The sequence below is a fragment of the Heterodontus francisci genome, chromosome 9, assembly GCF_036365525.1.
Source record: "Heterodontus francisci isolate sHetFra1 chromosome 9, sHetFra1.hap1, whole genome shotgun sequence".
In the NCBI taxonomy this organism is placed as follows: Eukaryota; Metazoa; Chordata; class Chondrichthyes; order Heterodontiformes; family Heterodontidae; genus Heterodontus; species Heterodontus francisci.
Window position 1 is genome coordinate 110,586,878 of NC_090379.1, and position 72,089 is coordinate 110,658,966.

The window sequence follows — 72,089 nt, forward strand, 5'->3', positions numbered from 1 at the left end:
AGACACTCCTTAAAACTTAACTCTTTCACCAAGCTTTTGCTCATCTGTCCAAATCTGTCCGGGAGGTAGAGGAGCAGATATGTAGACAGAGTTTGGAAAGATGTAAAGGTAACAGGGTTGTAGTGGTGGGTGATTTTAACTTCCCCTATATTGACTGGGACTCACTTAGTGCTAGGGGCTTGGATGGGGCAGAATTTGTAAGGATCATCCAGGAGGGCTTCTTGAAACAATACGTAGATAGTCCAACTAGGGAAGGAGCCGTACTGGACTGGTATTGGGGAATGATCCCGGCCAAGTGGTCGAAGTTTCAGTAGGGGAGCATTTCGGGAACAGTGACCATAATTCTATAAGTTTTAAGATACTTGTGGATAAGGATAAGAGTAGTCCTCGGGTGAAGGTGCTAAATTGGGGGAAGGCTAATTATAACAATATTAGGCAGGAACTGAAGAATTTAGATTGGGGGCGGCTGTTTGAGGGTAAATCAACATCTGACATGTGGGAGTCTTTCAAACGTCAGTTGATGAGAATCCAGGACCGCCATGTTCCTGTGAGGAAGAAAGATAAGTTTGGCAAGTTTCGGGAACCTTGGATAACGAGGGAAATTGTGAACCCAGTCAAAAAGAAAAAGGAAGCATTCGTAAAGGTTAGAAGGCTGGGAACAGATGAAACCCTTGAGGAATATAAAGAAAGAAGGAAGGAAATTAAGCAAGGAGTCAGGAGGGCTAAAAGGGATCATGAAAAGTCATTGGCAAACAGGATTAAGGAAAATCCCAAGGCTTTTTATACGTATATAAAGAGCAAGAGGGTAACTAGGGAAAGGGTTGGCCCACTGAAGGACATAGAAGGGAATTTATGTGTGGAGCCAGAGGAAATGGGCGAGGTACTAAATGAGTACTTTGCATCAGTATTCACCAAAGAGAAGGACTTGGTGGATGATGAGCCTAGGGAAGGGAGTGCAGATAGTCTCAGTCATCTCATTATCAAAAAGGAGGAGGTGTTGGGTGTCTTGCAAAGCATTAAGGTAGATAAGTCCCCAGGGCCTGATGGGATCTACCCCAGGATACTGAGGGAGGCAAGGGAAGAAATTGCTGGGGCCTTGACAGAAATCTTTGCATCCTCATTGGCTACAGGTGAGGTCCCAGAGGACTGGAGAATAGCCAATATTGTTCCTTTGTTTAAGAAGGGTAGCAAGGATAATCCAGGAAATTATAGGCCGGTGAACCTTGCGTCACTGGTAGGGAAATTATTAGAGAGGATTCTTCGGGACAGGATTTACTCCCATCTGAAAACAAACGAGCTTATTAGCGAGAGGCAGCATGGTTTTGTGAAGGGGAGGTCGTGTCTCACTAATTTGATTGAGTTTTTTGAGGAAGTGACGAAGGTGATTGATGAAGGAAGGGCAGTGGATGTTATCTATATGGACTTCAGTAAAGCCTTTGACAAGGTCCCTCATGGCAGACTGGTACAAAAGGTGAAATCACATGGGATCAGAGGTGAGCTGGCAAGATGGATACAGAACTGGCTCTGTCATAGAAGACAGAGGGTAGCAGTGGATGGGTGTTTTTCTGAATGGAGGGACGTGACTAGTGGTGTTCCGCAGGGATCCGTGCTGGAACCTTTGCTGTTTGTAGTATATATAAATGATTTGGAGGAAAATGTAGCTGGTCTGATTAGTAAGTTTGCGGACGACACAAAGGTTGGAGGAGTTGCGGATAGTGATTGGGATTGTTAAAGGATACAGCAGGATATAGATCGGTTGGAGACTTGGGCGGAGAAATGGCAGATGGAGTTTAATCCAGACAAATGTGAGGTAATGCATTTTGGAAGGTCTAATGCAGGTGGGAAGTATACAGTTAATGGCAGAACCCTTAGGAGCATTGACAGGCAGAGAGATCTGGGCGGACAAGTCCACGGGTCACTGAAAGTGGTAACGCGGGTGGATAAGGTAGTCAAGAATGCATATGACATGCTTGCCTCCATCGGTCGCGGCATAGAGTATAAAAATTGGCAAGTCATGCTGCAGCTGTACAGAACTTTAGCTTGGCCACACTTAGAATATTACGTGCAATTCTGGTTGCCACACTACCAGAAGGACGTGGAGGCTTTGGAGAGGGTACAGAAGAGGTTAACCAGGATGTTGCCTGGTCTGAAGGGCATTAGCTATGAGGAGAGGTTGGATAAACTCGGATTGTTTTCACTGGAACGACGGAGGTGGAGGGGCGACATGATAGAGGTTTACAAAGTTTTGAGCGGCATGGACAGAGTGGATATTCAGATGCTTTTTCCCAGGGTGGAAGAGTCAGTTACTAGGGGACATAGGTTGAAGGTGAGAGGGGCAAAGTTTAGAGGGGATGTGCAAGGCAAGTTCTTTACACAGAGGGTGGTGAGTGCCTGGAACTTGTTGCCGGGGGAGGTGGTGGAAGCAGGTACGATAGCGACGTTTAAGAGGCATCTTGACAAATACATGAATAGGATGGGAATTAAGGGATACGGTCCCCGGAAGTGCAGAAGGTTTTAGTTTCGGCAGGCATCAAGATCGGCGCAGGCTTGGAGGGCCGAATGGCCTGTTCCTGTGCTGTACTGTTCTTTGTTCTTTGAATATCTCCTTCTGTGGGTTGGTGTCAAATTTTGTTTGATAATGCTCCAGTGAAGTGCCGTGGGACTTTTAACTACATCATATAAATGCAAGTTAGGGACATTAGCAAATTTACTATACAGAAAGAAGCCATTCAGCCCATCCTGTCTGTGCCAAAACTGAGCCATCCAGCCTAATTCCACTTCCCAGCTCTTGATCCATAGCCTGGAAGGTTACTATACTTAAAGTGCATATCCAGTTATTTTTTAAATGTGGTGAGGATTACTGCCTCCACCGCCCTTTCAGGCAGTGAGTTCAAGAACCTTACCACCATCTGGGTGAAAATAAACTTCTTCTCAACTCTCCTGTAATCCTGCTGCACAGGATTAAATCTATGCTCCACAATAATTGTATATCAATTGTGTTTAGTTAAATGCAGATGGAGGTCATTAATTGGGGGTTCGCTCGAGGACATACAAAGAGATACTTGCTGAAACTGTGGTGTGGTTGAGTTTGGGGGTGTATGCCTGTAATGCTTCACTCTGTAAATAAATGTAAGACTGAGTAAAGATTGGTCCAATATCATCCTTCACCAACTGGATTTCCGGAAAAGAACACTGTATAGTTATTGACCTCTCTGCTAAGGGAAATTGGTCCTTCCTATCTGCTCTATCTTGGCCCCTCATCATTTTATGTGCCTCAGTTAAATCTTCCCTCAGCTTCCGCTATTCCAAAGAAAACAACCCCAGCCTTTCCAATCTTTCCTCATCGCTAAAATTCTCTATTCCTGGTTGCTTCAGATTGTGTTGCTGTTTCTTGCAAGGCAAGCTTACACCCAATAACAGGGATCAGGCAGTCATGGGAGGATTTTTAGATTTAGATTTTAGATTTAGAGATCCAGCACTGAAACAGGCCCTTCGGCCCACCGAGTCTGTGCCGACCATTAACCATTTATACTAATCCTACACTAATCCCATATTCCTACCACATCCTCACCTGTCCCTATATTCCCCTACCACCTACCTATACTAGGGGCAATTTATAATGACCAATTTACCTATCAACCTGCAAGTCTTTTGGCTGTGGGAGGAAACCAGAGCACCCAGAGGAAACCCACGCAGACACAGGGAGAACTTGCAAACTCCACACAGGCAGGACCCAGAATTGAACCCGGGTCGCTGGAGCTGTGAGGCTGCGGTGCTAACCACTGCGCCACTGTGCAGTGACACTTCAGCCATGTGCTGCATCCACTTGAACAGTGGGTCATGAACAATATGGGCAGGAGACACGTTCGTAACATGGTGTCTGGTGAGCCTGGAGGAATGGTCCTGCAAGGTTTTCAACCACCTTCCCTTTCTTGCCTTCTCACTTAAATCTCATCCTTGCATATGATGCATCACAGATTGCGGCTGCTTTCAGAAGACACTCATCAGTCTCTGCTTACCCATGCCACTAAATGCTAACTGTTCTCCCTTTCTTACATGTCAGGTCCAGCCGATGCACACAGCCCTCAGGAGGAGGAGGAGGAGGAAGAGGAGGAGGACACTGCAGACGGGCTACATGACCTTAAACCCCCAAATACCAGCTCAAAGACTGGTACCAAACATAGTTCAGAGGGTAGGTTAGAAGAGTCTGCACATGGAGATTCACCCATCACAAATAACCCAAGAGGGAGCTCATCACAGGGGGCACTCACATTTACTGTATGAGTAGAAAAATCAGGCATGCACAATACATGAAATGATTGATGACAATCCACATGGTTTCTCTATGTATTTGCTTGCAAGAGTGCTTGTGCACAATGTCTGGGACCATGGAGAAGCCCAGTTCCAACTTGTATGCTGCCTTTGTGCATGGCATCAAGTCGATGCAGTCAAACATGGAGCAAGTGTTCAACTCCTTAAGCACTGTACAGTAACCCACAGTGACAGAGCCTCTGGTGACAGCAGTGACTGCTTTGATAAAGCTCAGACTGCTGCTGTCTTAGCTCTGGGATTCAGCCACTCCTCTGGTTTACTAATCCTGAAGGAAAGAATGGATTAGGGGCTTCAACAGACTCCCAACACCCCTGGACTGTGTTCTCATACAGTGCAAGGCTCAGCTCTCTGATACTGGCATTGGCTTCATGGGAGATACACTGGCTGCCCTCCTCAGGCAATGGAATGTCTATTCCCTGCCAGCTTCTCAGCCAGTGCTCATGTTGGTGCCAGAGAACCTGTTAGCCAGACCACCTCAGCTAAAGCCAAGTACCAGCAGTCTGGGTTGGGCTCTCAGGGCCCAGAGCTCATCAAGGTTGCCCACCATGTCCATCTCAAATGCAATCAGTAATGTTAAGCAGCTGTCCACCTTACAAGCTGTAGTCTTTGGGGAACTACATCATAGAAGCACCAGAAGAGCTAAACATTACACAAGGCAGGCACTAAGAGGTTGCTGTTATGATCCTACTTTTTTTGCTTGAAATCTGCGGTGTCCCTTTACGGCTCTAAAAAGATCAGTACTGCTTTAAAAACAAGTCAGTCTCCGAAGTTACCAAGAAGATGCATTTTGATTGCCATTGGATATAACCATACAGAGAGGGAACCAACCAGCTTCAAAGAATGCATCCTGGTTACCGGCAACAGCCATTCAGAGAACAAGGACAAAGATACAATACCTTTTGAAAAACTAGCTAAAAACTGGCTTTTGATACAAGACACAGACAGCGGGACCAGCATGAACTTAACAGAGTTCTCTGATAATTTAAACTGAAGGAAGGTGATTTTTAGACTGATCACTTTTTCACCCTTCAAAATTCTAAAGCTAAATTGATTCATTGAAGTGTTTTTGAGCTGTTGATTGGCTGAGGTCATCACTGGGTGAAAGAAGAGTTGAAGTTTCAGATGTTGGACAATTTTCTATTCCTATCGGACAGCTGTCAGGACTTCAAGCAACCTTGGACTGGAAACTTCGGCAGGAGTGTAAATCTGCAAAGACACTCATTTTTCTATTTTAAATGTTGTTTATAGCTTAGTAGCATTTAAGAATTTAGGTTTTCTAATTAAACAGTTAATTTATTGATCTAAAGACACCTGGTTTGGTTAGTCTCATTCGGGAGTTAATAGATGGTCAATTTGGCTGTGGTTTCTTTTAATTTGGAAAGTTTAAAGTGATATGTTAGGTGATCCATGGAGTGGCGGGACTGATTTGACAGTGCGTTGCTCCCACCACAATCAGAATTATATATTTTGATTGGGGGCTTTGACTTGAACTGTCGGTCGTAACAGTTATACAAAGGTGACTTGAGGCATCAGTCATGTAAGCATTTGCCAATTGATCATGGTCAGTATATCCATTGTTACCATGGCTACCAGACAGAAGTCATACATTTGCACTTTCCTCCAAACTGGATCACAATCATCACCGTTAACTGTAGGGAAAGCGGGAAGGGGAATTTGAGGCCAATTGAACGTCAATCTGAGAGGAATAGGAGCAGTTTAGCCTCGTAATTGCTACTTATTGGCTACCTGTCTCGGCCAGGTACATAGCCGTTGCCAGTACGAGCCACCTCCAGCAAGATCGCCTGGAGGTGGGAATACGTGGACAGCTGAACTAACATGGACCTTTAGTATTTCCCACGCAGTCCTGTCTCCAAACCCACCTCTGTGGTTCTCAACAGTGTACAAAATTAAGGAAGTTATCGTGAACATTTTTGAAACACTAGTTCGGCCTCAACTCAAGTATTGTGTTCGAAAGGATGTAAAGGCATTGCAGAGATTGCAGAAAAGATTTGCGAGAATGGTTCCAGGGATGAAGGACTTCAGTTATGTGGGTAGATTGGAGAAGCTGGTGCTGTTCTCCTAAGAGAAGAGGAAGTTGAGAGGAGATTTGATAGAGGTATTCAAAATAATGAGGGGGCTGGATAGAGTAGATAGGGAGAAACTGATCCCTTTGGCAGAAGTGTTGAGAACCAGAGGACACAGATTTAAGGTGAATGACGAAAGAACCAAAAGTTACCTGAGGAAAAGTTTTGCCATGCAGCGTATGGCTAGCGTCTGGAATGCACTTCCTGAGAGTGTGGTGGAGGCAGAGTCAATCGTGGCTTTCAAAAGGGAATTGGATAATTATCTGAAGAGAAAAAAATTTCAGGGCTCTGATGAAAGGGCAGGGGAGTAAGACTAGTTGAGTTGCTCTTCCAACCAGCACGGACCCTAAGGGTTGACTGGTCTTCTTCTGTGCTGCAACCAGTCTATGCTGCTAAGAGGGAAAAAATACTTACACAGTGAGTTGTTATGCTCTGGAATGCTGTTCCTGAAAGACTGGTGGAAGCAGATTCATCACTGGCTTTCCAAAGGCAATTGCATAAATACTTGAAAAGCAAAAAAATTGCTGAGACATGGGGAAAAAGTAGGGGAAATGGAACTAATTTGGTAGCTCTTTCAAAGAGCTGGTACATGCATGATGGCCTGTGTTATATGATTCTATGACTTTGGGATAATGTCTTCAAGTGAGGAACAAGTGGAGGATAAGAGAATATTTTGCATTTCTACTGAGACATTCCCTGTATTTGGCTTGTTAGGAGGCATTAATGAGGTTTACAGGCAGCCTTGTGATATCTAATTTGAGGCCATAAACCCACTGAAGCAATGCAAACCAACTTCAGTCAGTCAATGAGGAATTGCTCTAATGACTCTGTGTGATCACGTGCAGATGTATTCCCAAGGGCTTTCTCTAGTCATTATTTCTAGCGAAATGGCAAACATCTTCAAAGAGAGTATGCACAGCAACCAGTGGAATACTGCCTTGAGACTCAGCAAAGAGTAAGACTGGTTAGAATACAAATTCACTCACTGAAATATTAACAACTGAATTGAAGACAGTTAGAATAATGTCCTTGCTTCACAGTTATTTTATTTCACTCCGAGACACCCAAATGTACATATTTTAATATAGCCATGAGTCAAAAAATAAAATCTCACACCAAAATCACAATGGCACAGCACAAACTGGATACAATGAGTTTAGCTCAAAGTTAGTTCAATATTACAATGTCATTTGTAATATGACATATACAAAGCAATGTCAGGAGCAACCTAGTGTTAACATTTTTTTTTAAGAATCCCAATAGAAAAGAAAGACTTGCTGTTATACACTGTCTTTCACAACCTCAGGGCTTCACAAAGTACTTTGTACTAATTAGGAGAGGTGGTGGCGTAGTGGTAATGTCAATGGATTAGGAAATTCAGAGCCCAGGCTACTATCCTGGAGACATAGGTTTGACTCTCATCATGGAAAATGGTGAAATTTGAATTTCATTAATAAATCTGGAATTAAAAGCTAGTCAAATGATGACTATGGGGCGGCACAGTGGCGCAGTGGTTAGCACCACAGCCTCACAGCTCCAGGGACCCGGGTTCGATTCCGGGTACTGCCTGTGTGGAGTTTGCAAGTTCTCCCTGTGTCTGCGTGGGTTTCCTCCGGGTGCTCCGATTTCCTCCCACATGCCAAAGACTTGCAGGTTGATAGGTTAATTGGCCATTATAAATTGTCACTAGTATAGGTAGGTGGTAGGGAAATATATAGGGACAGGTGGGGATGTGGTAGGAATATGGGATTAGTGTAGGATTAGTATAAATGGGTGGTTGATGGTCGGCACAGACTCGGTAGGCCGAAGGGCCTGTTTCAGTGCTGTATCTCTAAACTAAACTAAACTATAAAACCATTGTTGTAAAACAAAAACCCATCTGGTTCACTAATGTCCTTTAAGGAAGGAAATCTGCTGTCCTTACCTGATCTGATCCTACATGTGATTCTATCAATGTGGTTGACTCTAAAATACCTTCTGAAATGGTCTAGCATGCCACTCAGTTCGAGGGCAATAAATACTTGCCTAGGCAGTGAAACCCACATCCCACAAATGAATAAAAATAATTAAGTACTTTTGAAGTGTAGTCACTGTTGTAATGTAGGAAACATGACAGCTAATCTGTGCACAGCAAGATCCCAAAACTACAATGAGATAATGGTTAGATAATCTTTTAGTGATGTTGTTTGAGGGATAAATATTGGCCAGGACACGGGGCAGCACACTCGTGCTCTTCTTCAAAATTGTGCCATCGAACCTTTACATCCACCTCGAGGGTGGACGGGACTTGGTTCAACTTCTCATCCAAAAGATAGCACCTCCACTACTAGTGGGTGTGTTAGCCTGGCTTTTGAGCTCAAGGGCTTGAATCCATAACCTGACAAAGGCAAGAGTGCTATCGAGGAACCACAGCTGAAACAGCCTTGGTTGGGCTGAAGGTAATACGGCATCATCATCAGAGGGAAAACATATCCTTAATAGCAGCTACGGTTGCGGTATGAGCTTCTGTAGGCCAAGAGAGAAAATTTAAGCAAAGCCAGATTATAAACAACAGAATGTTAAATATTTTTCAAATACATTTTTAAAAGAGTAGTCAACAAGGAAATGCTCTCATATGAACAAATTCCACATTAAACAAAGGTTCTTTTCTCTACAGAACGGTGGAGTGGGACTAGCTTTATCAAAGAGCTGGCACAGGCACGATGGGTCAAATGGCCTCCTCCTGTCCTGTACGATAATACATCAGCAGATCATCTCTGGTCGTTGAATTCAATTTGATAATTTTGTATACATTGATATCTTTATCCTCGACTCTGTGAACAAGTTGGCAGTTAAAATGCTGAGGTAAAAGCTTCTCGTGGAAGGTGATAGACTGGTTCCCTTTTCGTAATTTCGAAGCGAGATAAATGATGGTTGGTTCATCGGACAGGTGTAGCAGAGTCTTTAACAGCAAGGGGTAGGCGAGAGAGGTATACACAATATCCGAACCCAGGATGAAGTCATAGTCAGTAGGAAACTTTATGTGGTCCTTACCCCAGGAAAGGGCACAGACCTTTGAACGATGTCTAGCGGCAGAGGGGATATTGGTGGAGACATTGTGTTCTATTTGACTCAACACATTCTCTTGGTCTGTCATAGTAACATCTCCACCTGTCAAAAAGAATGAAAAAGATATTACCAATTGCCATTTATCTTACAAGTTGATTACAAACGTAATGCTCCACTATGGTCACAGAGGCAATAAAGGGTATAATCTTCCACAGAGGAGTGTGGCATTGTAAGTCGATACCACCTGACAGGCATATGGGGTTGGTTTCTGAGCCATACAGTCTGCACCAGGCAGGCACTCCAATCTCAGTATCGCTCAAATGTGCTGAAATCAATCGCATCTTCGCCATGGAGGATGGCTAAATCCCAGCTTTGATCTGAACCAAGTAGAATATGATTTATCCAAACAAAAGCTATTTTTTGTGTGGCAAAAGTCAACCATTCTACAACACTTAGTTGTGGATTATCGTTCTGGTCATAAATGAACACCCAGTAAACATCCATTTAACTTCAGGACATTGTGTTGAGACAATGCTTCACACAATTTTGAATATATACTTGAAATGGAAAAAAAAAAATGGAGAGCCATGAGGAAAGAGCAGGAGAATTGGATTGACTGGATAGTCATTTGAAGAGCCAGTACAGTCATTATATCCTCCTTCTGTGAAGTGAGTGTCTATTTTATAATTCTCGCCAGTGCAGAAAAGATCCTGGTCAAAGGATCAAGCTAGTGCTATTGTACTGTATTACTGGCTTTCTGCTATTGAAAACCTTCAAAATAAATCTGACAGAAATTATCTTCTGAATGGCAGCATTCAGTTACTGCCACAATGTGGTTTGCCCCAGAGCATCACTGCAGTGCACATTGTCTGCAGTGATTAATGCCACAAAGGCCCTTAAAACTACAGGATATTTTAGTTTTGGTGTCTCTAATTACTCAATTCAAAAATGCAGGGCAAAATGAATCAGGAAGGAATCTGTTCTTGAGCTTGTCCTTAAGGTACCCAGGCGTTCAAATGTATTATAGCAGTTCAAGAAGGCAGCTCACCACCACCTTCTCATGGGCAATTCGGAATGGGCAATCAATGCTAGCCTGGCCAGTGACGCCTACATCCCCTGAAACGAAATTTTTAAAAAAGGCCCAAACCACAATTTCCCATCAAGTCACCTCTCAGCCGCTTCTAACCAGCGCATATCACAAGCAGGGTTAAAATATAGCTCAGTATAAATATTAACATATCACAACTAGTGAAAACACTAATTTACAATGTTCTGAAAATCATTTAAAAAGACAGAAGATTGTGAAGTCACATACAATGCAATGAAATGTACAGTCAGTAGTATTTAAATTAGTTCTCATTAATTAGCAAGAAAACCCGATGGAGAGATTTCCAAGGATTCTGACAACACATGCACACAGATATATACACATTTATGTACTTACACATATATACAGAGACATATGCACACACACAACCACAAACATAACCTACATATATACACACACATATATATGCATACATACACACATACAGACAGACATACACACACATATATATTACACACACAGGCTGCAGCATTTCCCTACATAACAACAGTTACTATGCTTAAAGTAAATCACTGGCTGCCGGTGTGAGAATACAAGCTCCTTTTCTTTGTGAAAGACATTGCTTTGAGCTGACCCCTTGCATGCAAAGCGGAGCTTTGAACAGTTTAAATGTTTTTGGCTCCTGCTTGAATCCAGCTTTACAGCAATGTTCTCCCAGTAGATATTAATAACTTCTGCAGTAATACTATACTGCAACTAATTTAAAAATAGTGTGACGAGGACAGCTGGGGACAGAATATTAGTACTTAAGTAAATTGTTTTCTATGTTCTTTGAATGCAACAGCAAGCTAATGGAATTTGATCACAAGAGTCTTAATGGACCAGCATCAAGTTCCTAAAACTAATCATAGTGTGAATATTTGAATTATTGTCACTATCTGCAGTTTAACACAACAAAATGCTGAATTCTAGAGAATACATTTGAGCACATGGGTACTTTAAAGACAAGCTCAGTTCCAAGTCATGGCATGTGGCTTTGAGGGGAACTTGCAGGTGTGGGCTGCTCTTGTTGTTCTCGGTGGTAAAGTTCATGGGTTTGGAAGGTACTGCCTAAGGAGCCTTGGTGCATTGCTGCAGTGCATCTTGTAGTTGTTACACACTACTGTCACTGTGCGTCAGTGGTAGGGGGACTGAATGTTTGTGGACGGGGTGACAATCAAGCAGGCTGCTTTATCCTGGATGGTGTTGAGCTTCTTTTGTGTTGTTGGAGCTGCACCCATCCAGACAAGTGGAGAGTATTCCATCACACTCCTGACTTGTGCCTTGTAGATGGTGGACAGGATTGGGGGAGGCAGGAGATGAGTTACTCGCCGCAGCATTCCTAGGCTCTGGCCTGCTCTTGTAGCTACGGTATTTATATGGCTAGTCCAGTTCAGTTTCTGGTGAATGGTAACCCCCAGGATGTTGATAGTGGGGGATTCAGCGATCGTAATGCCACTGAATGTCAAGGGTAGATGACTAGCTTCTCCCTTTTTGGAGATGGTCATTGCCTGGCACTTGTGTGGCGTGAATGTTACTTGCCACTTATCAGCCCAAGGCTGGATATTGTCCAGGTCTTGCTGCATTTTTAGATGGACTGCTTCAGTATCTGTGGAGTCGCGAATGGTGCTGAACATTGTAAAATCATCAGCGGACATCCCTACTTCTGACCTTATGATTGAAGGAAGGACATTGATGAAGCAGCTGAAGATGGTTGGGCCCAGGACACTACCCTGAGGAACTCCTGCAGTGATGTCCTTAAGTTGAGATGATTGACCTCCAACAAACACAGCCATCTTCCTTTGCCCTTGGTACGATTCCAACCAGAGGAGAGTTTTCCCCCGATTCCCATTGACTCCAGTTTTGCAAGGGCTCCTTGATGCCATACTCGGTCAAGCGCAGTCACTGTCACCTCACCTCTTGAATTCAGCTCTTTTGTCCATGTTTGAAGCAAGGCTGTAATGAGGTCAGGAGCTGAGTGGCCCTGGCAGAACCCAAACTGACGTCACTGAGCAGGTTATTGCTAAGCAAGTGCCGCTTGAAAGCACCGTCAATGACACCTTTCATCACTTAACTGATGATCAAGAGTAGACTGATGGGACGGTAATTGGCTGGGTGGGATTTGTCTTGATTTTTGTGTACAGGACATAGCTGGGCAATTTTCCACATTGCCGGATAGATGCCAGTTTTGTAGCTGTACTGGAACAACCTGGCTAGGGGCGCGGCAAGTTCTGGAGCACAGGTCTTCAGTATTATTGTCAAATGTTGTCAGGGCCCATAGCTTTTGCAGTATCCAGTGCCTTCAGTCGTTTCTTGATATCACGTGGCTGAAGACTGGCATCTGTCATGCTAGGGACCTCAGGAGGAGGCCGAGATGGATCATTCACTCGGCATTTTTGGCTGAAGATTGTTGCAAATGCTTCAGCCTCATCTTTTGCACTGATGTGCTGGGCTCCCCCATCATTGAGGATGGGGATATTTGTGGAGCCGTCTCCTCCTGTTAGTTGTTTAATTGTCCACCACCATTCACGACTGGATGTGGCAGGACTGCAGAGCTTAGATCTTATTCGTTGGTTGTGGGATTGCTTATCTCTGTCTATCGCATGCTGCTTACGCTGTTTGGCATGCAAGTAGTCCTGGGTTGTAGCTTCACCAGGTTGACACCTCATTTTCAGGCATGCTTGTTTCTGCTCCTGGTATGCCCTCCTGCACTCTTCATTGAACTAGGGTTGATCCCCTGGCTTAATGGTACAGTGGGGGATATGACGGGCCATGAGGTTACAGGTTGAGTACAATTCTGCTGCTGCTGCTGCTGATGGTCCACAGCACCTCATGGATGCTCAGTTTTGAGTTGCCAGATCAGTTCCAAATCTATTCCATTTAGCACGGTGGTAGTGCCACACAACACAATAGAAGGTATCCTCAATGTGAAGATGGGACGTTGTCTCCACTGGGACTGTGCGATGGTCACTCCTCCCAATACCGTCATGGACAGATGCATCTACGGCAGGGAGATTGGTGAGGATGAGGTTAAATATGTTTTTCACTCTTGTTGGTTCCCTCACCACCTGCCGCAGACCCAGTCGAGCAGCTATGTCCTTTAGGAATCGGCCAGCTGGTGCTACCGAGCCACTCTTGGTGATGGACATTGAAGTCCCCCACCCAGAGTACATTCTATGCCCTTGCCACCCTCAGTGCTTCTTCCAAGTGGTGTTCAACATGGAGGCATACTGATTCATCAGCTGAGCGGGGGCTGTCGATGGTAATTAGCAGGAGGCTTCCTTGCCCATGTTTGACCTGATGCCATGAGACTTCATGGGGTCCAGAGCAGATGTTGAGGACTCCTAGGGCAACTCCTTCCCGCCTGTATACCACTGTGCCACTTCTGCTGGTGGGTTGGTGATTGAGGTGCCTGGGACATTGCCTGCAAGCTATGATTCGGTGAGGATGACTATGTCAGGCTGTTGCTTGAATAGTCTGTGGGACAACTCTCCCAACTTTGGCACAAGCCCCCAGATTTTAGTAAGGAGGACTTTGCAGGGTCGACAGGGCTGGGTTTGCTGTTGTTGATTCCGGTGTCTAGGTCGATGCCAGGTGGTCCGTCCGGTTTCATTCCTTATTGACTTTTTAGCGGTTAGGTACAACTGAGTTCCTTGTTAGGCCATTTCAGAGGGCATTTTAAGAGTGAACTACATTGCTGTGGGTCTGGAGTCACAAGTAGGCCAGACCAGGTCAGGAAAGCAGATTTCCTTCCCTGAAGGACATTTCAGTGAACCAGATGTTTTTTTGCGATAATTGACGATGGTTTCATGGCCATCATTACACTAGCTTTTTTTTTAAATTCCATATTTTTTTAATATATTAATTGAATTCAAATTCCACCTTCTGCCATTCAAACCCATGTCCCCAGGGGAATACCCTGGGTCTCTGGGTTACTAGCCCGGTGACAATACCACTACACCACCGCCTCCCCATTGACCCCAAATGTATTAAAAGGAACCAAATGGTCAAAAGGTAAAACTCCAGCAGGACAAAGAACAAAGAACAGTACAGCACTGAACAGGCCATTCGGTCCTCCAAGCCTGCGCCGATCTGGATGCCTGCCTAGACTAAAACCTTCTGCACTTCCGGGGACCGTATCCCTCTATTCCCATCCTATTCATGTATTTGTCAAGACGCCTCTTAAACATCGCTATCGTACCTGCTTCCACCACCTCCCCCGGCAGCAGGTTCCAGGCACTCACCACCCTCTGTGTAAAGAACTTGCGTCGCACATCCACTCTAAACTTTGCCCCTCGCACCTTAAACCTATGTCCCCTAGTAACTGACTCTTCCACCCTGGGAAAAAACTTCTGACTATCCACTCTGTCCATGCCACTCATAACTTTGTAAACCTCTATCATGTCGCCCCTCCACCTCCGTCATTCCAGTGAAAACAATCCATGTTTATCCAACCTCTCCTCATAGCTAATGCCCTCCAGACCAGGCAACATCCTGGTTAACCTCTTCTGTACCCTCTCCAAAGCCTCCACGTCCTTCTGGTAGTGTGGCGACCAGAATGGCACACAATATTCTAAGTGTGGCCAGACTAAGTTCTGTACAGCTGCAGCATGACTTGCCAATTTGTATACTCTATGTCCCGACTGATGAAGGCAAGCATGCCGTATGCCTTCTTGACTACCTTATCCACCTGCGTTGCCACTTTCAGTGACCTGTGGACCTGTACACCCAGATCTCTCTGCCTGTCAATACTTCTAAGGGTTCTGCCATTTACTGTATACTTCCCACCTGCATTAGACCTTCCAAAATGCATTACCTCACATTTGTCCGGAATTAAAGCAAAGTGTGAAAATAGGCAGCCTGCTGTGTGAAAACAAGAAGATTAGCAGAATTCCAGAGGCCCAGATAGAGGACAAAGAAGACAATAGTGCCTTGAATCTGAAACAAGATAGCTTGGTACCAAGGACACCATGTTTTCCTTGCTATAGTCAAGCTTGTTATTGGAATGTTTACAAGCTGTTAGGAAGTCCGAGCATGGAAAACAGTTGAAGCCAGAGATCATGAGACTATGACATGGCAAGGCCAGGCAGAAAACACCTCTGGTAATTGGTCTGCTAAAACCATAGCAAGACAATGATTGAGTTAAATTGGTCTCCATATGCTTTGCTGTATGACGAAGGTAAAAGAAAGGGTGCAGCAAGCACTTAGGTGTATGTGTAATTGGTCAGAGGTTTGGGACCATCCTACAGATAAATCCTCGTGGAAGGATAGGCTGGCAGAGGGACCACATGTGTATGTGTCACATTGACTGATGCGACAGTGCCTGGGGCATGACCATTGGGTGTAGTCACATGGGAATCATGCTGCTACTCAGGGCTGATGGTAATGCTGTTACACTTTGATACTATTTCTCAGACATTAGCATCTGTCAAGTCTTATTGAATAGAATATAACCAAATATAACTACTGTCACCAATAAGGGTATCACTTCGAATAATTTCAGAACTTGCGAGTGAAGGGGTTAAAGGGTTAATTGACCTTGACACCCCTAAATTTTAACTGTGTGCACAAATACATTTATCTATGTATGTGGGAGTTAGTGGGGTGGGTAACTCCATGACAGAATAATCATGTGAACCCTCTGGTTGGAGCAGGTTTGTTGGACTGAGAATCATTTTCTGACTGCCAATTTTCATAAATTCTTAGTTGAGATGGGATTCTAATGTTTTCCATTTCTTGTGGATCTTCTCCACCCTCATGGCCTCTGAGGTGATGCTGACTGTGACACTGAGCATGACACTTAGCGTTTGTGATACGAACTGTGACGCTGACTGTGATACTGAGTGGGACGTTGACTGTAACCACTGAGTGTGATGTTGAGTGCGAAGATACCAAAAGGCAGATTTTTTTTACACTGGAGTAAATTTATACTATACTGATTTTACTTGAATAGGGATGACTGTCCCTCAGTGAAAACACCTCTTTACATGGCCAGCTGACAAAGTGAATATTTAGCATAAGTAGACTGAATAACTTTCAAAACAAGCAAACCTGGCGTTTTCAGTCACGGCATTCATCAGTCAAGCCTATGTGTATATAATATAGAAATAGAATAATATATGTGCTTGTTTTTGTGTGTGTATATGGTATTTTATAAACATATATTATATACTTTCTTCATCATTGCCCATGTTACTGTTTACATTAACAACATAAGTTCACAGTCACCCTTTAACTCACCCAGCAGAACAGCTAGAATCCCCACAATTCCAGTGCCAGACCCCAATTCAATCACCTTCCTGCCAGAAAAATTGATCTTCTCCTGCTCAAAGTACTGGCAAAGCACAATAGCCTGGAAAACAAGTCAGACACTCACATTAGAATAAATTAATTGTAAAAAATGGTGCAAACCGTTATAGTAACAGTCAGTGAGGCCAAGCATGGAGGGAGGTGGGATATGGGTATGGACATCTCCTTGCAGATAGGAAAGAAGATTGGCTTGGGAGCTGTTGATACCCTGTTAAAATAGCACTTCCCAGTGGATTCAAAGCAATATGGGATCAAGTTGATTGAAATCACCATCGGCAGTGCTGGACTCAAGGTAGGGAGCAATGCACAAGAAGGTCAGCGAGTTTATAGGGTGGTTTATAGGGCTGGTGTCTTGGAAGGGGTGCTTTGATTATGGGATTTAAACAAAAGGACCAGGAGTTTAACTTTAAGCCTATGGTGGTGGTGGCGTGTGGGAGATGTGTTAGGGTTGGGAGGGGATGCAGTTGGTGATCGTTTGCAGTCAATGTAGATGAGTGAAGATGGGTTGCTGGATGAAAAAGTTATATGAGCAGCAGAGTTTTAGATGAGCTTGGATTTCTGGAGAATGGGAGGCCCTGCAAGGAAAGGATTGAAGTAATAGAGCCTGAAGATGAGAAAGGCATGTAGGATGGGAGAAGGGTGATGTTTTATGAGGTGCGACTAAGCAGTCTTTATGATGGAGAAGATGAGGGCAGAAACTCAGCTTGAGGATGCCATGGTTGTGAACTGGCTGGTTCAGCCTGGGACAGTGGCCAGGAAGGGAGCTGAAGACAGCGGGGAGGGAGTAGAATTTATGGCGGACCAATGACAATGACTTTAGTCTTCCCAATGTTTTGTAAGGCAAGCTAAGACTTTTTGACAATCATTCTGATATCACAGAGGCATTTGACAGAGTTGGTGGAGAAGTAGAGCTGTCTGCCATCTGTGCACATGTGGAAGCTGACATCATAGGAGAGATTATTGGAGACTGTACCCAAACAGCCTGGATCACCTTTGTAGAGTGAATAATGGACATTCTGGCAAGTCAGAAAAACCAAGCTAATTTTCATCCATTAATTCGATTTATGCATGTACTCTGATCTGCCCAATTCCCCAGGAATCACTGCACCCAATGAATCAGTGCCCGTGGTGCAGACCCAAGGAAATATTCCCTTGTGTCTGAGGATGATGTTGCCAATGCATGTAGATACACAGGAACCCAAGAACTAGGAGCAGGAGTAGACCATATGGCCCATCGAGCTGACTCCACATTCAAAATGATCATGGCTGATCTTAGAATTCAACTCCACTTTCCCACCCACTTGCCATATCCCTTCATTCCATAACAGACCAAAAATCTGTCTATCCCAGCCTTAAATGTATTCAACGATGGAGCATCCACAACCCTCTGGGGTAGAGAATTCCAAAGATTCACAACCCTTTGAGTGAAGTAATTTCTCCTCATCTCAGTCCTAAATGATCAGCCCCTTATTCTGAGACTGTGTCCCGTGTTTTAGGTTCCTCGACTAGCAGAATTAATCTCTCAGGGCTGAATCGTGTGGTCACGCTGCCTGGAGCGGAGGTGGGCATATAAAATGGCGTGCTGACACGCACGAGCCGCGCACCGCCATGCCGCTGCGATCTTGAGCCCAGTGGCTCATTATTATATGCAGGGCAGCCGCGCCCCCCCCCGACATTCACGTGGTGGGGGCGGCCTTGGTGCCGCTGTGAACGGCATCAACTGTTTCTGTGCAGGTGCTGGCGCCATTTGTAAAGGGGTGTGAATAAACTGCAGAGTTACCCCCGTCCAACCCCCACAACACTACCAATGCAGAGTTGACCCCTTCCCCCCCAACAACAAATGTAGAGTTTCCCCTTTCTCCCTTACACCCCCCGCCCCCTCCCCCCCCCACCCCCGCCCCCACTACACAACAAATGCAGAGTCCCCTCCTCCCCACCTTGGTGGTGTCAGCTTTCCCTGGATGGGAAAGTGAGGGCTCAAAGTGCCGCACGTCACACTGAAGATCTGGAGCTGCAGGTAAGATCGCTCCGGTTTTCATTTTAATTCATGCCAACAGGTAATTTAAATGTAAAGTCGGGTCCCGTCACAGAGCGATGGAGGGCCCGCCACAGAGCTTCCCCATCGCAGGGAAGATCGGGCCCAGCAATCCTGGCATTGGGTTCCATGGCAGGCCATTGCTGCTCTGATTTTCCGGCCGCCTCCACAGAGCCTGACATTGGGCTGGGAACAAAATCCAACCCTCAATGTCTACCCCATCCAGCCCCTTTAGAATCTTACATGTTTCAATGATATCACCTCTCATTCTTCTGAACTCCGGACAAGACAGGATCAATTTACTTAGCCTCTCATAGAATCATAAAAAGTTTATGGCACAGAAAGAGGCTACTTGGCCCATCGTGTCTGCCCCGGCCAAAAAACGAGCTAGCATTTGGTTTGTAGCCCTGCAGGTTACGGCACTTGATATGCATATCCAGACAACTTTTAAATGAGTTGAAGGTATCTGCCTCTACTGCCCTTTCAAGTAGTTGTTTCCAGTCCACATTTGCTAAATCACTCCTCAGCTTAGGAAGATTGGCCTTGCCCCAATTGAGAACTCTAACTCCTGTTCTGTCCTTGTCCTTTTCCATAATTATGTTAAGACTGACTGAATTATGATCACTATCACCAAAATGCTCTCCCACCGCCTCTCCTTCAACCTGCCTATCCCCATTTCCTAAAACTAAGTCTAAAACTGCACCCTCTCTTGTTGGACTTGCTACATACTGGCCAAAAAGGAGTTGCCATTCCCGTCCCTCCTTGAGCCATATTTGTGTAATAGCTGTGATATCATACTGCCACAGGTCTATCTGTGCCCTCAGCTCATCTGCTTCATTTGCTATACTCCTTGCATTGAAGTAGATACCCTTAAGCACTGCCAAACTTTTTATTTTTATTTTCTAGTTTCCTCTGCCTCCAGACTCATCCATTAATTTTCTCCTTTCCATTTTCATTTCTGATTTTGTCTCAACTGAGTCTACCCTTAGGTCCCCGTTGCCCTGCCATACTAGTTTAAACCTTCCCCAACTGCACGAGAAAAATGTCCCACAAAGAACTCAGTTCCGGCTCTGTTCAGGTGCAACCCGGCCTGCACTGGTCCCATTTCACCCAGAGCCGGTCCCAATATCCCAAGAATCTAAAACCCTACCTCCTGCACCAACTTTTCAGCCATGCATTTCTCTGTCTTATTCTTCTATTCCTGTACTCACTTGCACATAGCACTGGGAGTAATCTGGAGATTATTACTTTTGAGGTCATGCTTGTTAATTTCTTACCTAGCTCACTGAACTCTTTCTGCAAGACCACATCTCTCTTTCTACTTATTTCGTTGGTACCAATGTGGGCCACGACTGCTGGTCCCCACTCAGAATGCTCTGCAGCCGCTCAGTGACATCCTTGACCCTGGCACCAGGCAGGCAACACACCATCCTGGATTCATGTCAGCCTGTCTGTTTCCCTGACTACTAAATCTCCTATCACTATTGCTCTTCCAGCCTTCCTTGTGCCCCCCGTGCAGCTGAGCCACCCATGGTGCCATGGCCTTGGCTCTGTTTGCATCTCCAGATAAACCATCATCTTCCTCAGTATTCAGAATTGATTACCTGTCAGAGAGTGAGACGCAGTTAGTGATCTCCTGCACTGCCTGCCTGTTTCTTCTGGTGGTTACCCATTCCCTCTCCCCCTGCATACTCTTCAGCTGCGGGGTAGACGTGCTATCCATGGAGCTCTCATTCTCGCAGATGCACCACAGCGTCCCCAGATGCTGCTCAAGTTCCAAAACCCAGTGCTCAAGGAGACGGTGGTGTAGTGGTATTGTTACTGGACTAGTAACCCAGAGACCCAGGGGATTGCTCTGGGGACATAGGTTCGGATCCCACCATGGCAGAAGGTGGAGTTTGAATTCAATTAATACATCTGGAATTAAAAACTAGTCTAATGATGGCCATGAAACCAGTGTTGATTGTCATAAAAATCCATCTGGTTCACTAATGTTCTTTAGGGAAGGAAATCTGTTGTCCTTACCTGGTCTGGCCTATATGTGAGTCCAGACCCACAGCAATGTGGTTGACTCTTGAAGGGCCCAGCAAGTATCAAAACCACTACAAAGCCAATGAGGAATGAAACCAGCTGGACCACCTGGGCACTGGAAATGACAATGGCAAACCCAACTCTGTTGACCCAGCAAAGTCCTCCTTACTAACATCTGGGGGTATGTGCCAAAGTTGGGAGAGCTGTCCCACAGACTAGTCAAGCATATTCATGGAATCATACATTACAGACAATGTCACAGACACTGGCATCACCATGTCTGGGTATGTCCTGTCCCACCGGCAGGACAGACCCAGCAGAGGTGGTGGCACACTGGTATACAGTCAGGAGGGAGATGCCCTGGGAGTCCTCAACATTGACTCCAGACCCCATGAAATCTCTTGGCATCAGGTCAAACATGGGCAAGTAAACTTCTTGCCGAGTACCACCTACTGCCCCTCCCTGAGCTGATGAATCAGTATTCCTCCATGTTGATTACCACTGGGAGATAGTATTGAGGGTGGCAAGGGTGCAGAATGTACTCTGGGTGGGGGACTTCAATGTCCATCACCAAGAGCGGCTGGATGGCACAATTGCTGACCAAGTCCTAAAGGACATAGCTGCTAGACTAGGTCTACAGCAGGTGGTGAGGGAACCAGCAAGAAGGAAAAACATATTTGACCTCATCCTCACCAATCTGCCACTCGCAGATGCATCTGTCCATGACACTAGTGATAGGAGTGACCTATGAAGTGACCTTGTGAAGACGCATTGAGGATACCCTCCGTTGTGTTGTGTGGCACTACGACCATGCTAAATAGGATAGATTTCAAACAGATCTAGCAATGCAAAACTGGGTATCCATGAGGCGCTGTGGATCATCAGTAGCAGCAGAATTGTAATCAAACCACAATCTGTAACCTCATGGCCCGGCATATCCCCACTCTATCATTACCATCAAGCCAGGTGATCAGCCGTGGTTCAATGAAGAGTGCAGGAGGGCATGCCAGGAGTAGCGCTAGATATCCCTCAAAATAACGTGTCAACCTGGTGAAGCTACAAGCCAGGCTACTTGTGTGCCAAACAATGTAAACAGCTTGCGATTGACAGAGCTAAGTGTTCCCACAACCAACAGAAAAGATCAAAGCCCTGCAGAACTGCCACATCCAGTCATGAATAGCGGTGGTGAACAATTAAACAACTAACTGGAGGAGGTGGCTCCACAGATATCCCCATCCTCTGCGATGGGAGAGTCCAGAACATCAGTGCAAAAGATAAGGCTGAAGCATTTGCAACGATCTTCAGCCAGAAATGGCGAGGGGATGATCCATCTCAGCCTCCATTTGAAGTCCTCAGCATCACAGATGCCAGACTTCAGCCAATTTGATTAACTCCACGTGATATCAAGAAATGACTGAAGGCACTGGATACTGCAAAGGCTATGGGCCCTGACAATATTCCGGCAATAGTCCTGAAGACCTGTGCTCCAGAACTTGCTGTGGCCTGAGCCAAGCTGTTCCTGGACAACTACAAAACTGGCATCCACCCGGCAATGTGGAAAATTGCCCAGGTATGTCCTGCACACAAAAAGCAGGACAAATCCAACCTGGCCAATTACTGCCCCATCAATCTACTCTCGATCAACTGTAAAGTGATGGAAGGTATCATCAACAGTGCCATCAAGCGGCACTTGCTTAGCAATAACCTGCTCAGTGATGCTCAGTTTGGGTTCCGTCTGGGCCACTCAGCTCCTGACCTCATTGCAGCCTTGGTTCAAACATGGACAAAAGAGCTGAACTGAAGAGGTGAGGTGAGAGTGACTGCCCTTGACATCAAGGCAGCATTTGACCGAGTATGGCATCAAGGAGCCTAGAAAAATAAGTCAATGGGAGTCAGGGGGAAAACTCTCCGCTGGTTGGAGTCTTACCTAGTGCAAAGGAAGATGGTTGTGGTTGTTGGAGGTCTATCATCTCAGCTCCAGGACTTCACTGCAGGAGTTCTTTAGGGTAGTGTCCTAGGCCCAACCATCTTCTGCTGCTTCAGCAATGACCTTCCTTCAATCTTACGGTCAGAATTGCGGATGTTCGCTGATGATTGCACAATGTTCATCACCATTTGCGACTCCTCAGATACTGAAGCCGTCCATGTAGAAATGCAGCAAGACCTGAACGATATCCAGGCTTGGGCTGATATGTGTCAAATGACATTCACGCTACACAAATGCCAGGCAATGACTATCTCAAACAAGAGAGAATCTAAGCATCTCCCCTGACATTCAATGGCATTAAAATAGCTAAATCCCCCACTATCAACATCCTGGGGATTACTGTTGAACAGAAACTGATCTGCAGTAGCTATATAAACACTGTGGCTACAAGAATAAGTCAGAGGTTATGAATCCTGTGTTGAGTAACTCACCTCCTGTCTCCCCAATGCCTGTCTACCATCTACAAGGCACAAGTTAGGAATGTGATGGAACATTCTCCATTTGCCTGGATGGGTGCAGCTCCAACAACACTCAAGAAGTTCGTCACCATCCAGGACAAGTCACCATCAACCCATTTGATCTACACCCCATCCACTATCTTCAACATTCACTCCCTTCACCGCTGATGCACAGTGGCAGCAGTGTGTACCATCTACAAGATGCACTGCAGCAACTCACCAAGCCTCCTTAGACAGCACCTTCCAAACCCGCGACCTCTACCACCTAGAAGAACAAGAGCAATAGATGCATGGGAACACCGTCACCTGCAAGTTCCCCTCCAAGCCTCACACTATACTGATTTGGAACTATATCACCGTTCCTTCACTGTTGCTGTGTCAAAATCCTGGAACTCCCTTCCTACCAGTACTGTGGGTGTACCTACCCTACATGGACTGCAGCGGTTCAAGAAGGCAGCTCACCACCACCTTCTCAAGGGCAATTAGGGTTGGGCAATAAATGCGGCCTAGCCAGCGACGCTGACATCCCATGAATGAATAAATAATGACACTTCCGGCACATATCATTATCTAGGATATGAGAAGCAGCCTGGAGTTGCCTCATAACACAGGATGTGCACTCTAGAGGTTGGAGCAGCCCTGCCATTCCATTTTTTATTAGTTAATAACTTTGCTACCGCTGATAAACCTTTACCAATACTAATAAACCTTACGGCTATTAATAAATCTTACTAATGTGAATAATGTGTTCTAATGTGAATAAATCTTATGAATGCTGATAAACCTTATTAATACTTAATAAACCTTATTGGTAGTAATAAACGTTACTATTGTTATGATTCTGTAGTTTTTTTCTGGGAAAAATGAGGTGCGACTTTAAGGCTGGAAAGGGAGCAGTATTGCTTTAAGGCGGCAAGCTCTAAAAACTGAGACAAAGAATGCATTTTTGTTGCCACGGGATACAGCCATTTGGAAAATGTGAGTCAAAGAGTGCATTCTGGTTGCCTGGGATACAGCCATTCAGGACCAGAGATTGAGAGATACATTATTACAATTTAATTTTAAACTGGCTTATAGTGGAAACAGACTGTTCTAACTCAGAGGCACAGACAGACAGCTGGACCAGCATATACTGAAGGAAATGAGAGCTCTCTCTTGGTTTATTTAAACCTTATTTATTACTCTCAGAATTCTGATGTCAAGCCAGATTAATTTCTTAGCAGAAAATAACCAATGCGGTTGGTGAGGCGAATAGATGGTATAATTTGGCTGGGTCTTTCTTTAATTTGGAAAGTTTAAACTGATATGTTAGGCGATCTGCGGAGGGACAGGATTGAATTAACAGTGCGTTTCTCCCACCACAATCAGAGTTATATATTTTCATTGGGGGTTTTCACTGAAGCGGTTGGTCATAACACCATAAAAAAGCTAAGACAGACCAGTTTATTTTTTGGTTCAGATAACTAGGAGGTACTCACCAGCCAATCACCCACCTGCATCCCTGGTTGGAATTTTTCGACTCCTGGCAATTCTGGGGCAGACGGGTCAGATGCGGCCGAGTAAACCGAATCCGCTCCACGCCGCCCACCCACCGGCATCATGCTCGGGGCAGCCAATTAGCAGCCCCTCGGCATATTCGGCATCCGACAGGACGCGCGCGTCAGCTGAAGCAGTGGATTTGGGGGCGGGGCCAATGTCAGCCCTTTAGAAAGGCAGATAGCATTACAAAGATTTGGGGGTGGGACCAATGTCAGCCCTTTAAAACATAGGAACATAGAGACATAGAAAATAGGAGCAGGAGTAGGCCATTTGGCCCTTCGAGCCTGCTCCACCATTCATTATGATCATGGCTGATCATCCAACTCAGTAACTTGCTCTGGCTTTCGCCCCATACCCTTTGATCCCTTTGACCTAAGAGCTATATCTAACTCATTTATGAAAACATACAATGTTTTGGCCTCAATTGCTTTCTGTGGTAGCGAATTCCACAGGCTCACCACTCTCTGGGTGAAGAAATTTTTCCTCATCTCAGTCCTGAAAGGTTTACCCCGATCCTTAGACTATGAACCCTGGTTCTGGAGTCCCCCACCATTGGGAATATCCTTCCTGCATCTACCCTGTCAAGTCCTGTTAGAATTTTATAGGTTTCTATGACATCCCCCCTCACTCTTCGGAACTCCAGCGAATATAATCCTAACCGACTCAATCTCTCCTCATATGTCAGTCCCACCATCCCAGGAATCAGTCTGGTAAACCTTCGCTGCACTCCCTCTATAGCAAGAACATCCTTCCTCAGATAAGACCCATTTATCCCTACTCTTTATTTCCTGTCCGCCAATTAATTTTCTATCCATCGCAATACACCACCCCCAATTCCATGCACTTTAATTTTACGTGCCTAATCCCTTATATGAGACTTTGTCGAAAGCCTTCTGAAAGTCCAAATAAACCACATCCACTGGCTCCCCCTCATTAACTCTACTAGTTACATCCTCGAAGAATTCTAGTAGATTTGTCAAGCATGATTTCTCTTTCGCAAATCCATGCTGACTCAGTCTGATTCTACCACTGTTCTCCAAGTGCTCTGCTATAAAATCTTTGATAATGGACTCTAGAATTTTCCCCACTACCGACGTCAGGCTGACTGGTCTATAATTCCCTGCTTTCTCTCTACCTCCCTTTTTAAATAGTGGGGTTACATTAGCTACCCTCCAATCTGTAGGAATTGTTCCAGAGTCTATAGAATTGTGGAAGATGACCATCCACTATTTCTAGGGCCACTTCCTTAAGTACTCTGGGATGCATACCATCCCCATACCTGGGGATTTATCGGCCTTCAAACCCATCAATTTCCCCAACACCATTTCTCTAGTAGTACTGATTTCTTCAATTCCTCTCTCTCACTAAGCCCTGTGTTCCCCAACATTTCTGGTATGATATTTCACAGAATCACAGAATAATACAGTGCAGAAGAGGCCCTTCGGCCCATCAAGTCTGCACCGATGCATTAAAACACCTGACCTGTCTATCTAATCCCATTTGCCAGCACTTGGCCCATAGCCTTGAATGTGATGACGTGCCAACTGCTCATCCAGGTACTTTTTAAAGGATGTGAGGCAACCTGCCTCTACCACCCTCCCAGGCAGGGAATTCCAGACCATCACTACCCTCTGGGTAAAAAAAGTTCTTCCTCAAATCCCCCTTAAACCTCCCGCCCTTCACCTTAAACTTGTGACCCCTCGTAACTGACCCTTCAACTAAGGGGAACATCTGCTCCCTATCCACCCTGTCCATGCCCCTCATAATATTGTACACCTCGATCAGGTCACCCCTCAGTCTTCTCTGCTCCAGTGAAAACAACCCAAGCCTATCCAACCTCTCTTCATAGCTTAAATGTTCCATCCCAGGCACCATCCTGGTGAATCGCCTCTGCACCCCCTCCAGTGCAATCACATCCTTCCTATAATGTGGTGACCAGAATTGCACACAGTACTCCAGCTGTGGCCTTACCAAAGTTCCATACAACTCCAACATGACCTCCCAGCTTTTGTAATCTATGCCTCGATTGATAAAGGCAAGTGTCCCATATGCCTTTTTCACCACCCTATTAACCTGCCCTTCTGCCTTCAGAGATCGATGGACAAACACGCCAAGGTACCTTTGTTCCTCGGAACTTCCCAGTGTCAGGCCATTCATTGAATACTTCCGCATCACATTACTCCTTCCAAAGTGTATCACCTCACACTTTTCAGCATTACATTCCATCTGCCACTTTTCTGCCCATTTGACCATCCCGTCAATATCTTCCTGTAACCTAAGATACTCCACCTCACTGTTAACCACTCGGCCAATCTTCGTGTCATCCGTGAACTTACTGATCCTACCCCCCACATAGTCATCTATGTCGTTTATATAAATGACAAACAATAGGGGACCCAGCACAGATCCCTGTGGTACGCCACTGGACATTGGCTTCCAGTCACTAAAACAGCCGTCTGTCATCGCTCTCTGTCTCCTACAGCTAAGTCAATTTTGAATCCACCTTATCAAGTTACCTTGTATCCCATGTGCATTTGCTTTCTTGATATTTGTGTCCTCCTTTGTGAAGACAGAACCAAAGTATGCATTTAGTTGGTCCGCCATTTCTTTATTCCGCATAATAAATTCTGCTGTTTCAGACTGTAAGGGACCTACATTTGTCTTCACCAATCTTTTTCTCTTCACATACCTGTAGAAATTTTTACTGTCAGTTTTTATTACCCTCAAGCTTGCTCTCGTACTCTATTTTCCCCTTCTTAATCAATCCCTTGGCAAAGACCATAACAATGGGGCAGCCGCTCAGGGCAATACATCGGAGGAGGAGTTGTGCGGTGACCAACTGACTGCAAAGTCAAGAAGTGAAGGCAGACTGACAGTGCCCAGGGGCAGAAAAGGGGAAAACATTTGCAGAAGAAATCCAGAGTGATGGAGGGGAGAAGGTTCAACACAGCCCTCAGATTCTTTGGGGAATCTCTGCAGGTCTCCTCCAGGCAGTGGAGGCGAGGCATGACATATTACTCAATGCCGATGGCCGAAGAAGGCTTGCAGAAGTGACCAAGAGGGCCTGGCTGGAGGTAGCCGAGGAGGTCAGCAGCAGCTGTGTGGTACGGAGGACATGGCTCCAGTGCCGCTTCACTCTGCCCGGGTAAGGGGGACTCCTCATTAATGTCATTCTGAATGTGTCAGGGAAGGGTCAGTCTATCCTAATGATGCAAGGTGAATACCAGCAATAAGCAGTCCTTGCCTGCTGCATTGTATTGCAGGATGGACTGATCTGGGATGCATGGTGATCCAATAGTGTTCAATTTGAGCACTGCATTGTAGTCGCGCTGAAATGGAACAACAAACCCAACGGGTGAGGGTGTGAGAGACCAAATCATATATCTAAACTAGGTGTGCTTGTTGAAATAGGAAGAGGGCCCACAATACCCGAGAGAGGTCGCGGACCGGTGGTGGCCAGGCCAATCAGTCATACCTGACCAGTATGGAGGAGGATGCCTTGGTGCTGGCAGGGGAGGACGGAGGACGCGCCATAGCAGATGGCTAGGTTGGCGGTCCTGGCTGTCAGACTGAGTGAACCATGCTGTGATGGGAGGGTGTAAGGAGGGGGGGGAGCGTTGGGGGGCAGTTGAAGTGGTGATGGTCTCATGCACTAAAGTGTGCTAATAAAAGTTGATTCACACAAAGATCAAAATGCAGTAAGGGGCATGTGCCTAAATACGTGATCAAACTGATCAATCCAATTTTTCCTGCAGATGAAGCGCATCAGTGGCCAGGAGGGGTCTCGGGGGCTCAACTGTCCACCTCTGAGGATGAGGAGATCGCCTCAGAGGGTGCACCGTCACATCACCGCACTCACCAAGCGCCAGCACAGAGACTTCCACCACGGTTGGGATTACTGTCTCCGCAGAAGTGATGCAACTTGCCGGCACAGCACAGTCGTCAGACCAGCCAGTGCAGAGACACAAGCTGATGACGCACCTCTGAGAACATCCATTCATCGGAAGATGTTGCAGGTCCAACATGCCGTGCATGGGCATCTGGCGGAGTTGCCAGAGATGCTGCGAGCCATAGCCCATATTCTGGAAATGTCCATTCAGGGCATGTCAGCTGCAAACTCTCAGGCATTTGTCCATCTGGCATCCTCCGTTGACAGATCGGCAGCTGCAGTGGAGGGGCCAGTACTGGAAGCTGTGATCTCAGGGAGAGTGTAGCCTCCCTGGTTCACGCCATCAGAGTGCAAACTCAGATGCGCATGCGGCAGGTCGAAGCTGTTCATCACACTGAGGTCAGCTTTGAGGACTAGTCGAGCCTCAGGAGGGCACAGGGGCAGCATCCGATAGCACATGGAAGCTCCTCTCAGAGCGCTCCTGATGCATCATGCAGCCCCTTGCTCCCTCCGCTAGTGATATGTCAACCGCAAACTCCCAGGGTGTTCAAGGGTGCAGAGGGCGACCGTGAAAGTCATCAAGAGCAGGGTGGCAGCCCGATCAGTCACCTGCCTCTGGTGAGTCTGGTGGCGAGGAATCGTCCACACGTAAGAGCACTCGCAAATGTTTTAAGAAATCACTGTAACATCACTTCTGGTTCACTGGGTTACCTTCCGATTATTTATTTGAATTTGACATTAGATCATTGTAAATAAATTTGTGCTTTGAACATTTAACTTTGCATATGTCGTCCATGAGGCTGCATCAGACATCATTGTGCTGCTCATGCGGTTATATATGAGATGTCACACACTTGGGTTGGGTTCATCGTGACATGATGTTGTTTTTAATATGATCATTTCTTCCTTTGGATGAGTGTGTCCTTCCCCTCTTGCAATCCCACAATGGCTCACTGCATGTCACAATGTGATATCTTTGCATGGAGTGATCCTCTCTAGAGAAACGCCTCTCTATTAGGGCATTCCGGGTCTCTCTTGCTCTTAATTCCAGAGGACATTCTGCTTCCTCTGCAATGCCATCATGTGGGTGTTGCCCATCGTCCTCATCAGAATCTCCATCTTCATCTGATGACGCCTCACGGTTACCTTGAACCTCCTCAAAGGCGTCTCCCCTTTCCATCACAAGGTTATGCAAAGCGCAGCAAAACGACAATCATCCTGGAGCCCCGTGCTGGCGCGTAATGCAGTGATCCACCTGAGCGGTCCAGACACCTGAATCTCATCTTGAGCAAGCCAATCGTTTGTTCGATTGTCACTCTGGTGGCCGCATGGCTCTCATTAAAGCATTCCTCAGCAGAACCCATTTGGATTCTCACAGTTGTCATCAGCCATGTCTTCAAAGGACAACCCCTGTCGCCAAGTATCCAACCTTCCAGTTTGTCTGGGGGACTGAAAAGAGCAGGCACCTGGGAGTTTCTGAGAATGTATGCATCGTGGCAACTCCCTGGATGCCGTGCACAAACCTGCATAATTCTCTTCTGATGATCGCATACAAGCTGAAAGTTCAATGAGTGGAAGCCTTTTCGGTTAATGAATGCCCCTAAATGACCCGCTGGTGATCTAATTGCCATATGCATACAGTCTATCACACCCTGAACCACTGGGAACCCTGCTATTGCACTGAGTCTTCTTGATCTTTTAGGCTGGCTGGTGTTGTCCATTTTGAAACAAATGCATTTTTCAGACGTGCTAACAATTTCATCAGTCACAACCTTTATGCAGTGGTGCACAGCTGCTCGGGAAACTCCGCATAAGTCTGTCGTCGAAGCCTGGAAAGAGCCACATGCATAAAAGTTAAGGGCGAAGGTCACCTTTAGAGCGACCGGCATTAGATGGCTACCGAGGCAGTTTGAGGCTCCATCCGCTGCCAGCATCTCACAAATAAATGTCACAGTCTCACGTGACAGATGCAGCCTTCTTCTGTACTGGCATTCCGACAGCTGCAGGTAGCTCCGATGCGGCCAGTATACTCTGCCTGTTGGGTAGGTGCGTCTTCTGACATGTGTTCGCTCTCGCCCGACTCTGCTGCCTGCTCTCCCTCCCACATAATGGGGAGCCACTTGACCAGCTGCTTGCACACGCCCATGCCCAACTGTCCTTCAGTCCCTGATTGGGACTTGGTCTTCCTCCTCTGAATTGCTGCCTCCAGAATGCACAATTCCCATCGTTGGACTGGTTACCAGATTCAATGATTAAATCTCAAGCTCCAGCTGTCAGGACAGGCACACAGAACCCACTTCTGTCCACTCACTGACTCAGGACAGATAGGTTCTGAGCTGCAGTGAATCACACATCAGCAAAAACTCTCACAGATAAGAAACGCCAAAAATTTTACCTCCAACACCCTTACTGATTGCCTGCCTTCTGACCTTTTAAAGCAGCCGGTCCCCAACTCGATCACTGACCTGATTTATGGCCATAAGATCAGACAGCCACGTAAATTTCCCATAAGTTGGGTTCTCAACTATTTTAAGTACTTTCAAATTACTTGCGGTTGGGTGGCAAGCAGCATCTCGATCGCGCCCGACTTCCTGGATTGTAAAATGGCATCGGTGCATGGTGAGGCCAGGAACTGACCCAACGTCATCAGATGTCATTTTACCACCTGGATGCCTCCGAACTGACCCAATTACAGCAGGTGAAATTCCGGCCCCTCTGATGTCACATTTCTATTTTTCTTTCTGAATGCCAGCAGACTGGTGGTAGCCCCAGCAGCAACAGCTAGCCCCGCTCTGGTCTCGTTGTTTCATGCTGTCTGAGGAAACTCTCACTCTCTCTGTCTCTTGCTCTCTCTCCCAGGCTCCTTATGCCCTTCTTCAGTCTCACTGCTTCTCACTCTCTAAGAGAACTTTCTCTCTCTCTCTCTCACAGGCTCTTTATGTCCCACTCCACTCTTGCAGCTTCCTGCTCTCTGAGTGAACTCTTGCTCTTGCTCTCTCTCTCTCTCTCTCTCTTGCTCTCTCCCGGGCTCTTAATGCCCTGCTTCGCTCTCGCTGTTTCCAACTCTCTGAGTGAACTCCTTCTCCCTCATCATAGACAACCCCCTCAACCCAAGGACTAATCTACTGAAACTTTGGTGTACCAACTCCAATGCAAATATATCCTTTCTTAAATGTGGAGACCAAAACTGTGCATAGTACTCCAGGTGTGGTTTCACCAAAACACTGTACAATTGTCGCAATACTTTCTTATTTCTGTACGCCAATCCCCTTGCAATGAAGGCCAACATGACATTTGCCTTCCTAATTGCTTGCTGTACCTGCATGTTAACTTTCTACATCCCTTGTACAAGCACACCCAAGTCTCTTTGAATATCAATACTTCCACATCTTTTAAAAAATATTCTGCTTTTCTATTCTTATGACGAAAGTAAATAACTTCACACTTCCCTACATTATACTCCATCTGCCATCTTGTTGCCCACTCACTTACCTTGTCTATATCTCTTTGCAGCCTCACCTTTTACCCACAGTTCACCTTTGTATCATCAGCAAACTTAGATAAATTACTCTCTGTTTCTTCATTTAAGTCATTAATATAGATTGTAAATAGCTGAGGCCCCAGCACTAATCCTTGCGGCACTCCAATATTTACTGCCTGCCAACTTGAAAATGCCCTGTTTATGCCCATTTGATGCTTCCTGTCTGTTAACCAATCATCTATCCATGCTAATATATTGCCCCCAACTCCATGAGCCTTTATCTTGCCTATTAACCTTTTGTGTGGCATCTTATCAAATGCCTTTTGGAAATCCAGGTATACTATGTCTACTGGTTCCCCTTTAGCGACCCTCGTAGTTACATCCTCAAAAAAACTCTAATAAATTTGTCAAACAGGATTTCCCTTTAGTAAAAAACATGTTTTTTTCTAATCACACGATGCTTTTCTAAGTTCATTGTTAAGACTTCCTTAATAACAGATGCCAGAATTTTCCCAATGATTGATGTTTGGCTAACTGACCTGTAGTTCCTGGTTTTCTCTCTCCCTCTTTTCTTGAAAAGCAGTGTAACATTTGCCAACTTCCAATCTGATGGGACCATTACCAAATCTAAGGAAGTTTGGGAAATCATAGCTAGCACATTCACTGTTTCTGCAGCTATCTCTTTTAGAACCCTCGGGTGTAGGCCATCAGATCCCAGGGATTTGTTGGAGTTTAGTCCCCTAAATTTCTCCAATACTTTTACTCAGCTTATATGAATTTCCTTAATTTCTTCACTCTTTTTATCCCCTAGGTTACTGTCTATTTCTGGTAAGGAACTTGTGTCTTCTACTGTGAAGACAGACACAAAATATCTGTTCAATGCCTCTGCCATTTCCTCATTCCCCATGATAATTTCTCCTGTCTTTGCTTCCAAGGGACCAAGTTTACTTTAGCTACTCTCTTCCTTTTGATATACCTGTAAGAGGTCTTACAATCTGTTTTTATATTACTGACTAGTTTACTCTGATATTGTATTTTTTCCTTTTATAATCAACTTTCTGGGGGCCCTTTGATGAATCCTAAAACACTCTGAATCCTCAGACTTGCTATTCTTTTTTGCAACATGGTAAGCCTCTTCTCTTAATCTAATATTATTCTTAACTTTCTGAGTGAGCCACTTGCTTGCTGAGTTTTTGTTTTTCAATGGAATCTATTTTTGTTGAACAATTTGAATTGTTTCTATAAAGGTTTCCCACTGTTCATTTACTGCCATACCTTTTAGTCCATTTACCCAATTTACCTCAGCCAGTTCTCTCCTCATTCCTACATAATTGCCTTTGCTTAAGTTTACGATTGTTGCTTGTGATTGGAGCACGTCACTTTCAAACTTAACATGGAATTCAATGGTATTATGATCACTGTTTCCCAATCGATCTTTTACTATGACATTGCTAATTAACCCTGCTGCATTACACAATACTAGATCTAAGATAGCTTTATACCTTGTCGGCTCCTCAACATATTTGATGAGGAAGTGGAGGGAGCCAGAATAGATATTTGGGGGACTTCAGAAGTTATGCAATGAAGATAGGAAGAGATTAGAAATTATCTTGCTATGATTGAATAGGTAAGAGTGGAACCAAGTGCGGACAATCCCATGACAGAGGATGATGGAGGAGGTGCATTGCAGTGAGATGGTGTAGTTGATCATGTGAAGGTCTGCAGTGAAGTCTAGGAGGACAAGGAAGCATAATGCATCATGGACATAGCCATAGTTACAGAAAATGTGACTTGTGACTTTAGTTAAGGCCATTTTGGTTATGTGGAAAGTATTGGCATAGGTTGGAGCTGGAAGCTGACAACACCTTCAAAGATGTTGGAGGGGAAAATCGAGGTTGTATTATCGGGCACTAGTTAGGAAGGACATAGAGGGGCTGAGAATTAGTGTATTTTAGGATGGTAATTATTATAGTGGTTTTGATAGATAGATGGATAATGCTTGAAGCGGAGATCCATTTATATTGTCACAAAGGCCTTGAAAGTCATAGATTCTATTCTTGGTCTGTACTGGATTACATTATCTCAGCCGTGGTTGCACCAGGTGCGATATATTTTGCCTGAGCACCCCTTGGCTAATGAAAGGAAAATCAGCCAGGTTTCCCCTTGTTAAACCAGTGGCTGATATCGAAATATAAACATAGTGGGGGTGGGCTTGTTCTTAAAATTTGAGCTAGACCAGTTAAGTATGAAATCAGGAAACATTTGTTTTCACAGACAGTCTAGTGGAAAACTGTAACTCTTCCCCAAAAGGCCATCGACGTTGGGTCAGTTGAAATTCTCAACACTGAGCTGGTATATTTTTTTGTTAGGGCATCAAGAGATATGGAGAAAAGTGAAGTAAATGGAGTTAAGGTATTGGATCTGCTGTAATCCAATAGAATGGTGGAACATGCTCGACTGGCTCAATAGCCTACTCCTGTTCGTATGTTATTAGAATGGGATTAAGTGTGGAAGGCAGTGAATCAGCTGTAGTGCGGACATTTGAATATAACAAGGACACAAGGCAAGTTATAAGCAAGAGCTCGTCCCCTGTATATATTGTCTAGAATGACCCCAGGAACCAACTCTCCACCACAAAAGATTACAAATCCCTTGCAATAATGGAACCTACAAACACCCAGAAAGATTGCTTTACAAAATAAAAATGATTCTTATTAACATATGACACATGGCAGAATCGTTTTTCCTGTCCAATCAATAGGCTGGCATCAAGCCAACTGACTTACAGATTCCCAGATAGAAGCAGAGAACCCCAAGTTGCCGCCGAAGTATCGAGCGATGTTTAAAAGGTGTCCGCAGAATGTGAACTGCTTCTCGCATATGTTAGGGTTTGGAAGGAGCCATTCAATCGAGGGGGCAGCGTTACCAGAATTCTCCTGGCGCTGGAAGCTCGTCATCTTCTGCAATATTCCCTTGAACTTCTCGTGATTTCTGATGCTTCCTTTCTGATCACTGGAGCGATTCTGGCCTGGATCAGTTGAAGTTCCACTTGTACGAGCCTGGCTGAATGAAAAAGGACCTTCAGAACTGTCGTCTAGAAAAAACCTTCAACTGTTTATATACAAAATTGATGGGCTGAAAAATACTAACCTGTTCGTCAAGAGTGCCCCACATTCATGACCCCTGGAGCATCGTGGCCAAATATATCGACCATCCCTCCCCACACCCTCCATAACCCCGCCCAACAGTCTTGTGATGTCCTGGGAGAATCAAAATGCAGAGAAATAATCAGGCCCCAATAACGGATAAATACTCTACAAAATTCCTCTCTGACCTCCTCAGGCGATCAAAGTTAGGCCAAGAGATCACTGCGAACAAGTGTTATCTGTAACGACACCTCGGGCTGGATTTTATCCAGTCAGCAGGAGCGCGAGTGGAGTTGTGGCTGCCGAATAATGGGGGTGGACGCGGACAGCCAGTCTCATTACGTCGGTGCTCGATTTTGTCAGTGGCGAGAAAACTCTAAGGCTACGTTGCTGCCACAACACCGGTGTGACTGCAATTCGAATTGGTGAACAGCTAATTAGAGTGCATTAGTATTGATTTGAAGGCAATTTTATGGCGATTTCAGCTTTAATTAACGGCACACAGGGCCTTCAGGTCCCCGGCCACTTAAAGGTGGCAGCACCGAGGTGAGGCCTCAGTGATGCCACGGGAAGGCAGTCATGGGGACCAATGAATAAGGGAAGGGGGGAGCGGAGGCCATTGTCGGCCTATGGGTGCTGGACAGGCTACACAGGTGGGCTCACTGTCAGGTATAAGGTTCATCTGGGCGCCTTCTCAGGTGCAAGATTCAGGTGGTTCAGTCTTGGGCGCAAGGTTCAGGTGGGTGCACTCTTGAATGCAAGGGTCGGGTGGGCTCAGTCTTGAATGCTGGGCTATCTGCAAGGGTGGGCACTGAGGTGCATTAGCGTGTATTCAGCATGGAGTAGCAATAGGAAGATCCTAAAGCAAATTCATCTGTGCATGAGAGGGACAAAAATCAGTTGGCATAGGTCTGATACACCCAGCCTTTCTGGACCCAATTGCCATGTAGCAGCAATCAGAGTGAAGGATGACCAGGATCCAGCTGTGCCCACCTGTGAATCACAGAATTGCAGAATTGTTACAGCACAGGAGGCAGTCATTTGGCCCATAATCTCTGCACCAGCTCTCCAAATGAGCAATTCACTTAGTGCCATTCCCCTGCCTTCTCCCCATAATCCTGCACATTCTTCCTTTTCAGATAACAGTCTAATTCCCTATTGAATGCCTCAATTGAACCTGCCTCCACCACATTCTTAGGCAGTGCATTCCAGACCTTAGCCACTCACTGTGTTGCTTCTTTAGCTAATCACTTTAAACCTGTGCCCTCTCATTCATGATCCTTTCATGAATGGAACAGTTTCTCCCTATTTATTTTATCCAAACTTTCATGATTTTCAATACCTCTTTCAAGTTTCCTCTCAGCCTTCTCTTCTCCAAGGACACAGTCCCAACTTCTCCAACCTATCTTCATAACTGAAGTCCTTCGTCCCTGGAACCATTCTCGTGAAACTTTTCTGCACTCTCTCCAATGCATCACATCTTTCCCACAGTGTAGCATGCAGAACTGGACGCAATACTACAGCTGAGGCTTAACTAGTATTTATACAAGTTCAACATAACCTCCTTACTCTTGTACTCCATGCCGCTATTAGTGAAACCCACAATACTGTATGATTTATGAACTGCTCTCTCAACCAGACTGCACTGAGTGCAGCTGGAGGGCACAGAGCATGAAGAAGAGAGTTTGGTAAGTGAGTGGATTTTAAGGGTTAATCTCTCTGAAGTCTAGTTTTTGTTTTGTTTACATTCATTTATTAAAATTACTATTTAAGTTAAGAGGTAAGTTAGGTTTCTTACAGCTTTAAACAGGGATATACATGCTCTCTGAGAGGCACTGTAGCTTGTTAATTACATAGCTGGCTTAAACTAGTTTCTGAGCTCTAGCAGAGCTCACACAGCATTGCTTACAGGGAGCATAAATTTAGGGGACTCTCAGCACTGAGTGCTGTTGGAGGGCACAGAGTGTGAAGAAGAAAGTTTAGTAAGTGAGGGAGTTCAGTAAGGAGGGGAACTATAAATTAAGAGAGAAAATAGATTTGTCTGCACTGAGCGACTTTGAGTGCACAGAGAGTGGAATGGGAGTTTGGTGCGTAAGGGAGTTCAGTGAGGGAGGAGCTCCTTTCTATCTTTTTCCTTTTCTACCTTTTCACAGCCTCCAGTAGCTGCCTCTCTCTTCAGTAGAGGAGAAGAAGCTGATTGATGAATAACTGGTAAGTTATTCTACTTCTAATTGTAATAAATAGTTTCTCAAGTTACGGTATGGCAAGTCAGCTTGGCCAAGAGGAATGTACATCCTGCAGTATGTGGGATGTCATGGATGCACCATGTGTCCTAGACGAACACATCTGCAGGACGTGTCACCTTTTGCAGAAGCTTGAGCTCCGGGTTTTGGAACTCGAGCGGTGGCTGGAGTCACTGTTGTGCATCTTCGAGGCAGAGGACAACGTAGATAGTACGTTTACAGAGGTAGTTACACTGCAAGTTAGGTGCATGCAGGCAGAGAGGGAATGGATGACCGCCAGTCAGTCTAGGAGAACCAGGAAGGCTGTGCAGGAGTTCCCTGAGTCTATCTTGCTTGCTAATTATTTTTCCATTTTGGATACTGCTGAGGGTGATGGTTCCTCAGGGGAGTGCAGCCAGAGCAAAGTCCATGGCACCACTGGTGGCTCCGCTCCACAGGAGGGTAGGAAGAAAAGTGGAAGAGCAAGTGAGAGTGGATTTGATAGTCAGGGGATCAGACAGGCATTTCTGCCGCAGTAAACATGACTCCAGGATGGTGTGTTGTGTCCCTGGTGCCAGGGTCAAGGATGTCATGAAGCAGCTGCAGGACATCCTTCTGGGGAAGCGTGAACAGCCAGAGGTCATGGTCCACATTGGTACCAATCACACAAGTAGGAAGAAGAATGAAGTCCTGGAAGCAGATTTTAGGGAGTTAAGAAGGAAATTGAAAAGGAAGACCTCAAGAGCAGTAATCTCAGGATTACTCCCAGTGCCATGTGCTACTGAGCATAGGAATAAGAGGATTGATCAATTAAACACGTGGCTGGAGAATTGGTGTTGGAGGGAGGACATCAGATTTCTGAGGCCTGGGACCAGTTCTGGGGCAGGTGGGCCCTGTACAAGATAGATGGGCAACACCTTAACAGGACCCGAACTAATATCGTTGAAAGGAGATTTGCTAGTGCTGTTGGGAAAGGTTTAAACTAGCTTGTCAGGGGATGGGAACCTGAGGGGTAGCTCAAGTTGGAAGAAGGTAAGGTTGGTAACAGGAGGTAGAAAAGTAGCAAGCGACATTAGAAGGCAGGCAAAACAAAGGCGAGCATCAATTAGGTTTAGAATGCAGAATAATGTCAAGAAGACAAGGTTAAGGGCACTCTACCTGAAAGACGCAACATTCACTACAAGGTGGATGATTTAAAGGCACTAATAGAGGTAAATGGGTATGATCTAATTGCCATTACGGAAACGTACAGGATGCCCAAGACTGGAAACTGAATATTCAAGGATATTCGACATTTAGGAAGGACAGGAAGGGTAATGTATCCCAAAACTTTAAGCAACAGGTAAAGCTAGCTGTTTCACTCTGCTACTGTGCAGCAGCAACACGTGTGGTGTTTGCCACTTTGCTGCCAAGCCAAAAAGACGCCTGCCTATCACACAAATGAGTAATGTGATATATGCATTTCAATGCCCACTGTGATGCTAGGTATATAGGCTGTACGTCCCAAAGACTGGCAGATCATATCAAACAACATGTCCCTTCTGGTGTTTGAAATGGGCAAGGTACGGACTGTACCCAACCAATCCGTGCTTGCAAAACTCAAAACACAGTGTCCAATATTAGATGTGATTCCATGATTGTACAACATTTGCTAAATAATCCACAGTATGCTAAGAATTACACTGACAACCAATTTAAGATTGTCAGTAGGGCTGGCAGTGTGGCACATTTACGTGTACTGGAAGCTACATATGTTAATACACAGGGCCCTGTTCTTTGCAGACAGAAAGAATATATATAAACATTGCACCTGTTTCAGCTGAACAAAATAAGTGCCAGCCATCTGCTGGTTCATTCCTCAGGACAATGCCTTGACGAATCAGAGTCAAGCTGCCTGGCTGAAATTTTAAACAAAGCTTGGCAGTTAACTATCAGTCACCGTAAACTGGTGCATTTGCCATGGCAATGCCTCTACCAATCAGAGTTCACTCGCCAACTAATCAGCACTCCCTTCTCATGCAATTTAAGTTGTTGTTTTTCTTACATTGGTTATTCTTGTTATTGTTCTGATGATTGCAAGACGAAAAGTTTCAACAGCATGTCTCTATTTTCAGCAATGCTCAATTATTACATAGTTTGCAGCAACTATATATTCCTTCAAGGCACAAAAACTCCTAAAGTAAAGGCAGTCAACCGTGGCTAACAAAGGAAGTTAAGGATTGTATAAAATTAAAAGAAAAGCCCTATAAATTTGCCAGAAATAGTAGTAAACCTGAGAACTGGGAGGATTTTAGAATAGATTAGATTAGATTAGAGATACAGCACTGAAACAGGCCCTTCGGCCCACCGAGTCTGTGCCGACCATCAACCACCCATTTATACTTTCTTTTCTTTTCTTTCTTTTGGGCCTCCTTATCTCGAGAGACAAAGGATACGCGCCTGGAGGTGGTCAGTGGTTTGTGAAGCAGCGCTTGGAGTGGCTATAAAGGCCAATTCTGGAGTGACAGGTTCTTCCACAGGTGCTGCAGAGAAATTTGTTTGTCAGGGCTGTTGCACAGTTGGCTCTCCCCTTGCGCCTCTGTCTTTTTTCCTGCCAACTACTAAGTCTCTTCGACTCGCCACAATTTAGCCCTGTCTTTATGGCTGCCCGCCAGCTCTGGCAAATGCTGGCAACTGACTCCCACGACTTGTGATCAATGTCACACGATTTCATGTCGCGTTTGCAGACGTCTTTATAGCGGAGACATGGACGGCCGGTGGGTCTGATACCAGTGGCGAGCTCGCTGTACAATTTGTCTTTGGGGATCCTGCCACCTTCCATGCGGCTCACATGGCCAAGCCATCTCAAGCGCCGCTGACTCAGTAGTGTGTATAAGCTGGGGGTGTTGGCCGCTTCAAGGACTCCTGTGTTGGAGATATAGTCCTGCCACCTGATGCCAAGGATTCTCCGAAGGCAGCGAAGATGGAATGAATTGAGACGTCGCTCTTGGCTGGCATACGTTGTCCAGGCCTCGCTGCCGTAGAGCAAGGTACTGAGGACACAGGCCTGATACACTCGGACTTTTGTGTTCCGTGTCAGTGCGCCATTTTCCCACACTCTCTTGGCCAGTCTGGACATAGCAGTGGAAGCCTTACCCATGCGCTTGTTGATTTCTGCATCTAGAGACAGGTTACTGGTGATAGTTGAGCCTAGGTAGGTGAACTCTTGAACCACTTCCAGAGCGTGGTCGCCAATATTGATGGATGGAGCATTTCTGACGTCCTGCCCCATGATGTTCGTTTTCTTGAGGCTGATGGTTAGGCCAAATTCATTGCAGGCAGCCTGAAACCTGTCAATGAGACTCTGCAGGCAATCTTCAGTGTGAGATGTTAAAGCAGCATCGTCAGCAAAAAGGAGTTCTCTGATGAGGACTTTCCGTACTTTGGACTTCGCTCTTAGACGGGCAAGGTTGAACAACCTGCCCCCTGATCTTGTGTGGAGGAAAATTCCTTCTTCAGAGAATTTGAACGCATGTGAAAGCAGCAGGGAGAAGAAAATCCCAAAAAGTGTGGGTGCGAGAACACAGCCCTGTTTCACACCACTCAGGATAGGAAAGGGCTCTGATGAGGAGCCACCATGTTGTCTGTGCCGACCATCAACCACCCATTTATACTAATCCTACACTAATCCCATATTCCTACCAAACATCCCCACCTGTCCCTATATTTCCCTACCACCTACCTATACTGGTGACAATTTATAATGGTCAATTTACCTACCAACCTGCAAGTCTTTTGGCTTGTGGGTGGAAACCGGAGCACCCGGAGAAAACCCACGCAGACACAGGGAGAACTTGCAAACTCCACACAGGCAGTACCCAGAAGAGCAAAAGAGGACCAAGAAACTGATAAAGAAAGGGAGAATAGAATATAAATGTAAACTAGCAACAAACATAAAAACGAACTGTAAAAGCTTCTTTAGGTATGTGCAAAGGAAACGTTTGGCTAAAGCAAATGTGGGTCCATTTCAGGCAGAGTCAGGAGAATTTATATTGGGGAAAAGAGAAATGGCAGAGAAGCTAAATGATTACATTGTGTCTGTCTTCATGAGGAAGATACAAGAAATCTTCCAGAATTAGATGTCCAAGGGATTATGGAGAATGAGGAACTGAAGGAAATTAGTATTATTAAGAAGGTTGTATTAGAGAGATTAATGGGGCTGAAGGGTAATAAATCCTCAGGACCTGATATTCTACATCCCAGTTTGTTGAAAAAGGTAGCTGTGGAGATAGTGGATGCATTGGTGATCATCTTCCAAAATTCTATAGATTTTGGAGCAGTTCCTGCAGATTGAAAGGTAGCAAATGTCACCCCAGTATTTAAGAAGGGAGGGAGAGAGAAAACGGGGAACTACAGACCTGTTAGCCTTACATCAGTAGTAGGGAAAATATTAGAATCTATTCCAAAGGATGTGATAAATGGACACTTGGATAATCATGATCTGATTGGACATAGTCAACATGGATTTACGAATGAGGAATCATGTTTGACGAACCTGTTGAGTTTTTTGAGGATGTTAATAACAGAATTGAGAAAGGGGAGTAGGTGGACATAGTATACTTGGATTTTCAGAAGGCTTTTTATAAAGTCCCCCACAGGAGGTTGGTTAGCAAAGTAAAGCACATGGGATAGGAGGTAATATACAGGAATTGATTAAGGATTGGTTAACAGGCAGAAACCAGAGGAACAAACGGGTCATTCTCGCATTGGCAGGCTGTGACTAGTGGCGTACCACAGGGATCAGTGCTTGGGCACCAACTGTTCACAATATATATCAATGATTTGGATGTGGGGACCAAATGTAATATTTCCAAGTTTGCAGATGACGCAAAATTAGGTGGGAATGTGTGTTGTGAGGAAGATGCAAAGCGGCTTCAAGGGTATTTGGGCAAACTAGGTGAGTGGGCAAGAATGTGGCAGATGGAATATAATGTGGAAAAATGTGAGATTATCCATTTTAGTAGGAGGAACAAATGTGCAGAGTATATCTTAAATGGTAAGAGATCAGAAAGTGTAGATATACAAAGGGAGCTGTGTGTCCTTGTCAATGAGTCACTGAAAGCTAACATGCAGGTACAGCAAGCAATTAAAAAGGCTAATGATATGTCAGCCTTTATCACAAGAAGATTTGAAGACAGGAGTAGTGAAGTCTTGCTTCAATTGTACAGAACCTTGGTTAGACTGCACCTGGACTACTGTGTGCAGTTTTGGTCCCCTTACCTTAGGAAGGATATTATTGTCATACAGGGAGTGCAACGAAGGTTCATCAAATTTGTTCCTGGGATGGCGGGACTGTCCTATAAAGAGAGAATGGGGAAACTGGGCCTGTATTCTCTAGAGTTTTGAAGAATGAGAGGTGATCTCATTGAAGCCTACAAAATACTTAAAGGGATAGACAGGGTAGAGGCAGGACAGATGTTTGCCCTGGTTGGGGAGTATAGAACCAGGGGATACAATTTCAAATAAGCAGGAAGCCACTTCGAACAGAGATGAGGAGAAATTTATTTACTCAGAGGGTTGTGAATCTTTGGAATTCTCTACCCCAGAGGGCTGTGGAAGCACAGTCAGTGAGTATGCTAAAAGTAGAGATTTACTGATTTCTAAATACCAATGACATAAAGGGATATGGGGATAGTGTGGGAAAAAAAAGCATTGAAGTGGATGGTCAACTATGATTGTATTAAATGGCAGAGTAGGCTCGATGGGCTGAATGGCCTACTAATGCTCCTATGTTCCTCTGCCACCTTCAATGACTTATGCACATGTACACCCAGGTCCCTCTGTGAAGGAGGTCATTGACCCTCCTGCAGCACTGGACCCAGTCCTGGGAGGTGACCCCATGGCTGCTGACCTCCTCTGCAATCTCCATCCATGCTTGCTTGGTCAAGCAGGAGGACCTTGCCATCCCTTGAAATGAGGACTTGCTGCCTTTCCCTTGCAGTCTGAAGGAGAATCTCCAGGAAGGCATTGTTAAATCATGTGGTCACCCAAAGTCTCGGACATGGTCCCAGTTGACTCCCACTCCATCCAGTCAGTTTGCAGTCCTGGTGTAGGGGTGCAGGGAGGTGCAGGAGTCACAGAAGTAGTAGAGGTATTTAAAAGATACCTGGACATGCACTTGAAGTGCTATAATCTGCAAGGCTACGGACCAGGTGCTGGAAGATATGTCTTCTTCTGTGCCATAATTTCTCTATGGTTCGATGATTCTTGGGCTTTCCAAAAGATACAGCAGCAGCAAAAACAATAGCAGTAGGTGGGGGGTGGGGGGGGGGGGGTGGGGGGTGGGGGGGGGGGGGTGGGAGGGTGGGGGCGGTCCAGCAGCAACAGCAGCAGCAGCAGCAGTAGAGTGGGGTGCAGGAGTTACAGCAGCAGCAGGAGAAGGGGAACCCCTGATGGGCTGACAAAATGCAACCCCTTAAGTTACCTCTTTTTGAAGAGATCTCTGCCCCAGTTAAAATGAGTCCAGCTCCGTCTTCAAGACATACAGGAAGTCAGCACCAACCACACCAGCCTGCAATGTATCCAGAGGCTTACTACCCACGTGGAAAAGAACCACCTAACATCCAGTCTATTCCGACTCTTACATGTCCCCAATCCATTAAACTGGAGTAATCTATTAATAGGTATGCTATGCAATTCATTCATCATTTTATGGACCTCGATCAGAACACAGAGCTATAAAATAAATAGATCAAGGTCATTGAGCCTTTCTGAGTAGATAAGGTTCTTTAAAGTAGGAATCATTCTCGTAGCTCTCCGCTGGGCCTTTCCCAAGGCCACTAAATCATCAAAACTGACTAGAGTAATGACAAAATGGTGCCCTTTGATTTATACTGAAAGGTTATATTAATACAGCACAATACTTAGCTAAACCTTTCCTGATTTGGGCATGAACCTTTAGTGAACTGTGCACAATAACACCAAGATCTTTTTTTCTCTCTTTCAGTAATGTTCCCTGCAAGTGATATGAGTACTCTGTGTTGGCCCGATCAACATGCCCGACTCTACGCTTATCTAAATTAAATGCCATTTGCTCACTCTGCTAGCACATATAAATCTTTTTGCATTCAATTGCACTCCTCCTCTCGATCTTAACCATTGCATAACCTTTAGTTTACTCAAATAAAAATAAAATACTGCAGTTGCTGGAAATCTGAAATAAAAACAGAAAGTGCTGGAAATACTCAGCAGGTCAGGCAGCATCTGTGGAGAGAGCAGCAGAGTTGACATTTCAGGTCTGAAACCTTTCATTAGAACTGAAAAAGGTTAGAAAAGAATTAGGTTTTAAGCAGGAGAAGTTGGAGGGGGTACTGCGAGGAGTCCGGAGTGGGGGGCGGAGTGTTGGTGTGGAAGGGAACAAAAGGGAAGGTGTGTGATAGGGCAGAGGGCAGGAGAGTTTAAATAACAAAGCTGTCCTGGGACAAAGGCAAAGAGCATGTTAATGCTTGTGGTGAAAGACAAAGCATTAGTCCAGAGAGAATATTAATAGCAGAACAATGAGCAGCTCTGTCTACATGAAAAACAGGTACATGGTTAAAAAATAAAATAAATATAAAAAAGAACCCAGTCGGGCTCTGAAATTATTGAACTCAGTATTCAGTGACAAGGCTATAGAGTGCCTAATCGAAAGATCAGGTGCTGCTCCTCGAGCTTGCATTGATGTTCACTGGAACACTGGAGCAGGCTAAGTATGTGGGTATGAGAGCATGGGGGGTGAGGGCTGTTGAAATGGCAAGCAACTGGAAACTCAGGGGCATGCTTTCAAACCGAGCGGAGGTGTTTCACAAAGCAATCACCCAATCTACGTTTGGTCTCCCCAGTATAGAGGTGACTGCATTGCAAGCAGCGAATACAGTATACGAAACTGAAGGAAGCACAAGTAAATCGCTGCTTCACCTGGAAGGAGTGTTTGGGAGGATAGATGGTGAGGAGAGAGGAGGGAAAAGGGCAGGTATTACACCTCCTGCGATTGCATGGGAAAGTGCCGTGGGAAGGGGATGAGGTGTCGGGAGTGGTGGAGGAGTGAGTGGATCAGGGTGTTTCGGAGGGAACGATCCCTTCAGAATGCTGACAGGGGAGTGGAAGGGAAGATGTGTTTGGTGATGGCATCATGCTGGAGGTGGCAGAAATGGAGGAGGATGATCGTTTGGATGTCGAGGCTGGTGAGGTGGAAAGTGAGGACAAGGGGAACCCTGTCGCAGTTCTAGGAGGGAGGGCAGAAATGTGTGGAATGGATCGGACATGGTGGAGGGCCCATTGAACCCGGTGGTTGGTGGTGGGGGCGTGGGGGGTGGAGAATCCTCGGTTGAGGAAAAAGGAAGACAGGTCAGAAGCGCTATTGTCGAAGGTTGCATCATCAAAGGTGACCAGGGTGGTGCTGTTTTTGTCTGGCGGACCGACCTCTACCTTGCTGAGCGCCAACTCAGACACTTTTTCCTACCTCCCCCTGGACCACGACCCCGCCACCGAACATCAAGCCACTGTCTCCAGAACGGTCACTGACCTCATCTCCTCCAGAAATCTTCCCTCTACACCTTCCAACCTCATTGTCCCGCAACCATGGACAGCCTGCTTCTACCTTCTTCCCAAAATCCACAAACAGGACTGTCCAGGTAGACCCATCATTTCAGCCTGTTCCTGCCCCACTGAACTTACCTCTTCCTATCTTGACTTTATCTTTTCTCCCCTCGTCCAATCTGTTCCCACATACATCTGTGACTCTTCGGACACCTTATGTCATTTTGACAATTTCCAGTTTCCTGACCCTAACCGCCTCCTCTTCACTATGGACGTCCAATCTCGCTACTCCTTCATCCCCCACCAGGACAGTCGAAGGGCTCTCTGCTTCTTCCTTGAACAGAGCCCAACCAGTCCCCATCCTCTGCCTGGCTGAACTTGTTCTTACATTGAACAAATTTTCTTTCTATTCTACTCACTTCCTTATAATAAAAGGTGTTGCTATGGGTAGCCATACGGGTCCTAGTTATGTCTGTCTTTTTGTGTGACATGTCGAACATTCATTGTTCCAGTCCTACTCAGGCCCCCTCATTCACCTCTCTTTCTGGTACATTGATGACTGTATCAGTGCCGCTTCCTGCTCTCATCGCAATTTGGAAAACCTCATCAACTTTGCTTCCAATTTCCACCCTTCTCTCACATTTGCATGGTCTATTTCCGACACTTCCCTTCCCTTCCTTGACTTCTCTGTCTCCATCTGTGGGAATAAGCTGTATACTAATATCCATTATAATCTCACCGACTCCTAAGGCTACCTTAACTACACTTCCTCACACCCTGTTTCCTGTAAGGACTCCATCCCAGTTTCTCCATCTCCGATGCATCTGTTTTGATGATGCAATCTTCCACGATAGCGCTTCTGACATATCTTCCTTTTTCCTCAACCAAGGATTCCGCCACCCCCCCCCCCCCCCACCACTGTGGTTGACAGGGCCCCCAAATGTGTCCGACCTGTTCCATGCGCTTCTGCGCTGACCCCTTCCCCTCCCTCCCAGAACCGTGACAGGGTTCACCTTGTCCTCACTTTCTACCCCACCAGGCCCCACATCCAAAGGATCATCCTCCACCATTTCTACCACCTCCTGTGTGATGCCATCACCAAACACATCTTCCCTTCCACTCCCCTGTCAGCATACTGAAGGGATCATTCCCTCTGCAACACCCTCGTCCACTCCTCCATTACCCCGACACCTCGTCCCCTTCCCACGGCACCTTCCCATGCAATCACAGGAAGTGTAATACTTGCCCTTTTACCTCCTCTCTCCTCACCAACCAAGGCCCCAAACACTCCTTCCAGGTGAAGCAACAATTTACTTGTACTTCCTTCAATTTAGTATACTGTATTCATTGCTCACAATTCGGTCGCCTCTGTATTGGGGAGACTAAACGTAGATTGGGTGGCTGCTTTGTGGAATACCTCAGCTCAGTCCGAAAGCATGACCCCAAGCATCCAGTTGCTTGCCATTTAAACACTGCCCCTGCTCTCATTCCCACATGTCCATCTTGGCCTGCTGCAATGTTCTATTGAACATCAACGCAAACTCGAGGAGTAGCACCTGATCTTTCGATTAGGCACTCTACAGCCTTGCAGACTGAACATTAAGTTCAATAACTTCAGAGCATGTGGCCTTTTTACATTTTTATATTTATTTATTTTATTTTATTTTTAACAATGTGCCTGTTTTTCATGTAGACAGAGCTGTTCATTATTCTGCTATTAACACTCTCACTGGACAAATGCTTTGTCTTTCACCAGAAGCATTAACACACCTCATTACAGCCTTGGTTCAAACATCAAGAAAAGAGCTGAACTCAAGAGATGAGGTGAGAGTGACTGACCTTGACATCAAACAGTATTTGACCGAGTATGGCATCAAGGAGCCCCAGCAAAGCTGAAGTCATGGGAATCAAGGAAAACTCTCTGCTGGTTGAAGTCATACCTCGTGCAAAGGAAGATAGTTGTGGTTGATCATTTCATTTACAGTACATCACTGAAGGGTAGTGTCCTCGGCCCAATCATCTTCAGCTGCTTCATCAATAACCTTCCTACAATCATAAGGTCAGTAGTGGGGATGTTCACGGATGATTGCACAATGTTCAGCACCGTTCACGACTCCTCAGATCCTGAAGCAGTCCGTGTAGAAATGCAGGAAGACCTGGAAAATATCCAGGCTTGGGCAGATAAATGTCAAGTAGCATTCACTCCACACAAGTGCCAGGTAATGACAATCTCCAACAAGAGAGAATCTAACCATCTACCCTTGACATTTAGTGGCATTACGATCGCTGAATCCCCCACTATCAACATCCTGGGGGCTACCATTGATCAGAAACTGAACTGGAGTAGCCATATAAATACCATGCCTGCAAGAGCACGTCAGAGGCTAGGAATCCTATGGCGAATAACTCACCTCCTGACTCCCCAAAGCCTATCCACCATCTACAAGGCATAAGTCAAGGGTGTAATGGAATACTCTCCACTTGCCTGGATAGGTGCAGCTCCAACAGCTCAAGAAGCTCAACACCATCCAGGACAAAGCTGCCCGCTTGATTGGCACCCCATCCACAAACATTCACTCTCTCCACCACCAATGCACAATGGCAGCAGTGTGTACCATCAACCAGATGCCCTGCAGCAATGCACCAAGGCTTCTTAGACAGCACCTTCCAAACCCACAACCTCCACCACGTAGAAGGACAAGGGCAGTAAATGCATGGGAACACCACCTGCAAGTTCCCCTCCAAGCCACACATCATCCTGACTTGGAACTATATCGCTGTTCCTTCTCTGTCACTGGGTCAAAATCCTGAACTCCCTTCCTAACAGCGCTGTTGGTGTACCTAACCCACATAGACTGCAGTGGTTCAAGAAGGCAGCTCACCACCACTTTCTCAAGGGCAATTAGAGATGGGCAATAAATTTTGGCCTAGCCAGTGATGCCCACATCCCATGAATGAATAAAAAAGAACTATTTGCCTTTGTCTAGGACAGCTTTGTTATATAATCTCTCCTGCCCTCTGCCCTATTACACACCTTGCCTTTTGTTCTCTTCCCTACCAACACTCCTCCCCCACCCCTCCCCCTTCACTTGCTTAAACCTAATTCTTTTCTGACCTTTGCCAGTTCTGATGAAAGGTCACAGACCTGAAATATTAACTCTGCTTCTCTCTCCATAGATGCTGCCTGACCTGCTGAGCATTTCCAGCTGTTGGCCAGGGGCTGCAAGAAATACAGAATCAGTTACAAACTGCTGGATTGTTTGTGACCTGTAGTAACCTAGAGCTCAGACACTGGCCTGTGCTGGTAAAAACCAATTTGAACAAATTAATTTATGTGACAAGACAAAGGAGAGGACACAGGAATAGGGCCTTATTTGGATCCAGTGTGATACTGGGGTCTTTGGGCCTGGGACAATTAGGAGAAGATGCGAACGAGGTGAGCAGGCTTAAACCAACCGGAAAGAGACAGCTCAGTTCTGGAGAGATGAGAAGGAGAATAAGAATAGAGAATCTTGAGCATAGAGCCAGCGAGAAACTCCGGAGAACAACCATTGTGGAAGTGGAAGACCCTGCGTGAGGAAAGCAGCAACGACGTAAGAGAGAGAGAGAACAGAATGCCTGGCCAGTGTCAACTCTCCCCTTTTTCGGGTATTATCCTTTGTTTTCTGTGACTAGGTCAGGGAAAGGTCAGAGGAACCTAGTGGGTGTGCTTATCAATTCGAGCTAGCTTTGGTATTAACTGTATAACCCAGTTTGAGTTGCAGGCTTTTGTCTAACTAAGTGTATAAGCCTTATTCTTACATTGTACAACAACGTGAATAAAGTAAATTGATAGTTAAAGAAAAGACTGAGTATCCTCCTCTTTGTACTAAGCCATTAACTGTAGCCTGTGGATTAGGTGGAGGGTGGCTCTCCTGTAACCCGATATCCCAAACACCCAGCCTGAGCCTGAATTAAGAGGACTTAGTCCCGTGTGACGGCCAGGATCAAGTGGGTGCAGGGAATAAAGGGGCCAAGGGGGAGTTGACTCTGCTCCACGGTTTACACAGCACTTTCTGTTTTTACTTTAGTTTACTCATTTTGTTTTAATGTAGTCTGCATAAGGACTCAATCAAGAGAAATAACACAGTGTTGGTTATGCTTAATTAAAGTGATAAATACAATTACTGGAAAAGAACCTCAGAATTTACTGACATCCTTTGAACTCAATAAAGATAAGTGGTATTTAAATTTACAGGATCCACAATTTTCTTCATCAGAACTTAAACATTTTATTCGTTACTATACATTTTTATTATGAAAACAAATTTTGGCAACTGAATGAGTATCAGAGAGTTCAAAAGGTGAATCAGAGGCAGAAAAGGAGAATCAAGGGTCGAAATTTTATCCAGGCAATGGGGGTCTTGCTGCTTGGCAAAAGAGATACCGAGAACACTGCATCGCCCCTTCTGTGGGAGGCCTGCCAAATTAAGTGCCAATTAGGGACTTAACTGGATAGCGGTGGGCATTCCATGGGATCAATGACCCCGGGGACAGATGTTCCACCCTCTGAGAGCTGCCGGCTAATCAGTTGGAGGCTGCTCCTGGTAGAGCACCCACCTGAGGCCTAGGAGCATGCTTGATGCAGGTCACAGGTAGATCAGGCCAGGCAGGGTCTTTCAGGGTGGGGGCTCCTTTGGCGGGGGGGGGGGGGAGTGGGGGGTGTATCAGGGGTTTGGCAGCAAGGGCAGGTGGGTAGCCCTCAGCAGCCACCCCCCACCCCCCTTCCCAATGCTGTGTCCCTCATTCAGGAACGAAGTGCCTTTTAACGAGGGACTCGCCATCCCCTCCCCCACCCCACCGTGAGCCAGCAAGCAGCCTGTACATTTTTTCCTGCCGTGCTTCCTGTGCAATGACAAGCCCGCCTGTCACCAGCTTAATTGTGGCAGCAGCAGAATGAGGCCCTTAATTGGGCATTAATTGCCCTCTTAAGGACCTCAATTGGCAGCGGGACAAGAAGGGCCTTCACAGGTCTTCCTGTCCCAGACTTAATTTTGGCAGAGTTAGGAAGGTAACGGGGCCCCCCCTTGCCACACCATCCCACCTGATTATATGCTCTCCCCCACCTCCAAACCTGCCACGTTGGAGAGCATAGAATTTCCCCCAATGTGTCCAAAAGGAGAATCAAAGGGTCAAAATTCAAAATCGGGGTCAGAAAAAGGAGTAACAAAGTTTCTAAGAGGAGAATCTGAGATAACAGAGGGAGAAATAGGGGGTCCAAATGTAGAATCAAAAGCTTCAGTTGGAGAATTGGAAGCTGCAAAAGAGAAATCAAAGGGTCAAAATGAGAAGCAAAGTGTCCAAATGGCAAATAAGATGCAGCAAAAAAGAAGAAACAAGGGGATCCAAAAGTTTGATCAAAGGCAGCATAAAGAGCATCATAAGGTCAAAAACAAGAATCAGATAAAGTAAAAGGAGAATCAGAGGCAGCACAAGGAGAAACAAGAGTGCAAGAGGATACACAAGGAAACTCAGAGTCCAAATGTAGTATGTAAGGCAGCAAAAAGAGTATCAGTGTCCAAAAGGAAACTCAAAGGCTGTCAAAGGAGTATCAAAGGTTCCAAGAGGAGAATTAGAGGTTGCAACAGGAGAATAAGAGGCAGCAACAGGAGAATCATAGTGTTGAAAAGGAGAATCCAAACCAAATGATGCAAAAGTTAAATCATAGGGTGAAAATGAGTTTCAGAGATTCCAAAAGAATTAAAGGTGGCAAAAGAAGAATCAAAGTCCAACGAGAGAATCAGGGGCAGGAAAAGCAGGATCTGAGGCAGTGAAAGGAGAAACAGGCAGTAAAAGGACAAACGGAAGGTCCAAATGAAGTGTCCAAGTGGAGAATCAGATGCAGCAGGAGAATCAGAGAAACTCAGATGCGTTAAAAGCAGAATCAGAAGCAGCAGAACAAGAATCGGAGGGTCCAAATAGAGAATAGAGGTAGTAAAAGAAGAAACAAAGGCAGAAAACCGAGAATCAGAGTTCAAAATAAGAAACAAAGTGTCAAAAAGGAGAATCAGAGGCTCCAACTGGAGAACTAGAGGCAGCAAGAAGACAGTCAGAGGGTCTTAAATGAGACTTGGATGCTCCAAATGGAGAATCAATGGTCCAAAAAGAGAATCAGAGGCATTAAATGGACAACTGGCAGCAGGAAAAGGAGAATCAGCAGGCCCCAAAGATGTACAGCTAGAACTGTTAAAACTGTCCAAGACAAAGTAGGACACAGTGTTAAATAACTGAATTGCAGAATAAAAGGTGCAGTAAAAGAGTGGGAGAGGATTGGTTACTTTCTGTTATTCTAAAGGTGCAGATGCTGTTGAAAAGCTCCAGTGGAAAAAAAAAGTAGCCATGGAATATCTGAAATAGGCCCGATGGCCTTGTCTATGCTGTAAGTGACTGTTAAAATTATAATGGTCCACCGTACCTCATTACATTTCATTTGTGTTTGAGGTTTTAAAGAAATCTATGATAACAGATTGGTTATTGGAATACTGCTGAGGTACACAGAGCATTTGAGTCATTGTTAGTCCCCCCCCCCCCCCCCCTCAGACTTGAACTTCCAATACAAACATACGAACATACAAATTAGGAGCAGAAATAGGCCATTCAGCCCCTCGAGCCTGGTCCGTCATTCAATAAAATCATGGCTGATCTGTTTGTGTCTCAAATTCCACACTCCCATCTACCTCTGATAATCTTTGCCTCCACCACCTTCTGAGGCAGAGAGTTCCAAAGTCACACAACCCTCTGAGCGAAAAGAAATTCTCCTCATCTCTGTCCTAAACGTGCAGACCCCTAATTTTGAAACGGTGCCCCCTAGTTTTGGACTCACTGACAAGTAGAAATATCCTTTCTACATCCACCTTGTCAAGACCATTCAGAATCTTATATACTTCAATCAGGTCTCCCCTCACTCTTCTAAATTCCAGTGAAAACAAGCTCAGTCTGTCCAATCTTTCCTCATAAGACAACCCGCTCATTCCAGCCATCAATCTAGTAAACCTCCTCTGAACCGCCTCCAATGCATTTTCATCCTTCTTTAAATAAGGAGACCAAAACTGCACACAGTATTCGAGATGTGGTCTCACCAATGCCCTGTATAACTGAAACATAACATCCTTACTGTTATTTTCAATTCCTCTTGTAATAAAGGATAGCATTCCATCAGCCTTCTTTATTTCTTGCTGTACCTGCATACTAAGTTTTTGTGACTCATGCATTAGAACACCTAGATCCCTCTGCACTTCGTAATTCTGCAGTCATTCTCCGTTTAAGTAATATTCTGTTTTTTTTATTCTTCCTTCCAAAGTGAACAACTTCACATTTTCCCATATTATACTCTATCTGCCATTGTCTGTGAGCTTTTTCTTCTCCTCATTTTACCTTATGCTGGACATAAGTGTCTTTAACCTGTCTGAAGGTTTAAAGTATTGATTCAATCCCAGGGGAAAAAAGTCTTGCATTGTCTCAAAGTAGTCAGACTGCTTCTCTGACATCCAGTACTGGATGAGCAGATATTTCCTCCTACTAAATATTGGGAAGACCAAAACCATTGCCATTGGTTCCCACTTTAATCTTCAATCTCCAGCCATTGACTCCATCCCTCTCATTGGCAAATATGTGAGGCTGAAGCAGGCAATTCACAACCTTGGTGTCATATTTAACTCCAAAATTGACTCCAACCACATATCCTGCCATCACTAAGAGCACCTATTTGCACCCCTCTAACATCACCTGACTTCGCCTCATCTTAGCTCATCTGCAGCAGAAACCCTCACCCATGCCTCTTATCACCAGATTTGACTATTCCAACACTTGTGGCCAGCCTCCCAAGCTCTATTGTCTATCTTGATGTCATTCAAAACTGTCCATGCTCTAATTTGTACTAGGTCCGCTGCACCGTCCCCACTGTGCTTGCTGACCTTCATTGACTCCCAGTTAAGCAACATTTCAATTTTAAAAACTGATCCTCACTTTAAAATCCCTCCATGGCTTCACCTTTCCCTATCTCTGTAATCTCCTCTGTAAGGTTTGGAGTGTTTTCATGGCTTACTTTTATGAATAACTTTGCAATACTTTTGTATAAGCCTAAATGTAACGTCAAAACTGGATTGCAAAGCATGATGGTCACTTTCACTGAAAATGTCCAAACGCCATGTTGAGATATTTGTGTGGATAGAGCTTCATGTAGCTACAATGGAAAGGGGAAGTCATGCAGCTGGAAGGGGGCCTACAGTGTGGGGGCTATGGACTGTGACATATTTTACATTTGTGAAAAATACGCATAGCTAAACTAATAGGACTAATTATATGCTATGTAAACTAATATATTGCAGTCTGTTTGAGATAATGCTTGATTTATTATGAAGTGGTTTTTCAAGGTTATACTCTGTTTAAGCTTTTGTGTAAGAACAATGGTAGAGATGGGTTGAAGACTTCAACACTCCTTGTAGGGGCAAGAAACTGCAGAATTGCAAAAATCGTTGGTATCAGCAAGAATGTAACCTTTAGGACCCTTGATAAAATAAAAAGAAACAGGAAACATATATATGTGTGTAGATTGAACCATTAACTAACTGGGCTGTAACAATGATGTCAACCTGGACCAATCAGCATAATTGGAATAATTCATAGCCTAATATGGTAAGAGCCTAGCACCCCAAGAAGGATAAAAGAAAAGGGGTTATGGGATATCATTGGCACACTTAGAGAGGGATCAACAGAACATCGTTGGCACATTTAGAAGGAGAAGATAGACCACAGTCAACAGAATACAACAAAAGACGAAGAAGGAGAGAAGACCATGCTCATAGTGAGCTCAGAAGCAAGAACTGGGGCTAAGTGTTGCTGCATACTTATTGCCGCTGTTAAGTATTAACTTTGTATATCTTAGTTAAACCTAATAAACTCTCTGGCTTGATCACAGAACTTGATCTGTACCTTGCAGGTCTATCTTGGTCAAGAATCCCAAGGTGAGACGGGTTGGATATCCTCTGTCTCACCTCTATTCAGGTAGCATTCACCTGAAGCCTACACCTCCAGCCGCACAACACTGAAATATCTGCACTCCTCTAATCCTGCCCACTTAAGCGTGACCAATTTTAATCACTTTACCCTTGGTAGCCATGTTTTTGGCTGCCAGGATCGTGAGTTCTGGAATTCCCTCCCTAAATCTCTCCACCTCTCTATCTTGCTTTCCTTATTTAAGATACTCCTTAAAACCTGCCTCTTTGACTAAGTATTTGGTCATCTGTGACTAATATCTCCTTATGTGCCTTGGTGTCATATTTTGCTTTATAATGTTCCTATGAAGCAGCACCTTTGAATATTTTATCATGTTAAAGATGTTAAATATGTGCAATTTGTTGTTGTGATGATCCAGGAAAATGAAGGATGCTTACCCATTTGTCTACAACATTAATATAAAGGAAAGACCTGACTGAAAAATGCACAAGCGACTATTTTGCAATGCATAATGTATCCTTACAACAGAATTACACACAGAAACTACCATAGGCCAACTTGTTTATCCATTGGAGGTGATGGTCGCAAGCAATTATTGCCTGTTCATTGGAAATCAATGTTTGACGTTCATGGAAAAGCAGTAATCATCTCTTTATATATTTAAGTTTTAAGTTTATTGATGTTATGTCAGTTAATAGTCTAATAAATAGAGGCACGGCAGGGCACTTCAGTCCCAAGGAGTCCTATTCCACGTGGGAACTCAAGGATGCTTCTCATATCCTAGACAACCACATGTACAGGAAGTGTCATCAGTTGGATCAGCTCGAATTCTGGGTTTTGGAGATTGAGTGCCAGCTGATACATTTCTGAGGCTGCGAATTAGTGGATAACATTGTTCTGGATGTGATCATCCTGCAGCTTAAGGGCATGCAAGCCAGAGAGGGAATGGGTGATCGCCATATGGTCAAGCAGAATCAGGCAGGTAATGCAGGAGTCCTCTGATTTTATCTCACTTTCCAACAAGAATTCAGTTCTGAATATTGCTGAGAATGATGACTCCTCTGGGGAGTGCAGCCAGAGCCAAGCCCATGGCACCACAGCAGGCTCAGCTGTGCAGGGGATCAGGAAAAAGATTGGGAAAGCAATAGTGATAGGGGATTCTATAGTTAGGGAAACAGACAGGCGTTTCTGCTGCTGCAGATGTGAATGCAGGATGGAATGTTGCCTCCCTGATGCCAGTGTCAAGAATGTCACTGAATGGCTGCACAGCACTCTGAGGTGGAGGGAGGCAAGGTGAACAGCCGGGAGTCATGCTTCATATCAGTACCAATGACATGGTTGAAAGAGGGATGAGGTCCTGCAGGCAGATTTTAGGCAGCTAGGAAAGAAACTAGCAAGCAGGATATCCAAGATAGTAATCTCTAGATTATTCCCAGTGCCACGTGCTAGTGAGTATAGAAATAAGAGGACAGATCAGATAAATGCATGGCTGGAGAGATGGTGCAGGAGGAAGGTCTTTAGAACGTTGGGGCATTAGGACCGGTTCTGTGGGAGATAGGACCAGTACAAGCCAGGTGGTTTGCACCTTAACAGAACCAAGAAAAAATGCACTTGTGGGACGGTTTGCTAGTGCTATTGGGGAGGGTTTAAACTAACTTGACAGGGGGTTGGGAACCAGGAGGCAACATTAGATAGGAAAAACAAGGTGCAGAAAGAAATGCGAGAGACAAATAGCACTAGAATGAGAAATAGTAAGGTATTGGTCAGAGGAAGAGGGAATGCAATCAGTTCTAAATTACGTTTACTGTGCATGTATGTGACTGCACAGAGTGTGATAAATAAAGCTTTTGAGTGGCAGGTGCAGAAACACACGTTGGAATATGATGTTGTGGCGATAGTGGAGACCTGGCTCAAAAAAATGACAGAACCGGGAACTATTTTTTAAATCATTCATGGGATGTGGGCATTGCTGGCTAAGCCAGCATTTATTGTCCATCCCTAATTGCCCTTGAGAAGGTGATGGTGAGCTGCCTTCTTGAACTGGATATATGGTCTTCAGGAAAGATAGGGAAGGGAAGAAAGGAGGGATAGCTATATTGATTAAGGAAAATATGGGAGTGCTGGAGAGATAGGGTGTCCTAAAGGAGTCAAGGACAGAATCTATTTAGTTATAGCTAAGAAATAATAGAGGCAACATTAAACTACTGGGTGTATTCTATAGACCACCAACTAGTGGGAAAGATATGGAGGGACATATTTGTAAGGAAATTACAGATAGGTGCAGGTCACAATTTCAAAATTTGTGAATGACACAAAACTTGGAACTATTATGAATTGTGAGGATTATAGTAATAGACTTCAAGAGGAAATAGGCTGGTGGAATGGGTAGACACGTGGCAGATGAAATTTAATGCAGAGAAGTGTGAAGTGATACATTTTGGTAGAAGAACGAGGAGAGGCAATACAAAATAAAGGATAGAATTCCAAAACAGGTGCAGAAACAGAGGACGCCGGGGGGTATATGTGCACAGATCATGGAAGTTGGTAGGGCAGGTTGAGAAAGTGGTTAATAAAGCATAAGAGATGTGAGCTTTATAAATAGAGGCATAGAGTACAAAAGCAAGGAAGGTTGATGAACCTTTTTTCAGACACTGGTTCAGCCTCGACTGAAGTGTTGCGTTCAATTCTGAACACCACTGTTTAGGAAGGAGGTGAAGGCATTAGAAAAAGGTTCGCAAGAATGGTTTCTGGGATGAGAGATTTCAGTTATGTGGATAGTTTGGAGAAGCTGGGGCTGTTCTCCTTAGAGAAGTGAAGGTTGAGAGGAGATTTGTTAGAGGTGTTCAAAATCATGAGGGGGCTGGACAGAGGTTATTAGGCAGAAATTGTTCCCCATTGGCTAAGGGGCGAGAACCAGAGGACACCGATTTAAGGTGAATGGCAAAAGAACCAAAAGTGACATGAGGAAACATTTTGTTTACACAGTCATTGGTCAGGATATGGACTGCATTGCCTGATAGTGTAATGGAGGCCGATTCAATCATGGCTTTCAAATGAGAATGTGCTAATTACCTAAAGAGAAAAAAATGCAGTGCTACCGGGGAAAGGCGGGGGACGTGGGACCAACTGAGCTGCTCTTGCAGAGAGCATGCACGGTTTCGACGGCCCGAATGGCCTCCTTCTCTGTTGTAACCATTCTATGATCTCATGAACCGGAGAAAATCTACTTACATCGGTCGAATTGCTTTTTCCACGCAATGAAATGAAGGCGTTTGTCGAACCATTGCCTTGAATTCCAGCTCCGGGTGAGAAAGAGGGTCATTACCAGACTCAGTAGCAACAAAGCAACTTATGGAAACGGCCAATATCCTTTCAGTTGCGGACTGGGAGCAATTCAAGGCTGGTCACCACCTATTCCAATTTAGAAAACCCCTTCCGCATAGGGCTGACTAATACCAAGCCACATTAAAGTACCCGAGCACCCACAGGAAAGATCAGAAACTTCAAAATGGACCATTACATTGTTCAGTGTTCCATTATTAGTATTTCTCTCCAATTGATGTTATCACATAATTACAGATCATAATAAATCTGCAGTACTAATTAAATATGCCTTCCTTCCTTTGGCACAGAAGATTATATAAACTTGTTGGTACCCAATGGATACGAATACATATGAAATAGGTGGTGAATGCAGAGATGTAATCGTATCGTTTGCGTGAGTGGCATCTGTGTCTCTCGTCTATATTTCATGGTGTCCTCCCACGCGTCAGGTTCAGGATGGCGTCGATGAGTAGACGTCTCATCATGTGAACCTGTTTAAGTGGTGACGCTCTAATACCATTAACACTGGTGGAAAGTGCTTTGTCTAATTGAAGGCATCCAGATTATTCCCAGGGAAAGAGGGAGGGATCAATGGCACTGAGTAAGCGGGGCAACCGACCTTGGACGCTCTGTTATTCAGTGAGGTACAAACGGGCCCACCAATAGAGCGATATGGCATCATATCATTACATTGAATTGCAAGGTCTTTTCTCTACTGCGCTAATTAATACACAGCTGCTGCACACCTAGTGAACCCCATTTATATGTATGAAAATGGGACATTACTCACTGTTACTGTTTTACCGTATTTCATTATTTTTTGCTTATCATTGGCGACGATTTTGTGCACCAAATTTCATAGACAAGTACTCCTCAGTACCTGATTAAATGACCGCAGGATTAGATTCGGAATTAAGCTCCTTTCACTCTGCTCTGCAATGTGCCTCAGTTGCAAACTTGGAATAACACATTCTGCTGTTCCCCACCCATTTCCTATACCAATCATCACTGTTATCTGTCCAAATCAGTCTGCTGATTTCTGTCCAGTTAGGAACTGGTTTGAGCTGCTGGCTGGGTCCACTTCCGACTGGATTCAGAGGCCGCTAACTAAATTCAGATGGGACACTGACAAATATCTAACCTTTTTATGGCTTCGGTTTTGGATCTATGTCCCAGAGGTGAAAAACTAGCGTTTAATGAGGTAAATCCAACCCCCAATCCACATGTATAATATAACTCTGTTATGGTCTCTTTTTCTTCTCCTTCAAGGCCATCCACCGTAATGAAGGGGTTAGTTAGATAGTAGACCGAATATAAGGTATAGGAAAATTAAAAGAATTGTGGAACAACGTACTTGTAGTGTTTGCTCCACTGTCAACGAACTTTCCACTACAGCCAACCATTGATTCAAAATTTTCCGCACATGGAAGTACTGAGCTCTGAGATTCGGGTACACAGTTTAAAAAAGGCAGGCTCATTGGTGGCTCTCTACATTTCTGTGCATATCTATGACTCTGACCGTGATTCTCCAAATGATCATTCTGTCCGGGATCATTAAAGTTCGCAAACATTTAGGTTTGGTTCACCAGTCCAGATTTATCAGAAGGAGAATTCACAGGGTAGGTTCTTTGGTCAGTGTCACACTTTGACGCGCTGGACCCCACCATCCTGGTTAATCAAAACGGTAAATTGGTTTTCTTAATATCCTGGAATGGCTTGCTGACGTTTTGTTATATAGATATTCTGATAGAAGATATTCTGCGGGCGGAGCACCCGATCAAATGATCTCCCTCCAGACTTTTTGTTTATGTATATTATCAGGAATGTGCTGAATTTCTTCATCACCCGTATGTTTTGCACAAAAGTAAGCTCTGCCAATATCATCACCCTCTATAAAAACAAAGGTGACCGCGGTGACTGCAACAACTACCGTGGAATCTCCCTGCTCAGCATAGTGGGGAAAGTCTTTGCTCGAGTCGCTCTGAACAGGCTCCAGAAGCTGGCCGAGCGCGTCTACCCTGAGGCACAGTGTGGCTTTCGTGCTGTTCTCCCTTCGTCAGATACAGGAGAAATGCGGTGAACAACAGATGCCCCTCTACATTGCTTTCATTGATCTCACCAAAGCCTTTGACCTCGTCAGCAGACGTGGTCTCTTCAGACTACTAGAAAAGATTGGATGTCCACCAAAGCTACTAAGTATCATCACCTCATTCCATGACAATATGAAAGGCACAATTCAACATGGTGGCTCCTCATCAGAGCCCTTTCCTATCCTGAGTGGTGTGAAACAGGGCTGTGTTCTCGCACCCACACTTTCTGGGATTTTCTTCTACCTGCTGCTTTCACATGCGTTCAAATCCTCTGAAGAAGGAATTTTCCTCCACACAAGATCAGGGGGCAGGTTGTTCAACCTTGCCCGTCTAAGAGCGAAGTCCAAAGTACGGAAAGTCCTCATCAGAGAACTCCTGTTTGCTGACGATGCTGCTTTAACATCTCACACTGAAGAGTGTCTGCAGAGTCTCATCGACAGGTTTGCGGCTGCCTGCAATGAATTTGGCCTAACCATCAGCCTCAAGAAAATTAACATCATGGGGCAGGACGTCAGAAATGCTCCATCCATCAATATTGGCGACCACGCTCTGGAAGTGGTTCAAGAGTTCACCTACCTAGGCTCAACTATCACCAGTAACCTGTCTCTAGATGCAGAAATCAACAAGCGCATGGGTAAGGCTTCCACTGCTATGTCCAGACTGGCCAAGAGAGTGTGGGAAAATGGCGCACTGACACAGAACACAAAAGTCCGAGTGTATCAGGCCTGTGTCCTCAGTACCTTGCTCTATGGCAGCGAGGCCTGGACAATGTATGCCAGCCAAGAGCGACGTCTCAATTCATTCCATCTTCGCTGCCTCCGGAGAATACTTGGCATCAGGTGGCAGGACTATATCTCCAACACAGAAGTCCTTGAAGCGGCCAACACCCCCAGCTTATACACACTACTGAGTCAGCGGCACTTGAGATGGCTTGGCCATGTGAGTCGCATGGAAGTTGGCAGGATCCCCAAAGACACATTGTACAGCGAGCTCGCCACTGGTATCAGACCCACCGGCCGTCCATGTCTCCGCTATAAAGACGTCTGCAAACGCGGCATGAAATCCTGTGACATTGATCACAAGTCGTGGGAGTCAGTTGCCAGCATTCGCCAGAGCTGCGGGCAGCCATAAAGACAGGGCTAAATTGTGGCGAGTCGAAGAGACTTATAGTTGGCAGGAAAAAAGACAGAAGCGCAAGGGGAGAGCCAACTGTGCAACAGCCCCGACAAACAAATTTCTCTGCAGCACCTGTGAAAGAGCCTGTCACTCCAGAATTGGCCTTAATAGCCACTCAAGGCGCTGCTTCACAAACCACTGACCACCTCCAGGCGCGTATCCATTGTCTCTCGAGATAAGGAGGCCCAAAAGAAGAAAAAAGAAAGCTCTGGCACGGACGAAACTCGCCAGAATGGGTTAATGCTGTTGGGGTCACTTCTTCTACACGCAATAGTGTCGGGAAGGTTTCTTCTGGTCAGTATTTAGACGGAAATAATACACACGTTCAAAAAGACGATCATGATGAGTGAGCTGGGCTTACTAACCAGGTGAATTATCAGTGCCTTTGTCTACCTTGTTGCCAGCCGTTGAGTTTCAGTCTTGTTACTTTATTGGTGGCAGGAGACGAATTGCCTGTTGATGGAGGCACTGCTTTGATAATTTCGTCCCTTCTGTGATTGGCTTGACTAATAGTGGGGGTGCTAAGATCTTTAGCATTCCTACTTCTTCCTAAATCATTGACATTGACAATAAATGGATAAACGGATAAATGGAATTTCACCCATGGGGTCACTTTTGGCTGTAGTGCCCACAGGCTGGATTATTATAACGCATGGAGAGTGGGAATTCAATGGAGTGTGATTCGAACGGACTATACAACGGGCAGAGAAGTTGAAATGCACCCCTCCCCCCCGCCACACCCTCTTGGTATCCCAATGCCATGGCATTAGGTCAGACTCTGGGTCTTGCGTCAATAAAAGACAAATATTAAGAAAGGAGGAGTAGCCCCCAATGCATACCCAGCTTCTCGCATCCAAAATTATAATTGAGAATACCCGGTGAGTCTTCATGTTTGGAGCTATTCTGCAGTCTGTTACGCCCAAAAGCCAAAGCAAAGTATCTCCATCCCAGGGAACTTGGAAGCTTGTTTATCCCCCCTTGTAAAAAGTAATATTCTCTTTCGGTCTCTCATTCTTCTGCCGTCTGCAATCTGCATCTGTCTTTAAAGTTGAAAACGTTCCAGCTTCTTTCCCAGAAGCGAAATTTAAAAAAATAATAAAGCTGAGCCATAAAAAGAACTATTAAAGAAAGCTAACCATCAGCTTGGTCAGCGTGGTCGGTTTTCAAGATGGTCTTTAGCAGCAGAGAATGTGGAGAAAAGGAACTCTTCAAAACCAATAACTTGCACTTCCTTGGCATCTTCCATGACCAAAAGACATTCCAAAGAGCTTTATAGCTCATGAAGTACTATTGAAGACTCGTTACTGTTGTAATTTAGGAGACGCACCAACCAATTAGCGCTCGACATGGTCCCAAAAATAGTAATGTGATAATCTGTTTTAAAGATGGTTTAAATCCCGCTCAAATGACAGCACCTCGGACAGTTCAGATTTCATTTTTAAACTCGGTTTTTGTGATCAGCTTTCTGGAGTGGGCCTTGAACCTTTTGTCTTATAGGTGAGAGTGCTAACCACTGAACCGTGGATAACTGCAAGGGAATTTCAGAGATTATGGCTTCATTGGTTGAAGGCATGTCCAAGAATTGTGGCGCGAAGGGAAGGGGGTGCAAAACAAACCAGAGTGGGAGGAATAAATAATTATGGGGAGTGGGTTGTAGGGCTGGAAGTGAATACAGAGTGCACATTGCCGTTAGTATGCCAGGGTGTTTTGGCCTGTTTAGGTTTTATCCCCAGTTGCACAGGAAACAATGTGATCCGGCTAGAATGCTGCATTTCATTGCGGTGATAGCCAATGTGTTTCATGGGCCATCTTTTAGTTGCACCAAACATAACCTTTATGAAAGGCTAGGGGACCCGTAAGCAAAAATGTGATTCTGCCAAGCCAAGCCCACAAGGAATAAAGTCCTAAATAATAAGCTAAATATAACTGACTCAATAACTTTTTTGACCAGGGGAGCAGGTGCTAGGCATATTCATAGACTCAAATGGTTTTCATTTCGTTCAATGTTCGGATAACAACAGCAACTACTACTTACATTTATATAGTACATTTAACGTAGTAAAAGGTCCCAATGCGCTAAACAAGGGCCATGACAATATAAACATTTGACCTTTTTTGAAACCGAGCCATAGAAGGAGAAATCAGGAAAGAGCATCTTAAAAGAGCAGAGAGATGGAAAGGTGAAAATGTTTAGGGAGAGAATTCCAGAGCTTAGGACAAGGCAGCTGAAAGCAGGACCACCAATGGTGGAGCAATTAAAACTAGGGATGCAAAGGATCCAATAATTGAAGGAGTGTAGAGCTATGGACGGCGTGTCAGAGGCTGCAGAGGTAGGGAGTAGCAAGACAAGGAAGGATTTAAAAACAGGAATGAGGGTTTTAAAATTGAGGTGTCGTCAGACAGAGAGCCAGTTAAGATCCGCAACCACAGTGGCAATGGATGAATGAGGCTTCGAAGCAGTTAAGATATGGGCAGCGTGAATACAAGTTTATGCAGGGAAGAAGCTGGAAGGCCAGCCAGGAGAGCAATGGAACAGTCAAATCTAGAGGTAACAAAGGCATGGGTGTGGGTGTCAGCAGATGAGCTAAGGGAAGGTCAGAGTTAAATGACGTATGGAGTATACAGTCTTGGTGCTGGTGCGGGTATATGGTTGAAAACTTAATTTGTGGTAAAGCATAACACCGAGTTTGTGAATGTTTTGGCTCAGATTGGGAGCAGTTACCAGGGATAGAAATGATGGACAGGGAATGGAGCTTGTGACATGAATTAAAGACAATGGCTTCAGTTTTCCCCATATTTAATTGGAGGAAATTTCTGCTCACCCAGTATTAGTTGCTGAAGAAGCAATATGACGGATCCAAGATTATTGAAGTGTCAAAGGAAGTTGTAGTGAGACAGAGTGTCATCAGCATAGTTGTGGAACCTGATGTGTTTTTGAATGGTGTCACCGAGGCGCAGCATGTAGATGAGAAATAGAAGGGGGGCAAGAATGGATCCTTGGAACCTCTAGAGATAACAGAGTGCGAGTGGGAAGAGAAACCATTGCAGGTGATTCTCAAGCTATGATTAGATAGATAAGAATAAACCAAATTAGGGCAGTTCCACCCAGCTGGAAGATGGAGCAAAGACATTGAAGGGAGATAGTGTGGTTCATTATGTTCCACTATGTGAAAATGTTTATTAAGGTCAAGAAGGATGAGAAGTGTTAGTTTATCATGGTTGCAGTTATGGAAAATATAATTTGTGCTTTTTACATGGGCCATTTCAGTACTGTAACAGCGCTGGAAAATTGAATGGACGGAGTTAAACATGGAATTGTGGGAAAGATGGGCACGGATTTGGGAAGGGGAAAACATTCAATGATTTTGGAGCGTAAGGGAAGGTTGAAAATGAGAAAGAGTTTAGGACTAGGGAAGCAGATACGATTTGGGGAAGTTTGTCCTGAAGGGCTGGGGTTGGGAGTGAAGTGACAGAGGTAGCTGAAAGGATGGTTTCGAACCTTGTTGTTATCGGATAAACCAATAGTCCTGTGGAACTATGTCAGTTTATTTAACTAACAGTGCATTCATATTTCAAACATAGGAAGAATGCTTCTTGGTCAGGTCTAATTCTGTGACTGATGCCAAAGCAAGTGTTCGTTGACACAATAGTACAACTTACAAGCTAAAATGACTGAATAGTTAGAACTAGTTAGCTTGCAGAACTTCATGCTCCAGTGATTTAAGAATTTCCAGAGTTTCTGCTTTATCTATAGTTGACATTAGTTCCATTGTTTAAAATCCAAAGGGTCGACTAATTTTCAATTGTAGTTTCTTTGCCCTATCATTTAAAAATAAATGTTTACTGATTTCCCCATGGAGCTGTGTGCTTTTACCATTAACACTGGATAAGATATATGCAATTGCAACATAGGAACATAGGAGCAGGAGCAGGCCATTCAGCCCATCGAGCCTGCTCCGCCATTCAATACGATCATGTCTGATCATCCACTTCAATGCCCTTTTTCTCACACTATCCTCATATTCCTTTATGTCATTTGTATTTAGAAATCTGTCAATCTCTGCTTTAAACATACTCAATGACTCAGCTTCCACAGCTCTCTGGGGTAGAGAATTCCTTATTTTGAAATTGTGTCCCCTGGTTCTAGACTCCCCAACCAGGGGAACATCTTACCTGCATCTCCGCTGTCTATCCATTTAAGAATTTTGTATGTTTCAATGAGATCACCTCATTCATCGAAACTCTAGAGAATACAGGACCTATTTCCCCAACCTCTCTTCACAGGACAGTCCCGCCAACCTGGGAACAAGTCTGGTGAACCTTCGTTGCACTCCCTCTATGGCAATAATATCCTTCCTAAGGTAAGGGGACCAAAACTGCACACAGTACTCCAGGTGCAGTCTAACCAATGTTCTATACAATTGAAGCAAGACTTCACTACTCCTGTGCTCAAACACGCTCAGGGAGCGAGAAAGAGAGAGATAAAGGGAAAAATTGAGGGAGAGTTCTTGTCCGGACACAAGGATTACGATAGATACATATTCAAGTGAAGATTCACTTTCATGTTATCACTTGGCCTGCCAAATGGGAAAGAATAATATCTAGGTGACATCAACAAGTTTTTAATTTGTACAGTCCTTGCAAAGCAAGACTACTAAGACAAAGTGCCTTTAAGGTGAAAACTGGCCCCAAAAACGAGATGCACCGGTTAATGTAATTGGTTAGAACGTGGTGTTAATAACATTAATGTCACGCGTTCGATCCCAGTCGGGACCACCGATGTATTGGCACAAAAATGGAAGTTATCGAAGTTATATACTCCAATTATCATAGCCCACAAAACATCCCCCCATGCATATCAGTAGATATCTACTTGTGCCCACTGCTGCAACTCATGGACTGTTGGCTTGGCTCGTTAGTTCGGATCTCTTGCGAGCTCCTTGGGGTGTACTTGTTACAGACAAGGACATGATTCAGTACCGCATCGTTTTTCTGGTACTTGCGACAACGAAGGACAGCTACTAAGGCCTGGACATTGCCCATGTTTTAAATGAGCATACGTCTACAAATATTTTACTTCTTCAATGCTCTGTAATAGCCCAGGATATAAATCACAGTTTGCAATACAGCACATACTATTTACGTTTCATTAATACTATCACACATAAGACATTTCTTTAAATATGTTCTTACGCGCCATGGCCTACCAGAAGCATTTGTTTATTGTTCCGTATGAATAAAATCCATATTTTAACCCTCTCTGGTGCCCATCAAACCGGAATTGGAAGGCCTCAGGTTCCATCCGTGCTTTTGTTTGTTTGATTGCTTGGGATGGCCCCTAGCTAGGCCGCTATGACTCTCAGGTGGAATTGAACTCATCGTGTCGAATTAATACAGAGGAACGACCACTTTGGAAGGGTGTACGTTTACAGAATCCTTGTTCACCAAAGGACTGATTCTCTGTATGAGGCAGGAGTGGTAAGGAAAGCCGTAAGCTAAACACATGTGGAAAAGCATTTTCTGTTTGACAGGCCCTTATCTGCAATACTGTCTGTATTAACACGCCTGTTCTGATAAATGAAGAAACCGTATCAAATATTTTCTCCAGCATGCTTACTAAGAAAAAAGAACATCCGAAAGGTTCCAAAGATATTTTTAGTCTATATTTTGCTTGTTTTCTCCCTACTTTTAGATATGACTTTGACTTTCTCGGGCACCATCGCCTAATTTAACACCCGTCACCACGCGAGCAGTTTTCCAATCAGGTTAATGATAAATCCGTAACAGTAAAGCTTTGGTTTGCCCAATACTGGGTGCACACTTTATCCCCAAGGGAACACACACCGTTGAAATAAGCCCCAGAGTTTAGGCGCATGCTGTGTGCGCCAAGGCACAGGGTCCACAGTGTGGGCAGGGTTGACAGTTTGGCAGCGTAAAACACGGGCAAACTTGTCGCTGTTTCTTCCAGCCAGATTCCTCTTGTCTCACAAGATATTGGGATGCAAGATTACCTGGAGCCGAGTGGGAAGAATCTCATACCTCTGTGATAGATCTATCACTCCAGATTATGCTGAAGAGGTAGACCTTCGGGTCAGTTATTAACAGCGCTATGAGGTTCTGGGGTCCAACCTGACTCAGGTATTGGAGTAGAATCCGCTACACAGGATTGACGAGATTCTCGGCAGGCTGGGAGTTATTTCGACCTCGAAGAGACCTAACTTACCTCCTCCCTTTATTTATTTTAAATGAATTTAAGCCTTCGGTACAATAGCTCATAAAGGAATGTTATACATGCCAAGCGTTCAACCACTAAATTTTATACAGCCTAATTCAAGCCTGCTGCAGCTGTCAATGAAACCGCAGCCCATCTCATTTGTTGAATCGGAGGGAAAATGCAATGCACTTCTCTCCGTACTGTGCCTTATTTACCTCATCCTGCTGCATGCGAATTTGAAATCAGCTGCAGTCTCCTTAAAATTATCCAGAAGCACAATGATGCTGACTTTTGTTAATCCAGAAATTCACGTTATCTAAAGATTTCAAAGATAAATTATACAATACTGCATTTTCTCCGTGTCCTGCCGCTCGCCTGCTGGACAAAGCTTCTTGCACCATGCTGCTATTAATGGAGTTTAAGTCCCTCTCTGCTATTTTTGGAGCGCTGTTTGATGCGTTCGAGCTAAATTCCTGCCAGCGCTATTTTAATTCGGTCATTAATCTGTTTATTTCAAATGGGTTAATGATTGCATTCAAACGGGGTTGGCAGCATGTTAACGTTAGCTGCACTATAAATAGCACAGAGTGAGCCCTCTAGATTTAAATTTCGGTCAGTGGCATAGTCAGACCAAAAAAATATTTTTAATGATCTAAGAACAATTGATTAGCGCGTTCTACGCTTTAACTAGCCGTTTTGAACTGCCCTCTATTTACAATGCAATGTGCTATTTAAACCAACACGTTCGCAAAAGCACCAAGGCATTGCCTTATAGAGAGGAGGGCAGGGGACAATGCAGATCTTCTCCTGGTGAAAATCCGTTAGAAATCTGCTTGGGGTGGGGAGCTTTCCTACGCAGAAGAGATACTTCCTGCACAGGAGATGAAAAGTGGACACGTTCGGTTTGCTGTTACATGATTTCTGTTGACTGTCTCAGTGTCACTCATTCCGGTTTGGGATCAGACCTTCGAAACTATTCAAGTGATCTGATAGTGTTCTGACACAGAGGCCTAGAAATCCTTTCATTCATAAGGCCTATCAGTCAGATATGTTCATGGTTTCACACTAAGCAAACAGAAATAACATCTGAACTCCATCTTTTGTGTGGGCCGCTGTTGCGAATCGCGTTAAAGTTGCCAGTCGTAAATCTTGTTTAGGTTGCTAAACGATGGTGGGAAGCTAACGAAGTGTTCCTGCTGGCAATATTTTCTTAATTTCCCCCAATCCTGTATTAGCCTCATGTAATTTACCCCACGTTGTCACTTTGTCGGCAGGTTCATGCGGGTTATGCCACATGTAGCGAGGCTGAGAATGATACCTCGCGGGATTCCAGTGTCCTTTTTTGGAATCCGGCCAACTATCCATTGCCAACTAAGTGTGCCGTTTACCGCGCTTTTTGACACCACTGAGATCTTGCCTGTACTTTCCGGTTGGTTCGTCGTACAGCGTTTTGCAGAGAACAGATCGAGGACAGCACCAGTCATTGCGGCTTAAGGAAATATGACAGATTTTCCACTGCAGCTATTTTCCAATTTTCCAGCATTTTAAGGACATGGATTCGTGGATTGCTAGAACAATTTCTGCTCATATATCCCTCCCCTGTTTGCATGCTGAATCCATGAGGTATAAAAGATGTATATAGTTCATAAGAAATAGGTGCTGGAGTAAGTCATTTCGCTCCTCCAGCCTGCTCCGACATTCAACAAGACATTGGCTGATCCTCAGCTCCATCTTCCCGGACTATCCCCAGATCACCTAATTCCCCCAGAACCCAAAAATCTATCGGCCTCTGTTTTGAATATATTCAACAACTGAATATCTACTGCTCTCTAGGGTAGAGAATTCCAAAGATTCACAATGCTTTGAGTGAAGAACTATCTCCTCATCTCATTCCTAAATGGATGATGTCTTATTCTGAGACTGGCCCCTAGTTCTAGATGCCCCAGCCAAGGAAAACAGATTCTCAGCATTTACCCTGTCAAGCCCCTTCAGAATTCTATATGTTTCAGTTAGATCATCTCTTATTCTCTGTCTAAACTACAGGGAATATAGGCCTAGTCTACTCAATCTCTCCTTAAAGCACAATCCCCTTATCCCAGGAACCAGTTCAATGAACCTTTGTTGCACTCCCTCTAGGGCAAATATGTCCTTCCTTTGGTAAGGAGACCACACCTGCACACAGTATTCCAGGCATGACCTCACCAGTACCATGTATAATTGTAGTAAAACGTCTTTACTATTATACTCCAATCCCTTTGTAACAAAAGCTAACATACCATTTGGTTTCCTAATTGCTTGCTCTACCCGGAAGTTAACTTCCTGTGATCTGTGTACAAGAATACCCAGGTCCCTCAGAATCCAAACATTTCCCAGTCTCTAACTATTCAAAATATATTATTTTCTTTATTTTTCCTACCAAAGTGGATAACTTTATACTTTGCCACAGTGTCTTCCATCTGCCATGTTTTGCCCACTCAACCCACCTGTCTGCATCCCTCTGCAGCCTCCTTGCATCATCTTATTGCTTACTTTCCTCCTAACTGTGTCATCAGCAAATTTGGTTACATTACGCTCAGTCCTCTCATGAACGTAATTCATATATATGCAAATAGCTGAGGCCCAAGTACTGACCCTTGTGGTACTCCACTAGCTACAGCCTGCCAAATCAAAAATGTCTTGTGTATTCATACTCACTATTTTCTGTCCATTAACCAATCCTCGGTCCACATTAACATACTACCCCCAATTCCATGAGTGCTACTTTTGTGTATGGTACCTTATCGAATGCTGTTTGAAAATCGAAATACACTACATCCACTGGTTCCCCCTTATCCATCTTAATAGTTACATTATGAATAAAATAAAACTCAAACAGACCTGTCAAACGCTTTTTCCCTTTCATAAATCTGTGTAGACTCTGGTTAATCGTTTTATGATTTTCTAAGTGCCCTGTTCCTGCATCCCTAATAATACATTCTAGTATTTTGTCTGCTACTAATGTTAGGCTATTTGACCTATAATTCCCCGTTTTCTCTCTTCCTCCTTTCTTAAATAGCAGGCTTATGTTTGCTACCTACCAATCTTTGGAAACTGTTCTAGAACCTAAGGAATTCTGGACGAGCAAAACAATCCACTCTCGCTCAGCTAACTCTTTTAAAACTCTAGGATACAGGTAGTCAGGCCCAGGAGATTTGTTGCTGCCTAGTCCCATTACTCTCCAGTACTATTTCTTCACTTATACTGAATTATTTACATTCATTATTCCTCATTCTCGCTACACCATGATTCCACATTATTTCCAGAACATAGGAAGGCCAGGAAAGCTAGCAACTATGATTGAAGAGAGATTTAGGGTCCATGTACAAAAATCACTCGACACTACTGGACAAGTACAAAAAATAATTTAAAAAGCTTACGGAATATTAGCCTTCATCTCAAGGGGACTGGTATTCAGAGGAATGGAACTAATGCTAAGTTGGATAAAGTTCTGGTTAGATCACATCTGGAGAACTGCATTCAGTTCTGGGCACTGCACCTTAGGAGGATATGATGGTCTCAAAGAAGATCCAGTACAGATTCTCCAGAATGTTCTGGAACGAAAAATGGTTAAATTATGAGGAAAAGTTGCATCAAAGTTGTAATCTCTCTGGTACAGAAAATTAAGGGGCAATATATAAGAGTTTTTTGAAATGATTAAAGGATTTAATAGGGTAGGTAAAGAGACATTATTTCCTCTGCTGAGAGAATCCAGAGTAAAGTGGCATAACATTAAAATTAGAGTTTAGTGTTTGCCAGGAAGCACTTCATGCAAAGCGTGCCCACCAAAAAGTTGTTTAGAGTAATCAAGTTTTTTGTTCAAGAGATGTGGGCATCGCTGGCTAGGCCAGCATTTATTGGCCATCCCTAATTGACCTTGAGAAGGTGGTGGTGAGCTGCCTTCTTGAACTGCTGCAGTCCTTGGGGTGTAGGTGCACCAACAGTGCTGTTAGGAAGGGAGTTTCAGGAATTTGACCCAGCGATAGTGAAGGAATGGCGATATAATTCCAAGTCAGAATTATGTGGCTTGGATGGGAACTAGCTGGTGATG

At 44.7% G+C, this 72,089-nt stretch overlaps 1 protein-coding gene across 1 annotated transcript; it reads right to left on the reverse strand.

Annotated features, from left to right (window-relative positions):
- Positions 1–9,123: 9,123 nt before the first annotated feature.
- Positions 9,124–35,454, reverse strand: LOC137373390 (EEF1A lysine methyltransferase 3-like). The gene is made up of 4 exons (XM_068038206.1): positions 35,431–35,454; positions 35,067–35,339; positions 16,792–16,903; positions 9,124–9,566 (listed from the first exon to the last, which is right to left on the reverse strand). The coding sequence occupies exons 1-4, from the start codon at positions 35,452–35,454 to the stop codon at positions 9,124–9,126; spliced, it is 852 nt and encodes a 283-aa protein (XP_067894307.1).
- Between the last annotated feature and the right edge of the window lie 36,635 nt (positions 35,455–72,089).

Coding starts and splice junctions, on each gene's coding strand:
- LOC137373390 (XM_068038206.1), bottom strand. CDS start 35,454: ATGTGGGGCACTCTTGACGAACAG. Junction 35,340..35,430: donor GGGGCACTCTTGACGAACAG/GTTAGTATTTTT, acceptor TCATTCAGCCAG/GCTCGTACAAGTGGAACTTC. Junction 9,567..16,791: donor GATTCTAGCTGTTCTGCTGG/GTGAGTTAAAGG, acceptor TCTTTTTGACAG/GTGGAGATGTTACTATGACA.